At 37.5% G+C, this 72,089-nt stretch overlaps 2 protein-coding genes across 5 annotated transcripts; one reads left to right on the top strand and one right to left on the bottom strand.

The window, feature by feature from the left end:
* Nucleotides 1-45,783: 45,783 nt before the first annotated feature.
* LOC104217917 (ABC transporter G family member 10-like) lies at nucleotides 45,784-47,779 on the top strand. The gene has a single exon (XM_009768258.2). The coding sequence runs from the start codon at nucleotides 45,784-45,786 to the stop codon at nucleotides 47,644-47,646; it is 1,863 nt and encodes a 620-aa protein (XP_009766560.1). The 3' UTR covers nucleotides 47,647-47,779.
* Nucleotides 47,780-48,061: 282 nt separating this feature from the next.
* Nucleotides 48,062-53,999, bottom strand: LOC104217918 (cold-responsive protein kinase 1-like). Of its 4 annotated transcripts, none has more exons than XM_009768260.2 (8): nucleotides 53,897-53,985; nucleotides 53,714-53,778; nucleotides 53,156-53,288; nucleotides 52,615-52,730; nucleotides 52,323-52,533; nucleotides 51,984-52,221; nucleotides 49,227-49,377; nucleotides 48,062-48,708 (listed from the first exon to the last, which is right to left on the bottom strand). In XM_009768260.2, exons 3-8 carry the CDS (start codon nucleotides 53,226-53,228, stop codon nucleotides 48,340-48,342), a joined length of 1,158 nt encoding a protein of 385 aa, XP_009766562.1. In that variant the 5' UTR covers nucleotides 53,229-53,288; nucleotides 53,714-53,778; nucleotides 53,897-53,985; the 3' UTR covers nucleotides 48,062-48,339. The 4 variants fall into 4 exon arrangements, with proteins under 4 accessions (XP_009766562.1, XP_009766563.1, XP_009766561.1 ...); XM_009768261.2 differs by having other exon boundaries at nucleotides 53,718-53,778; XM_009768259.2 differs by lacking the exon at nucleotides 53,714-53,778 and having other exon boundaries at nucleotides 53,897-53,999.
* Between the last annotated feature and the right edge of the window lie 18,090 nt (nucleotides 54,000-72,089).

Raw genomic sequence — 72,089 nt, 5'->3', positions numbered from 1 at the left:
TGGTGGCTATATCTCTGACACGGTTCTCACGATCTAGAGCTGATTCTAACAAAGCTCGGAGTCTGGCCTGCTCTAATCTTGCTTGCGCTCTTTCCCTGTCGAGGTCTGCTTGTTGGTGTTCTCTGTTGCATCTTCTTGCCTCTTCTAGTTGTGCACGAAGCTGGTCTTCTGATCGCATCCAATAGTCTTTTTCCTTCTTGAATTGTGCCTTGTCTTTTTCGGATTGCCTATCTTGGCGTTCCTTGTTAGATCTGGCTTCTTCGTTTAATTGTTGGATCTTTTCTTTTGCTTTGCTCAATGCCCTTTCATTTTCCGCAAGAATGGAATCATAATCTTGCATTCTTTCAAAGAGATTGGCGATGGTTTTTTGATCCTTCCAGCTCCTCTTTGGCGTTTCAGAAACTCTTTTCATTTTTTGGAATCGAGCATGAAGATTTTCATTCTCACAAGCTAGACTCTTCTTCTCGCCTTCGGCTTCTTGTGCTTGTAAATCTTTTTCCAAACTGAGGCTTCTCAGATTTTCTTTTAGGGCATGGATAGTTGCTTTGTACCCTTTTTCCTTTTCTCCCCAGATCAACCGTTCTTGGATTTTATCATTGAAGTTTTGAACATGGGGTCTTTTTGTTGGCCTTCTTAGCTCAGGCTCTGGTACATCATCCACGCGAGACCGTTTTTCAAACCACCTTGCATATCCAGGATTTATCTCACCCTTTGTAGTGTCTGGGACTTGAGTATCACTTTTCAAGTATCGACATCCATTCCACATCTGCTGAAGTAGAGCTTCGGGAATAGTGGCTTCTGGGTGTAATTCGATTACTTGCATACTCAAATCTTCATCATCAGGAACTATTTGATATCTCCCTAGTTGCCTTAAGACTCTTAGTGGTGCATACGGCTGAATGCTTCTTAATCCCAATAGTAGTAGATAACTATTTGAGGTTGACATATGTATTACTTCCCTCATCGGGAGCCATCCCAGAGTCCATTCAATTTGATTTGCCGTTAAAGCCTTTAGATGAGATACCCATGCTTCTATCCCTTCTGGAGCTTGATAATTTTTTGTTCTTTCCTCATAGCTCTCGATGCAATTATCATTTTTTGACCCATATTGTATGATCTTGGGCTGTTGTTGGAGATGCTCCATCACCCACATTTGCAACAAAATTTTGCATCCTTCGAAGACCGTTGCTCCTGATTTACATAAAGTCAGAGCCCGATAAATATCTGATAGAATGATGGGGACAAGGGTGTGATTTTCTTTGGTGGTAAGGATTTGCACAACTTTTGCGGTGCGAATATCAATTGTTCGCTCTTTATTTGGGAAGACCATGACTCCTAGAAAAGCCACCATGAAAGCAAATCGACGGTGCATCTGCCAAGTGTCTTTGTTTTGCTTATTAGTAAGGCCTTTCTCATGAATTTCGAACCCATCTGACTTTCCGAACCTTGAATACAAAAAGTTGAAGGAACAACATCCATTGATGACATTGCTTTTCCTGATTTGACTGCTGATGTTCAGAAGACCGAAGAATCGATGTACCGAAGGAGCCTTTGTGAATATCAAGCTTTGATTTCTTAAACTTCCGTCAAAACCAACATAGCCAGCTATCTCCTCTAATGTAGGAGTAAGCTCGAAGTCAGAGAAACGAAAAACATTGTGAACAGGATCCCAGAAAGTTACTAACGCCGCAATCAGATCATCACGGGGTTTAACTTTCATAATGTCCGTGAGATTTCCCAAATGCTTGACGACCCATTTTTGACCGTCTTCGCCTAAATCATACCACCACATTTGAAGCTGACATAGAAATTCTTCCGTACTTGTGGATGAGGGGCTTTGTGTGGTGCTCATTTTGTATCTGAAATTTAATTTTGATAAAGTCAAAATTCATTTTGAAACTTTATACTAAAAAAATCATTTTCGAATTTTTTTTTATTTATTTATTAAATACCTTTATTTCAAAATTTAAAACTATATTTTTTTTTCGAAATTTTTAAAACAACCCATTTTATTCCTTTCTTCTTACCATGATTTTATTTAAGCTGGTCAACAAGCATGTTCGAGGCAAATGAATGCACAAGTAACAAGTAGGATGCATCATGATGGTCTTTTTATTTTGGGTTCACCTGTCCTAGACAGACCCAACCCCTGTGTTGAGTCTCCAAGGCCAAATGCATATGATGCAAATATTCGTTCCTACTAGGGATCCGGTACATGGCTGAGTTATTCTAAGTGTAAAACCTTAGGTTGATTGTTCTAAACCTGGCTTACCCAAACGGACAGTTTGAGCCGAAGTGGGGGTAACGTACAGGGAGCACGAAAGTCTGCCCGGCCTAGTTACTTGTCCCAACTCCGTCTTATTTGGTATGACTTTAACAGAAAGGTGGGTCACGCGCACGTGTACACCATAAATTCAGAAGACTCAGAAAGAAGGGGGTTTCGTAGCAGTTGTATATATTCACAATTCAAATAATATTAAAGCGGTAAAAAAAACATTTAGCATATTAGCATATAAACAGTTGAAAATTATATAGTAAGTAAAGCCAATAAAAACAGATATTTTAAGCTCGAATTCTTTAAACTTTAATCCCTGAATCGAGAAGAATATGACTCTGTTTATTATTCTGCGAACCAGAAATCCTGAGTAAGGAATTCTGTTAATCCGGAAGAAGGTGTTAGGCATTTCCGAATTCCGTGGTTCTAGCACGGTCACTCAACTATTTTTATTATTGACTTAATTATCTTGATTTTATTAAATATATTGATGTTATCTGATTTTACTACCGCTTATACTTATTGTGATTGAGGACCTTTCTTTGAATCGAATTACGCGTACGTATATTCGTGTCATAAATTTAAAAATGCGGAATTGTGTCACGCGTACGTGTACACGATAACTTTTGGTAATATATTTTATTAAACAATCATTTTTTTTTAAATTGTGCCGAATCAAGAATATTTATTTTTCTTAAATAGTGAACCATACACCTCGGGTTTTTATGAAATTGATTTAACGCTTTTGGAAAAATCCTTTTATTAAATATTCGCTCGAAATTGCGCGTACGCATAATCCGAATTTTTTGCTTTTTAAAAATATAATCAGGGTACGCGAACATATCCCTAATTGCGCAAAATATTTGTAATGATATCAGGGATTTTTTCACAAATTGTTTATTATATTATGAGAAATCTTCATTTAAGGTACCCATTAATTCTTGAAAAAGAATTCATAATTTTATTGAATGTTGCCCGTTGATTATAATTTCCGCGTATAAATTATATTTATCCAGACTATTCAAATTCAAAGAAAAGAATAAAAATATGATTAACGTTATTTTCGGCAAATACAACATTATACATCTACCAAAGAATGAATTGCATATGAAACTAAAAAAATGATTCATAAAGGGAGGAAATATTTTCCAAGAATTTTCATTATTTACTTAGTGCAAATTCTATTTCTAATTACCATTGATATAAAGTGTTGCAATTTATGCTTGCGCATCTCATTTTATTCTCATATACTTACTTTGGATCTAATTGGCCTAATTGTTTGGTTAATTTATTTATGAGGGTGAATAGGCATCAAGTTGATAAGAAAAGAATTATTATACAAATTGATTGACAACATTTGCCTTACATGCAACGTATTTGTATATCTTGAAACATTCATAGCATTTTAACATCATAATGAGCCATAACAACTCAACTCACCATCCACTAATGGTTCTATAAATACCTGTTATCATACCACATAAGAACGTACAACTTATATCATTCCATCCATAACTAAATCAAGTATAAGAATAAACTAGCAATATGGTTTTGATATTTTCACTCTATTCTAACAACGCCACAAGGCCTAGTAAATGGCCAATCCTTATGTCATGTTTCTTACCTTGATAGTTCAAATATGATTAAACTAATGAGATGAAGGGCTAACATTATTACAAAGCTTTATACGAACTTTCAAAGTAAGACAATTAGCTCATAGCTATCAAATTGAATTCACTACTAATTAACTAACATGAAACAAAAATGAAATTTAAACTGATGAACTTGGACAAATGGAAAACAGAATTTCAATTCAAGCTTCATTGATGAGTCATGTTGAATCTCTTTCCAACTTAAAATTTAAAAGACATGTACCTGAAAATGAAGGTAGAAGGAGTAATTTCAGCAGTAGCAGCAGTAACAAATTCAGCGGAATACCAGTATATCCCCAAATTTGAGCAATAATAAAACCCGTGAAACCAGATGAGCAGTAATAGAAATGTAAGAAGAATTCCAAATTTAAACCAAACAATGTTGACCAACAAACCAGGACAGATTCCAGAAACACTGTTTCCGCCTTTCCTTCTTTCTTTTCTATTATCTGTTTCAGATTCCGTGTGTATGTGAGTATTCTATTTTCTGTTTCTTCTACTATTTTTCTTCCTTCCTCTCATATTTCTGTTTCTGATTCTTCTCTTAAAATCTGCTTTCTCCAGATTTTTTTTTTTTAAAAAAATCTCTTAAAGTCTCATCCTAATTCTGTTTTTCTATCTTTCTTTCCTTTCTCTCTGTCTGAAAAGCCCTCTGGGTATATATTTCTCTGTGTGTATATTCCCTAATGCCTTCAAAATCAGATCCTTCCTCTAATGTCTGTCCCCTGTATTTATACAGGTCTGCCCCCCTCTCTTAAGTGCTGTCTGGACTCCCTTTATCTATTAAAAACAAAAAGTTTCCATTAAAAACTACTTTTTAATATTTTATATGATCCTAACCTGATTTTCAGCAGCCCCATTATCCCTTGTTACCCATTAGTATCTTAAACTATAGCCACTAACATTACATTATAATACACTAGCACTAACACCCTGTTTTTACTGTTTCATTCCCAGAAATGCCCCTGAAATCCTGATGTTATTACTGAAAAATCAGAACCTACTGCAAAACAGATTCTAAAATCTGTATAAACTTAATTATCTTTCTGATTTACAGCTATAACCAATCCTATTAACCTCCTAACACAATTGTATTTGACCAACTTTTGTAAACTTGAATTCAAACTTGACATTACAGCAATATTACACTGAATTCAGAACTAACATCATAACAACATATTACTGAAATTATCATAACAATTCAGACTGGACTTAACATTGAACCAAGATCAAACACACACAGGGTCATGGTCAATATACTGACAATGCCCTGCTCAGAAAACAATACATACACATCATACATTTGAATTTACTGGTTTATTAAACAAGAACTAACTGATTAACAATAACTAATTAACTGGTTATAGTAAAATAATCTATTCAAAACAGGCTGTCTCAGTCAACATTTTCAGAAGCAAGATTCACAATACAACTAATCGACGAACTTAATCGAGTCGATTACACACATTGTAATTAATCACAACCAACAGAAACAATTCACATTCGGATCAAGTAGATAGGTAGGAAACAGAAATGACAGAATTAATCAAAACAATAATATAAAAAATTAACAAGCTATTAATACAGACAACAATACACGTAGAATACACAAAAGAAAAATAGAAAAAATACCTCTGAATCTTCAAACTTCATACGGACTCGAACTCAATTTGGATTCGGACTTTGTTTGAAATCAAACAGACTTTATTCGAAGTATTCTCAGTTGAGAATACCTCGATTAAAGTCTCTTAGACCTCAACCCTTTACTCGAATCGGAAAAATTCCAAGATTGGAAATTTTTTAGGGTTTCAGGTTCTTGGATCTTAAATCCGAACATTTCCGGGCAGATTCGAAGGGAACCAAACATGATACAAGGGTGAGGGTAGCCTAGGGGTCATTTGGTGTTAGTTTGAAACGGATCTGAGTTTGTTCTTGTTTGGTCCGAATCTTCAAAAGAAGATTCGAGAAGTTCAGAACTGATTCGAGCCAAACTAACTTCAGATCCATAACAAGGCATGCTAGGGGGTACTATGGTGTTAACTAGGGGTTGTTTGGTTTAGATCTAAACTCGGCTCGAATCTTCAAATGAAGATTCGAGAACCTTCAGGAAGATTCGAGCCCAACGGCTAACATATTTGGATAGAGGAGGTTCAGGGGGTTCTAGGGTGTTATTTTGGTGACCGGCGGTGTTGATGCCGCCGGGTTTCAGGCGGTGGAATCCTAGGGCGGCTAGGGTTAGGAGTGGGGGTTTGGGGGACGATGATGAACAGTGTAGGAGGGGGGGTGTTCAGTTAGGGGCCGGGGTAAAGGCTTGGGACTTATATAGGGGTGGGTTGGATTGATATCGTCCGTCCGATCAAGTAAGATGAAGGACCAGGATCAATCCACTAATCCAAACGTCGTCGTTTGGTTTAACGTTGGGGTCGGACTGAGTCGGGTCACTGGATCGGGTTACGGGTTACGGGTAAAGGTGATGAAATCGTGTCCGTTGGTTGGATTTGATCCAATGGTCCTTGATAAATGTGGCCAAACGTCGTCGTTTGGTCTTAGCTTGGGACTGGACCAGACTTGGGCTGTTTGGATTGGGCTGTGGGGGGGGGGTGATTTGATTTGGGCCTGGATTTAGGTCCGATTTTTTATTTTATTTTATTTTCTTTTTCAATTATTTCATTTTCTAATTTAAATTTCTAATTTTAATTATAAAACAAGTTTAACTTCACAAAAATATATTAATTATTCTATAACAATTATTTAACACATAGACAAGACATCAATCACAGTGGAATATTTAAAAATAGAACTATTGCATATTTTTTGTGATTTTATTTAAATTATCTTTTAAATGCATAATTAAATCCTATATGCATGCAACATATATTTTTATTTTTATTTTCATTTTGTTATGACAAAGTAAATATTTACGGATATAAGACAAATTTTTAACAAACATCACGAAAATTCAAAAATTGCACAGTAAAAGAAATTTATTTTATTTTTTGATTTTATTTTGGAGTAGTTTTCGTAAGGCAAAAATCACGTGCTCACAATTGGTAGGGTGAAGGTGACTCAAGAAGGATGATAAAACATAAAGCAACAGGTACACTCGGGTTGGATAAGATATTAGTCGTGCGAGTAGAGATTGCTAAACTAAACAACCAAATGGCTAAGATGGAAATGGGTCAAGGACATCAAATGCAGCTGGTTCAGAGGATGACTATATGTCGTGAAATTTGTGGGGATAGCCATATGGGTGACCAATATCCAGTGAATCCTGAATCTATCTATTATGTGGCCCAACAAAGTAGAGGTCCAATGAAACAGAATAATCAATATGGGAACACATATAATCCTAAATGGAGGAACCACCCGAATTTCTCATAGGGTGAGAACCAGACCACTCATAATCAATATAGGCCTCAAGGAACTATAATCTGCCTCAAAAGCCATCTCAACAGGTAGAAGAAAACACTAATGAAATGTTGAGAAGGTGTAAATTGACAACCAGCAACGTCAAACAGATAATCAAAAATTGAGGACTGAATTTCGAAACATAAGGAGGCAGATAGGGCAATTGGCTGCACAACAAAATACTCGACCTGCAGGTGCCCTTCCTAGTGATACAGATAAGAATCCTTAGGTAAATGTTGTAACTTTGAGGAATGTCAGAGAGTTAGAAGAAGTACCAAAAAGAAAGAAAGAACAAGTCACTCCTAAGAGTGAACTAATCCCCAAAACTGTGGGAGAAGTTGAGAAAGAAACTGAAGAAAGCGGAAACACTCTAATTGCAAGGTCGCCACCTCCTTTCCCAAAAAGATTGAAGAAGAAAAATGATGACAGGATGTTCGACAAATTTCTTGATATGCTAAGCCAAATTCAATTGAACCTTCCACTAGTTGATGTGCTACATGAAATCCCAACATATGCTAAGTACATAAAAGATATTGTGGCTAACAAAAGGAGGTTGACAACATTTGAAACTGTGACACTTACTGAAGATTTCATCTCGAGAATTCAAAGAAATTGCCGCAAAAGTTGAAGGATTCGGGGAGCTTCACCATAGTTGTTCGAATTGGTGAGGTAGAAGTGGGGCGAGCACTCTGTGATTTAGGGGCTAGCATAAATTTGATGCCTCTCTCAGTTTTCAGTCAATTGGGGTTGGGAGCTCCAAGGCCAACAACAGTCATGTTGCAACTGGCGGATAGATCTATTATCCATCCCGAGAGGGTGATAAAAGATGTGTTATTACAAATTGGGCGTTTCATTCTGCCAGTAGATTTCATTATACTAGACTATGAAACTGATGAACAAGTCCCCATCATCTTGGGATGACCTCTCTTAGTCATCGCTTGTAATAGTCCAGCCCGCTAATGATATTACCCACTCTGTACCTAAGTCCTCACGGGTCACTAGGGTCTAAGGCTTGTTAATTTATATACCCAACATTCCTCTTGTATTTTACCGATGTGGGACTCTGTCTAAAGTCTGGTGTGTTACATATACCCCCTCTTATGGACTCAGCGTCCTCGCTGAGGTTTTGCCCCATCGCATAGGATTCACCTATTTGGAATTTGCGTAAACTCAGTTGAACTCTGACCCACCATCGGCATGGTTGACACAAGAGTGGCTCTGATACCAGCTATAATAGCCTAACCCGCTAGTGATATTATCCACTCTGAGCCTAAGCCCTCACGAATTTAAAATGTGCCACTAGGGTCTAAGGCTTGTTAACTTATGTACCCAGCATCCCTCTTGTGTTTTGCCGATATGGGACTCTGTCTAAAGTCTGGGGTGTTATACCGTTGATGCTGTGATCAAAGTTTGTAAAGGAAAAATAATCCTCCGGGTTGATAATGTAGAAGAAGTCTTTAATGTATACAAGGCAATTCAGGTGCCAAGTCACAATAAGGATCTAGCTATGATATTTGTGATTGAAAAGGAAGAAGAAAAAAATAATGTGGGTGCATATCTGGATGACTCTCTAGAGAAAGCACTTATGTTGTTTGAAATCATTGACTTGGAGGACGAGGTGAAGGAGATGGTTCATCATCTGAATGCATGTGTGTACATCAAAGGACTGATCGATTTACAGCCTCTAGATAAACCAACCGGGCAACACCCAAGACGTCTATCAAAGAATCTCCTAAATTGGAACTCAAGCCCCTACCCTCCCATATTCATTATGCCTATTTAGGTGTTGATGAAACTTTCCCTATTATTGTATCTTATGACTTATATATTTTACAAGAAGAAAAGCTATTTCGCATGCTTAGAGAGCACAAGCGGGAGATTAGATGGACTATGGCTGACATTTGTGGTATTAGTCCAGCATTTTGTATGCATAAAATTCTCATGGAGGATGGTCACAAACTGAGTGTAGAACACCATTGCCACTTGAAACCAGTCATGGAGGATGGGAACAAAGGTTGGAATGATGGTGGTCACAAATGATATTAATAAATTAATCCCATCTAGTACTGTCACCGGTTGGAGAATTTTCATTGACTAACGAAAAATGAATAATGCTACTAGAAAAGATCACTTCTCATTCCCTTTATTGATCAAATGATAGATAGGTTGGCTGGACAAGACTACTATTGTTTCCTTGATGGATATTCCGGCTATAACAAGATCTCAATTGCACCAGAGGACCAAGAGAAGACTAACTTCACTTGTCCTTATAGCACTTATGCTTAAAAGTGAATGTCGATTGGGTTGTGCAATGCACCTACGACTTTCAAATGTGCATGATGGAAATCTTCACTGATATGGTAAAAAAATTTGTTGAATGTTTATGGATGATTTTTCGATCTTTGGACCATCTTTTAATGAATGCTTAACGAATTTGAGTAAAGTGCTTGCGAGGTGTGAAGAGACGAATTTAGTGTTAAACTGGGAGAAGTGCCATTTTATGATACGAGAAGGAATTATACTCGGGCACAAGGTGTTCAAATAAAAGTTGGAGGTGGATAAGGCAAAAGTGGATGCAATTAAAAAAAATTCACCTCCAATCTCTATCAAAGGAGTTAGAAGCTTTTTGTGACATGCATGTTTCTAATGTAGATTCATTAAAGATTTCTCTAAGATTTTTACTCCCTTTTTGCAGGTTGCTTGAGAAGGATATGTCTTTCAAGTTTGATGAACACTGCTTGAAGGTGTATGAGAAGTTGAAAAAGAGATGGGTGACTACACCAATTATCATTGCCCCAAACTGGGGAGAGTTTTTTGAAGTGATGTGTGATACAAGTGACATGACAATTGGGCCATATTAGGCCAGAGGAAAGATAAAGTGTTTCATTCAATTTACTACGCTAGCAAAACTCTAAATCCATCTCAAATAAATTACACAGTCACAGAAAAAGAGTTGCTAGCGGTAGTATGGGCGTTTGACAAATTTAGGGCCTACTTGGTAGGAACTAAAGTCATCGTCTACATAGACCATGAAACCATCAGGTATTTGTTTGAGAAAAAGGATGTTAAGCCTAAACTAATTCGTTAGGTTCTTCTCTTGTAGGAATTTGACGTGGAAATCAAAGATCCAAAAGGGACAGAAAATCAGGTGGTAGACCATTTGTCGCACTTGAAAACTGGCGCACATGTTGAGGAAGGGGTCGAAATTCAGGAAAGCTTTCCTGATGAGAATATTCTATCCATCACAACTGGCACAGCCCCATGGTATTCTAACTATGTGAACTTTATTGTAAGTAGGGTGACTTCGTTAGAGTTATCTCCAAATGGTATGGGGAAATTCATGCATGATGTAAGGCTTATCTATGGGATGAGTTGTTTTTGTTTAAGCAATGTGCAGATCAGTTGGTGCACCGATGTGTTCCTGAGGAGGAGATGGAGGCAATTTTATATGATTTCCATGCATCACCATATGGGGGCACCATGGTGGAGACAAAACAGCTGCAAAGGTATTGCAGTAAGGATTTTATTGGCCTAAGCTTCTCAAGGATGCACATGTTTTTGTGAAGATGTGTGATAGGTTCCAAAGGATGGGTACAATTTTGAGAAGGCATGAGATGCCATTGAAGGGCATACTTGAGGTCGAAATCTTCGATGTATGGGGAATAGACTTCATGGGGGCTGTTTCCAGCATCAAGTGACCATCAATACATCTTGGTTGCAGTTGACTATGTGTCAAATTAGGGTTAAGTTTGTGGTTTTGCCTACGAATGATGCTAAAGTGGTGGTGAGCTTTTTGAAGAAAAATATTTTCACCAGATGCGGAACTCCGCGTGCTTTGATCAGTGACGGAGGTACTCACTTTTGTAAAAAATTGTTAGGCAACCTCTTAGCTAAGTATGGGGTGAGACACAAGGTTACAACTGCTTATTATCCGCAAAGCAGTGGTCAAGTGGAGGTCTCAAATAGGGAGGTGAAGCAAATTTTGAAGAAGACAGTGAGCGCAAGTAAGAAGGATTGGGCGAGCAAGCTAGATGACGCTTTATAGGCATATCGCACAGCATACAAAACTCCAATTGGCGCTTCACCGTACAAGTTAGTTTATGGAAAGACTTGTCATTTGCTTGTTGAGCTTGAGCACAAGGCATATTGGGCAATCAAAAAGCTCAACTTTGATATGGATCTAGCTGGGAAAAAATGGATGTTGCAACTGAATGAGCTCAAGGAGTTTCGACTGCACGCATATGAGAATACGAAGTTGTATAAAGAGAAAACAAAGAGATGTCATGACAAACACATTTTTTATCATGAGTTCGAAGCTGGACAAGTCATTCTCCTGTTCAATTCAAGGTTGAAGCTCTTTCCTGGGAAGCTTAAGTCTAGATGGTCGGGTCCATTTGAAGTAGTGTGGGTTACAAAGCATAGAGTCGTTGAGCAAAAGGACCCCGAAAGCAATGGCACATTTTTAGTCAATGGGCAAAGAGTGAAATGCTATTGGGGTGGTGGCATTCATCGTCACAAAACTTTGATAAAGTTGGTGGATGTGTGAGAGAACGTGTTGCATCGTGTCGCGATGTTAGATCAGGCACTTGTTTGGAGGCAACCCAATTTTTAGTGCTTTCGTAGCTTAGATTTTTGTTTTTTTTGGTTAAAGTAGACTAGATTTGTTTTTTGTATTCATAGAACTCATAGGTATGAATGGTATGGAATGTGTATAAAGGATGTATTAAGTGCTCGTATAGGGGGGGATGTTTATTTAAAAATAAAAATAAAATAATAATAACTATTATTATTATTGTTATAATTTTCGGCGAACTAGTGCCCCATGCTGCCTGGGACGCACATCACAGAAAGTTCACAGCCCCCAGCGCCAAGCCTAGCACGCCACACTGGGTTAGGATCACCAGGTACGTCAATTTTTTTTATTTCGTTTCATTTTTTTGTTTCTTTTATTTAAACCCCTAACTCATAAAACCCAACCCAATTACCCACCTATACTCACCTAATAACCCATAACCATAACTCATACCCATTTCCCCAACTATTAAAAATAACTCTAACCCCCCAAATCCCCATTCTCTCTTCCCACTATTCTCTGTCTCTACCCGATCTTGCGCTCTCTCTCTCTCTCTCACACACACACAAGTTCTCTATTGTTCCATATGTGTTTTCTTCTCAAACTCAAAGGTATGTGTCTTCTTCCCTTTCTTCTCTTATAACTTATGAATTCTTTTGTGTTGTAATGCCCGCCCACCCCCACCCCCCTCAAATGACCCCAATCTCCCCTTAGGTCTCTTTTAAATTTTATGTTGCTTTGGTGGGTGACCCTGATGTGCACGAAATTAGCTGCAAAAATTGGTTGTTCTGTTGTATACAGAATAGTAAACTACAATTCCTTATACTTTGGTTAAAAATTGGAAGGGCCACCATGTTCTACCATTGTTGGGAAATAAATCATACTTGATGACCATCATGTGTTTGCTATAATGCTTGAAAGAGTGAATTGTGCCCCAGTAAAGTCTGAGTAGCTGAGTGTCATTGTATGTGATGTTAGGCTAAGTGTGGGGTGTTTAGGGGTGATTTTATATAATCCAAAGCCCGTGTTCTATGTTCACCATACCATAATCATACTACCCACACCTTGTATCATATGTAATGTATCTTGTAGCCTCTTGTTAGAAGTAGTTAGTGTATTATACTGGTTGTAGTAATTTGGACTCAAGTATTGCTTGCTTGCAGTATGGCTAAGTCATGGCCATATTCGACTACTTGAATTGTGTGCCATGGGAAAGTCTTGAGTACCCATCACCTTGTGGTGCAATATTTGTGCACTTTAAACCATTATTGTGGGTATATTATATAGGGCCTTCAGTTTTAAGTGTGGGGGTCATCCTTAACTCTCACGATGACATTGTGCGAATTTCTTGATTCATTCTCACATTCATGTTTATCGTGTATAGGTTGCTATGGCTCGTGACAATGATACCAAGGGAAAAGGAGTGGGTAAGTCTTCCACTACTACTCCCCCACCCAAAAAAATGCAAGCAAGTTAATAATTCTTTTGACAAGCTAAAGGGGAGTATGTTTCTAGTGGGTCAAAGAAGGCACCATCAGGACCAAGACCTCATTTGGATCTAGTTCGGAAGGATGCCATCCAATGGCATAATAACTTTATGCCATACAGCCGATACACCTCCTAAATGAGAATTAATGTGAAGACTCTAGAAAAGAACTTCCCGGATATGCTTGCCCGGTTGATAGAAATGAAGATGGATAAGTTCCTAGAGTTCCCGGGCCATGCAAATTTGAGCATGGTAAAAGAAATTTATGCGAATTGGAATGGGGACTTGTTCAAGTCATGGGTCCACAGAAAGGAAATACCAACGGATGGGCATTCAATATGCGAATTTTTAGGAGTTTATAGCCCTAATCCATGGAGGCTACAAAAGTTTGTCAAATGCCCAAGCTAGCATGCAATATGTCACACTCTTTATGGCGTCGATTCTAATGCAAAGTTGACACAGACTAAGGGAGATTCCCATCTTGAGATGATCCGCTTTGACTTCAACAAGACTGCCAAGATGTGACAAAACTTCGTGCAGACTAGATTGATGCTGGTTAAGCACAATAGTGAATGCACTCGAGCCTGAGTGTGTGTTGTATTTTTTCTGATGACTGGGTGACCCATCAATATGGGTGAGATCATGCTAGGGGAGATTGCCCGCACCCACTTTGGGTGAAAGATCAAAAGATTCTTCTTTGGCAACCTCTTGACACAGTACACGCTATTCTATGAGGTACCAATGTACCCCAGCTTTGATGAAATTTTGGAGACACCAAAGGATTTCTAGACATTACGTCCTCATTGTAGTCTACGTCAAAGCTAAGCAAGGCTGCGAGGAATGAGAGGGACAAAAACTTCAACAGGTATCTCTATAGCTCCCTAAATATGATAATGAGCAAGCTAGGTGTGACGGATGAGGAGTGTATGCATCTATGCAATGATCTCTCCAGTTCTTTAAAGGAGATGTTGGGGATTGCGCCTAGCAGTCCTATTCACCCATTTGAGGATGAGAACACCCACAAAGGATCCGATGATGAGGATGAGATTGGTGATGAAGTCACGGGGCCCATGGCTTTGGTTCCCCTGGGAGCGGATGATGATGATGAGCCCGGGGCTGCGGCTGGTGGGCATTCTAAGGAGAAGGATTCTGACTAGCAGGGAGTTCTTTCCTTCCACCTTACTTTATTTTGACTTTGTTTATGCATTGAAGACTATGCATTATATAAGTGTGGGGTGGGGGAAATACTTCCTGACTTGTAATTGTATAAACTATTTTTTTAATATTTTTTTCACTTAGTTTATAACTCATATGGTCTAATTAGTTAGTAGTAGTTGTAGAAAAATAGAAAAACAAATCAGAAAAAGCTCGGACTTTTCCCAATGATAGATCTTTTGGATAATTTTTTTCTGAGGGGTTAAAGTCCTTAAAAAATACCAAAAATATTTTCTTTTGTTTTTAGTAGGATAGTTAGGTAGTATCCCTTGATTTTTCTTTGGACGATGGTTCTTTTCCAAGCTTGAACCGGGTGTTTTTTGTTTTAGAGTAGGATAGGAAGAAGACTGAGTTGCTCTAGGAAGCAGAATATGATGAAAGTTATTCGTTAATCTGTATTTGATGGTAAGTATGGATTGACATTTCTAATTATTTGATTTAATTAGGACCCTTAAAAAATGCAATTGATTGGGCATCTCGACCTCCAAATGTTTGGGGTGATAAAGCAGCAGCAATAGTGAGTGCTGGAGGTAATTTCGCCTGTTGACATGTTTAATATTGGCACATTAAGCTATGGCATGTGCTCTGTCTTCCTGAATATTTGATTTGAATTGTAATGCCTAAGTAAAATAAGTAGCCTACTCTGTGATGCATTTTTCTTAGTTATTTGACTTGTATGTCACCTAGTGCGGTATTGCTTAAAATTTCTCAACTATATGTGCTTGCCTGAGTGGAGAGTTGAACAGAATCGTCTTGATTGAGTCATTTGCATTGTGTGTGCAAGGATTTGTGGTATACTGTGCTATCCATTGTAGTCTAGAACTTTCCTTGTGTGTTAATCAAAGCAAAATTATTAAGTTGTGCTAGTCTAGTAGATGACGTAGGTGTTTCTTGTCTGATCATAGATGTGCTTGTCACTTACAAATAAAAAAATTTCGTTGCTAGACCTTGAGCCTATAGACCTTTTCTTTGGCACCCACACTACAAGCGTATCCCTATTTTGTTCTTAATTTGATTTTGTTAAACCTTTACCTCCGAAGGCACTTAGTCACTAAAAGAAGTAAGGTGAGAGATTTGAGAAGTAGCTTTCAAGTGGACCATGGAAAGGCCTATAAGGTGTACTAAAGTTGTAAAAAATACCACTATCCGATGAGCCTTAATGTATGATGTGTAGAAAAAAATAAGAAAATAATGTTGATATCAAAAAATAAAACATACACCTCCTAATCTTACTAATTCGTGGTAGTGGGGATATAGAATTCTTAATTGATGAAAGGGCTATATTGTGTATTCTTTGTGGAGAGTGAATTGGTTGAGAAAAAAAGTGTTTGATTCTTGAGTATAGTGTATTAAAGTGCTTAGGAGGGTTATTCATTATTATTAAATGTACCCTACCAGTCCCTTGGTCTACATTACAACTTTAAAGTCCTAATTGATCTTAGATTTTGCTAGCTTAGATTAGTAGAGATGTACACAACGGGCAATCTTATGGTACGACCACGGGATGCACATGAATTTCTTTGTGAGAGTGAGCGAATTTTGTTCAATTGTGTGATGTCCTTAATTTATGTTCAAAGTTATATTTGAATGTGTGAACTATTTCTAAATACACTCTTTTGTTTGTAGTAAGGGAACTTGATCTCATGACGGATTAGTAATATTGTAAACTTCTCTTGATGATGAGTGCACAAGTTAAGGGTGCTTACTGGTAACAAGCCAGCTCTTGAGGTGGGTGGTTGTAGATAGATTGTTTGAATTGGTTGAATTGCATTGTTCGTACTTGGGCATGTTTAAAAATGGGAAGAATGTGAAATTCGTGTGTTCATGCTTGATTGTCGGTATCGACCATGGTCAAAAGGTAGAGTGTATGATTGAATTAAATTTGAATTGTTCATTCTTAGAGAGATAAACATTTTGGGGTGTAGTTATAGTTCCATTGCTCAAGGATGAGCAATAGTCTATGTGTGGGGTATTGATATTCGGCTTAAAGTATATATATTTTTATGCATATTGCCTCGCATTTAACTTATGTCTCGTAGATTTTGGATGTGTAATATAATGAATTTTGCTAATTTGTGGTATTTTTATGTAAAGGAATCATCCGAAGGAAATTTGGGATGAATGTGCACGAATTAAGGCGAAAAGGGGAAGAAAAGGGAAAAATCCACAGTGTAGCGCCACAAGCAGCGTGGGGCGCTACCTGTGGCGCACAAAACAGAATCTCCAAGAAGGACAGCGCCAGGGCTAGCGTTCCACGCTACCCTGGACGTTGGTGATGTGAATATATCCTTGTTCGCTCGGGACTTAGTTATTTCGACCCCAAGACAACCCCGACTCGTATAAAAGCAAGTATAAACCTATTTTGGCGGGGGAGACACAACTTGAGGGATAAAAAAAAGTACAAAACACTCAGGAACACGAAATTCATCAATTCTTCCATTCTTCTTCTAGTATTCATAGCTTTTATGAATAAAAGTACAACTTGAGGGAGACACAACTTGAGGGATAAATAAAAGTACAAAACACTCAGGAACACGAAATTCATCAATTCTTCCATTCTTCTTCTAGTATTCATAGCTTTTATGTTTGAAGACACTATTTTGATGATTGTAATCTTATTGATTGTAATTGAGAGTAAGAATCTTCAATCAAGTAGATAAATAAGAATAAAGACTAATTGCATATATTTGTGAATTCCTTGATGATCGTACAAAGTATAGCAAGGGGTGTTCATATAATGATACGTTTTGTAACTACTTTACCCACTTAATTTATGCTCGTTACTAACATTAACTACATTAATTACCCATTACTTAAATTATTCGTAATGATTATGGTAATAATAAACAATGGCGTATAATCATCGATCATGTTGATTCTTTTTGCAAATTCGCAGTTGTTCGATGAATCTTCCTCTTTTATAGATTAATGCATCTTGTGGCTATCTCTTCTTTCCCAATTGCCAGGTACAGTATCTTTTGTAAATAATCTCGTGGACTTTTTTGTCGCACCTCATCATTCTTCTTTATTGATCTTATTCAATAGTCGCTTGTCAATATATCAGTAATCCACATGTGGTATCTATTTTTTCACCAATACAAATAGTCCCCCCACTTTCTCAGGAAGTGATAAGTTTATTTATGAAGTGAATGTCTTGCCGCCTCAATATCATTATATTTTCTTCAGAAGCAAAGATACATACATATTTTTCATTTAATGCTCAAGACACGCATCTAGCGAGGATTGGCTTTGCAGTTTATATCGTCTTTTTAGGGTTTTCTACGGCTGTGTCAGTTTGAAGTGACGGTTCCATGATGATGGCTCATACTGATGTCTTCTCTTATAAATACTGCATCACACACCATTCACAAACTTCCTCTACTTTCTTGTTGTCACGACCCTAAACCCGAACCCAATCGTGATGGCGCCTCTCGTGAAGACAAGGCCAGCCGACACTTTCCATTCTAGTTTTTAAGTAATAAACAATAAGAATTTAAATCTAAAACATGATAATTAATCCAAAAGTGAACAGTTAACACTACAGTTGCGGAAGATAAATCCAACACAGCCCGATACCGAGGTGTCACTAGTCATGAACATCTAAAAATCTGGAATAAGACAAGAACGTCTACAGAGTTCAATACAAATCTAAAACAAAGAGAAGTAAGATAAGGGAAGAAGTTCTGGGCTGCGAACGCCGACAGCTACCTAGAGAATCTTCGGATCTGCCTGAGCTGGAAAGATCAACATTCGGTAGCGGGATCAACAATGCCTGAATCTGCACATGGGGTGCAGGGAGTAAAGTGAGTACTCTAACGCAGTGAGTAATAATCATAAATAAAGACTGAAAGCATGAAATCACGTAAGGCACATTATAGGCTATAATGAAGCAGTAAAAATAGGTAAGAACAGTGATTCAATAAAGATATGTAAAATCATATAAGTTCAGTTTAATCTTCAAGAGATGCCTATTCAACAATTAAATAGGTAAATGATAGAAAAATAAGACAGATAAGCACATAAAGGATTGCCCCTCGGGCACAATGTCAACTATACCAGCCCCTCGGGCTATATCTCACATCACAATGGGTACCCGCGCTCACTGGGGGTGTGCAAACTAATGCTGCTTGGTGGGCCGGGCCTGAACCGGACCGGGCCGGGCCCAATGTCCTAACGGGCCTGGTGGGCCGGTCCTGGTGGTCCTGAGAAGCCCGTGACGGGCCGGTTTTCATATATTAGCCCACGAGCCCGGGACCGTTTAGCCCGGGACCGTCAGCCGGTCCTGGCGGGCCTAACGGGCCCAACGACTATTTTTTTTTAAAAAAAATGTTTTTTGTTTTTAAAATTCTCCAACGGCCATATTTAAAATCTAGCTGTTTGTGCTGATAAGTTGATCGTTTTTAAGTTTAGAAAATGCCCATTTGGCCCCCAAACTTTATACAATTACACTTTTCCCCATTTCTCAACTATAAATACCCCCTCATTCTTTCATTTTTATTCACCAATTCATCAATATCTCTCAATCTCTCTACTACAATTACTTAATTTATTGTTGAAATTTCATGAAAAATTGTGAAGTTGTTGAATTGAAGTTTTCAAGTGTTCAACGATTTTCAATTTTCAAGAAGTTGTTCGGCAATCCGGTAAACTCGCTTCAACTCTTACGTTTTAAGAATATATTTTTGTGTGGTTTAGTTTGCATAATTATAATTAATATGGCATTTTCTTTGAAAAAAATGTTTGGTAAAGGAAAAGATAAAACCGGTGAAAGTAGTGGCCAACCAACTACCCTTCCCCCGGCTCCCCGACCTAGAAAAGATAAGCAAGTTGAAAGTAGTCGCCAACCTAGACGTCCTCCTCCTTCCGTAATTCTTGATAGTGATCACCCTTGTTTTCAATTTACCGATAGTGAATTTTATCATAATGTTGCACCAGGTGATAGATTAGATGATGAAATTATGAATGCTCTTTATCCTAATGAAACCATCTTAGAAAATAATGAGGAAAATGAGGATGATGATGAAACTCAAGCACCGGATTTAGATGATACACCTACTAGTCCTCTTAATAACCCAAGTGATGCACCGGCCGACCCACCTGTAGAAACTCCTACTTTTAATAGAGAACCTGCTAAACGCCTAGAAACATCATTAGTTTGGAATATTTTTACTCAAGTAAGAGAACAAAATAAGGCTAAGTGTAAAACTTGTGGGAAATTAATGGCGCATAAATATACTGGAGACCGTAGCGGCACGGGTAGTTTGACTAGGCACATAAAAACACACCCTAGAGATAAGGCTAGATTTTTTCAAATGAAAGCGCAGCTAGAGGGGACAAGTGTAGATTCTGCGGTTAACCCTAGTACAGGTTCAAATCTAGTTCAACCAGGAATTAACACTGTCACCGGAGGTATTTTATATTACGATCCAAATAGAGATCGTGAAGAATTAGCAAAGATGATTACTGTTATGTGCTTACCTTATACTTTTGCTTCTAATCCTAATTGGGTTCATTATATTAGAAGAGTTTTTAATCCTACTTATAAAGGTTGGCCTCGCGCAACAGTTAAGAGTGATATTTATAAATTCAAACATGAATATGAACAATATTTGCGGTATTTATTTACTCATATACCTAATCGGATTTCTATTACTACTGATATTGGTAGAAGTGGTAATGATTGTGATTATCTAACTGTTACAAGTCATTGGATAGATGAGGAATGGATAATGCAAAAACGCATAATTGCGTATAGAATAATTAATTCACGTCACACAGGTAAGTTTATAGCTAACACTGTTGCAGATATTTGTAGATATTTTTGCTTTAGCGATAAAATAATGGCAATTTCTATGGATAATGCTTCTAGTAACACTAGTGCTATAGGCATGCTTACAACAACACTAAATCCTGCATTTACTAATATTTTCCATGTTAGATGTATTTGTCATATTTATCATTTAATTGTCGGTGATGGTATGCGAATGTGATGGTATGCGAATTTTAAACATAGAAATTGAAAAGGTTAGAATGGCTCTTAATTGGCTTTTTTATTCAAACCGTAGAAGTAGACTTAGAGAGTATTTTAAAAAATGTGATGAATATGGCCTTAGAGAAAGAAAGGTTCCTAAACCTTGCCCGACTAGATGGAATTGTATGTACGAAAGTTTAGTAGTTGCATATGAATATAGAAACCCAATTAATGCAACGTTTAATTCTCGGGTAGGTGGTGAGGATGATGATGAAATGCTTACTACTCAAGATTGGACGAATGTTAAAATTCTTTTAGATTTTTTAGAACATTTTCAAATTGCTACAAATGCATTTTCTGGGCAATATTATCCTACTATTTCAAACTGTTTAGTTTATATTGCAGCACTATCTGATTTGTTTGTTGAATTTGGTGAGGGTGGGGACATTTATGAACTTGCTATAAATGAAATGAAACAAAAGTTTAAAAAATATTTTTTTCCTATCCCTCCTATTTATGGTCTTGCTGCAATGCTAAATCCTACAATGAAATTGGGAGGTCCTCATTTTTGGTATTCAAATATTTATTAGGCTTTATATCTTTCAAATGAGGAAGTTGCTACACTTGCAGATGCAAAAGTCTCAATTAAAATTAATGCTCAAACAGTTTATAATGCTTATCAACTTGCCTTAGAGCATGCTAGGCCAACTATTCCAACCCCTACTTCGTCTAGCTCACAATCGTCTAAAAGAGCTGCGGGCTTAAAAGCTCTTAAATCTTGGACGGAGTTCAGGGGTTCTCAAGGTGATAATTATGATGAAACTTCACATCTAAATGAGCTTCAAGTTTATTTGTCTCAGGGACTTGAAAAGGAGAATCCAGACGGCTCTTTTGATCTTTTGGAATGGTGGAAGGCAAGGGAAAAACATTTTCCTGTTCTTGCAAGGATGGCTCGGGATATTTTATCAATTCAAGCTTCAACTGTTGCATCAGAGAGCGCTTTCAGTCAAGCAAGACTGCAAATAGGTGATCATAGAGCGTCTATGAGGGATAGCTTGGAAAAATCAGTACTGTTTAGAGATTGGATCCGCTCGGAAAGAAGAAACTTTGGAATTGCAGAAGCACAACCGGCGATAGATGAAGCTTATGAAGAAATGATAGCGGAACTTGCGGAGGATTCGGCTTCGCCCGGAAGTGGTGATGAACAAGCTTCTTTTCCACCACCACCAACGCAACCTCCTCCGAACCTTGAAGGATTTATGAGATTTGTTAGAGATAATACATAGACTAATATGTAACTTGTATTTTGGCACATCTTCCTTAGTTTTTTTCCTTCTAATGGTGGTATTAGTACCTTGTTGTGCTCATTCCATTGGGGGAAGGAAGACTAAGAAAGATATGCCATTTTTGGTAATAAAAATTATAAGACATACCCTTGAATATCTTTTCGCAATATTTCTTTGTCTTTACTTGGAATTATTTATAAGCTACAATATATATATAACATACAATATATACTACAAGAAAATATATAAGTTATAATATATATACATAAGATACAATATATACTACAAAAAAATATATAAGAGAATATATATACATAACATACAATATATACTACAAGACAATATACAATGAAATATATATACATAACATTCTATACTAGTATACTATATATATATATATATATATATATATTAATATGCTACAAAACAAGATTTTTCAAAATTCAAAATTCAAAATTTAAAATTCAAATTTCAAAATTCAAAATTTAAAATTCAAAATTCAAAATTCAAAAATCAAAATTCAAACAAGTTTTTTTTCAATTTACAAAACTAACCTTCTCTACCACTATAAATACCCTCCTCCCTCTTCTTCATTTCAATACTCAATACTCATTTCTCATTCTAAATTTCTCTCAATCTCCAATTTTCAAGACTTCAAGTCTCAATCTTAATTTTCAAGTTACATCATGCCTCGTTCGGAAAGAGTGCGCTTATTTATTTCGCAGTACTATGAAGTGGTTGAAGAAAATGAAGAAGGCCAAAAATTAAAGTGCAAGAACTGTGGAAGAGTCTTAAATTTTAGTACTGTTCAAACCACAGGCACTTTAAGGAGGCATATAAAGCATTGTGTTGAGGGTATTTATCCAAGAATTCGTCTTTAAGGTTTTTTCAACAATTTGTGTTATTTCAAAATTATTAGACGTATTTATGCTTCATGTTGTACTTTGTTATTAATTTATTATGCATGACAATTTAGTGTTTTACTATTGTTTTGTTATTTTTCTTTTTCGTCAAGCACTTTAATAATTAGATTTCTACATATAGACTACATATATATTTTTAATATAGCCATGATACTACAAGAAATTGCCTTAAAAAAACCCTCTAGGCCCGATAAGCCCACGAGCCCGGCCCGTTTAGCCCAGGACCATATGGGCTTAGGCCCGTCACGGGCCGGTTCCACCCGTTGAGCCCACGAAGCCCGGGACCGCCAGAGCCCAGGCCCACGAAGCCCGACCCGTTTGGCCCACGAAGGCCCGGGCCCGACCCAGAATACAGTCCTAGTGCAGACTCCTAGAGGGGCCCCTTACAGCCCAAATGCAATATCCAGCCATCTTGTGGCATCATCACTAGGCCCTCGGCCTCATATCAACAAGTCATCTCGTGGCGTATAAATCTCAGGCCCTCGGCCTCATAATCATAGTCAATGTTTCCTCACAACATAGGCCCTCGGCCTTACTTAGTCAAAATCCTCACAAGCCACTCGGACAATAGTAAAATATGATTCTCAACCCAAAATATCATTTAAAAGATCATTTAAGTGTTAAAACAAAGTAAACATGGCTGAGTTATGAAAATAGTGGAATATATCATGACTGAGTTCAAGTATAAAGTCAAAACAGTGAGGAAATATCAATAAAAATCCCATAAGGGTTCAAATAGTTGGCACGAAGCCCAAATATGGCATTCAGCCAAAAACATGATGATAGCAAATAGTTTCAGTCAATTACGCGGTAAAATAGTCATTCAGGATGGACTAAGTCACAATCCCTAACAGTACACAACCCCACGCTCGTCATCTAGTGTGTGTGTCACCTCAATATAGTACAATGATGTGCAAATCCAGGGTTTCATACCCTCAGGACATCATTTACAATCATTACTTACCTTAAACCGGTGCAAACACATGCTTGCGACGGCTTTACCCCTCGAATCGGCCTCCACTCGCATCGAATCTATCCAAAATCAGAATCACTGTATCAAAATATGCTAAGGGAACGAAGCACAAGCAAAAATATGCAATTTACAACATAAATCTCGAAATTACCAAAACTCGACCCCCAGGCCCACGTCTCAGATTCCAGTAAAAATCATATCAATGGATTCTTTATCACTCCCCGAGTTCATACATACCAAAAGCATCAAAATCCAACTATAAATGACCCCTCAAATACCCATTTCGAGGTCTCCAATTTCAAGCCCTAGTTCTTCCATTTTAGACTTAATTTCCATAATTAATTAGGTAGATTTCACATTAGAATCGAGTTTTAAGTCCATGAATCTTACCTCCAAGTGTTTCCCCTTGAATCCCTCTTCAATTCTCTTCAAAAGCTCCAAAAACGCTCAACAATGGTGAAAATAAACCCCAAAATTGCAAACAAGACGACTATTTAAACATTCTGCCCAGGCCTGAAATCCTTCTTCGCGAACGCGGTTAACGCCTCGCGTTCGCGAAGCACAAATCAACTTTGACCAAAAATTACTCTTCGCGGTCATGACCTTCCCATCACGAACGTGATGTTTTCCTCAGACCACTCTTCGCGATCGCGTTACCCCTCTCGCGAAAGTGATGAATAAAATACCTCAAGTCCACCTGACCAAATTCCTCTACGCGAACGCGATGACCAAACACCCAGCCCTTCGCGAACGCGAAGCCTTCCTCGTGAATGCAAAGTCTTAGATCCCAGCCTTCATCAACTGACCCTTCGCGAATGCAAGGACTCACTCGCGAACGCGAAGGTCATTTCTCTGCAACACTGATCTGCAATTTTTTGCAATTCCAAACATCATGAAATGGTCCGATTGACCACCCGAAACTCACATGAGGCCCCCGGGACCTCAACCAAACATACCAACATATCCCATAACCTCATTCAAACTTGTTCCAACCTTCGGAACGCTAAAAAAACATCAAAACACCAAATTCGCATCGGATTCAAGCTTAAGAATTCCAACATCTTCTAAATTACGCTTTTGATAAAAAAAAACCCAACCAAACCACGTCCGAATGACCTGAAATTTTTGCGCACACATCCCAAATGACACAATGGAACTACTGCAACTCTCCGAGTTCCATTCCGACCCCTATATCAAAATCTCACCTATCAACCAGAAATCACTAGAATACCAACTTCGCCAATTCAAGCCTAAATCTACTCTGGACCTTCAAAACACATTCCGATCACGCTCCTAAGTCCCAAATTACCTCCCGAAGCTATCTGAACCATCGGAACTCACATACGAGACCTCTAACACATAAGTCAACATCCAGTTAATTTTTCCAACTTAAGCTTCCTCAAAAAGAGACTAAGTATCTCAAACCTTACCAAATCCTTTCCGAACTCAAGCCAACCAGCCCGATCACATATAGAACTGATAGACAAAGCAATAAGAAGCAGAAATAGGGAAAACTGAGCGGTAATGCATAAGACGACTGGTCGGGTCGTCACATCCTCCCCAACTTAAACAAACGTTCGACCTCGAATGAGTCAAGAAACATACCTAAAGCCTCAAACAGGTGAGGATATCTGCTCTGCATCTCCCACTCGGTGTCCCAGCTAGCCTCCGCCACAGGCCGACCTCTCCACTGCACTCTCACTGAAGCTATATCCTTTGACCTCAACTTTTGAACCTGACGACCCAAAATAGCTACTGGCTCCGCATCATAGGTCAAATCATCATCCAACTGAACCGCGTTGAAATCCAGAACATGAGACGGATCCCTAATATACTTCCGGAGCATAGAAACATGAAATACCGGATGCACACTCGACAAGCTGGGTGGCAAAGTAAGCTCATAAGACACCTCCCCAATTCTCTGAAGCATCTCAAAAAGTCCAATGAACTGAGGACTCAATTTACCTTTCTTTCCAAACCTCATAACACCCTTCATGGGTGAAACCTTCAATAGAACCTTCTCACCAACCATGTAGGACACATCCCGAACCTTCCTGTCATCATAACTCTTTTGTCTCGATTGCGCTATACAAAGCCTCTCCTGAATTACCTTCACCTTTTCTAAAGCATCCTGCACCAAGTCTGTCCCCAATAACCTAGCCTTACCCGACTCAAACCAACCAACTAGAGATCTCACCACCTCCCATACAAAGCCTCATATGGAGCCATCTGAATACTCGGCTGGTAGCTGTTGTTATAAGCAAACTCTGCAAGCGGTAAGAACTGATCCCATGACCCTCCAAAATCAATCACACAAGTATGCAACATGTCCTCCAATATTTGAATAGTGTGCTCGGACTACCCGTCCGTCTGAGGGTGAAAAGTTATGCTCAACGCAACCTAAGTACCCAACTCTCGCTGCACAACCCTCCAAAACTGTGATATAAACTGAGTGCCCCTATCTGAAATGATGGAAACTAGGACACCATGCAAACGAACAATCTCCTGGATATATATATCTGCCAACCGCTCTGAAGAATAGGTAATACATATAGGAATGAAGTGAGCGGACTTGGTCAGTCGATCCACAATAACCCAAATAGCATCGAACTTCTTCAAAGTTCGTGGAAGTCCAACTACAAAGTCCATGGTGATCCGCTCCCACTTCCACTCTGGAATATCCATCCGCTGAAGCAAGCCACCCGGTCTCTGATGTTCATATTTCACCTGCTGACAATTGAGACACCGAGCTACAAATCCCACAATGTCTTTCTTCATTCTCCTCTACCAATAATGCTACCTCAAATCCTGATACATCTTCACGGCACCTGGATGAATGGAATATCGTGAGCTATGGGCCTCCTCCAGAGTCACTCCCAAAGCCCATCCACATTGGGCATACATATCCGGCCTTGCATCCTCAATACCCCATCATCACCGATGGTCACATCTCTGGCATCATCATGTTGAACTCTGTCCTTAAGGACAAGCAAATGCGGATCATCATACTAGAGCTCTCTCATGCGATCATATAAGGAAGACCGAGAAACCATACAAGCCAATACCCGACTGGGCTCCGAAATATCTAACCTCACGAACAGATTGACCAAGGCATGAACATCAACTGCAAGAGGTCTCTCCCCAACTGGAATATATGACAAACTCCCCATACTCATCGCCTTTCAGTTCAAAGCATCGGCCACCACATTAGCCTTCCCCGGATGGTACAATATAGTAATATCATAATCCTTAAGCAACTCCAACCACCTTTGCTGCCTCAAATTAAGATCCTTCTGCTTGAACAAGTGCTGGAGGCTACGATGATCATTAAACACCTCACAAGACACACCATACAGATAATGCCTCCAAATCTTCAACGCATGCACTATGGCAGCCAACTCCAAATAATGAACGGGGTAGTTCTTCTCATGGGGCTTCAACTGACGAGAAGCATAAGCAATAACTCTACCCTCCTACATCAATACACACCCAATACAAACTCTCGAAGCATCACAATACACGGTATATGAACCTGAAGCTAATGGCAAAACTAACACTGGAGCTGTGGTCAAGGCTAACTTGAGCTTCTGAAAGTTCTCCTCACACTCATCCGACCATACAAATGAAGCACCCTTCTGAGTCAACTTGGTCAAGGGCGATGCGATAGATGAGAATCCCTGAACAAACCGGCAATAATAACCCGCCAAACCAAGAAAGCTATGAATTTCTATGGTTGAGGATGGTCTGGGCCAACTCTGAACCGCCTCTATCTTCTTCAGATCGACTTGAATACCCTCGCTGGACACCACGTGCCCTAAGAAAGCCAATGAACTAAGCCAAAACTCACACTTGGAGAATTTTACATAAACCTTCTCCTCCCTCAATCTCTACAACACAACTCTCAAATGCTCCATATGCTCCTTTTAACTACGCGAATACACCAGAATATCATCAATGAAGACTATGACAAATGAGTCGAGATAAGGCCGGAATACGCTGTTCATCAGATGCATGAACGTTGCTGGGGTATTGGTCAGCCCAAAAGACATCACCAAGAACTCATAATAACCATATCGGGTCCTGAAAGCTATCTTAAGAATATTCAAGTCCCTGATTTTTAACTGGTGATAACCTGAATGGAGATCAATCTTGGAGAACACTCTCGCTCCTTGAAGCTGGTCGAATAAATCATCAATGCGAGGCAAAGGATACTTGTTCTTAACTGTTACTTTGTTCAATTGCTTATAATCAATGCACATCATCATAATGCCATCCTTCTTCACAAATAGAACCGGCACACCCCAAGGTGACACACTAGGCCGAATGAACCCCTTATCGAGGAGTTCTTGAAGGTGCTCCTTTAACTCTTTCAACTCCGCTGGTACCATACGATACGGCGGAATAGAAATGGGCTGAGTGCCTGGCACCAGGTCAGTACCAAAATCAACATCCCTTTCTGGTGGCATGCCCGACAGGTCTGCAGGAAACACATCAAAAAAATCCCTCACAACTGGAACAGAATCAATACTGGGATTCTCTACACCGACATTCCTCACAAAGGCTAGATACGAAAGACAACCCTTCCCAACCATACGATGGGATTTCAAGAATGAGATTACTCTATTGGGAACATAATCAATCAAACCTTGCCACTCAATCCGTGGTACACTCGGCATAGCCAATGTGACTGTCTTAGCATGATAGTCCAAAATAGCACGATACGGATATAGTCAATCCATGCCCAAAATAATATCAAAATCCACCATACATAATAATAATAGATCCACACGGGTCTCCAGACCCTCAATAGTCACCACAAACGATCGATACACACAGTCTACAACAATAGTATCGCCCACTAGGGTAGATACATGAACAGTTGAAACAATACACTCACGGGGCGTACCCAAATAACGAGCAAAGTATGATGACACATAAGAAAAGGTGTAACCAGGATCAAATAATACAGAGTCATCTCCGTGGCAGACTGGAACAATACTTGTAATGACAACATCGGAAACAATAACATTGGGTCTAGCTGGAAGTGTATAGAAATGGGCCTAACCGCCACCCGATTGACCTCCCCCTCTAGGGCGACCCCTAGCTAACTGACCTCCACCCCTAGCAGGCTGGGCAGGTGGTGGTGAAGCAACTGGCGCCGATGCCGATGACTGACCCCTCTATTGAGATGAACCCGTAAGACGATGAGGGCACTGCCTCCATATATGGCCCATCTCTCCACACTTGTAACAACTCCCAGGTGCTGGAGAAGGGGACTAAAGGGAACCCCTCGCACCGGAGTGACTAGCAGACGCACCTGACATGGAAGAGCCCTGAACTGATGGAGCACGGGACAAACTCTGAGTTGGAAGGGCACTAAGTGATTACTGGCCCTGATGAGAACGGTGAGAACCATGACCCGATGACGCCCCACAATAACCTAGGCGAGCTGGTTGAGCATGCCTAAATGGACAACCTCTGTCATGCTGAAACTGGCCTCTCGAAGGAGCACCACTATAGCTACCAGATCCTTGAGGCCTCTTGGCCTCCCTCTCCTCTCGCTCTTGGCGACGAACAGACTCAATATTCCGATCAATGTCTACAACCTCCTCAAAGGTAGCACCAATCACCCTCTCCCTGGTCATGAGAATACGAAGCTGATAAGTGAGGCCATCGACAAACCTCCTAATCCTCTCTCTATCTATCGGAACCAACCAAATAGCATGACGAGCTAACTCGGAGAACCTCATCTCATATTGCGTCACAGTTATCTCTCCTTGACGCAACCACTCAAACTCCCTATACAGCTCCTCTCTACAAGACTGCGGCACATAATTCTCCAGAAAGAGAATGGAGAACTGCTACCAGGTAAGAGGTGGTGCACCAACAGGCCTACGCCTCTCAAAAGTCTCCCACCAAGTGAAGGCGGCTCCAGAAAATTGATAGGTAGTGAAAGCGACCTCGCTGGTCTCTAGAATACCCGTTGTACGAAGCATCCTCTGACACTTATCCAAGAAACCCTGGGCATCATCGCCCTCTACACCATTGAAGGTCGGAGGCTGAAGTCTACCAAACCTCTCCAACCTACGATGCTCGTCCTTTGGCATGGCAGGAACTACATAGTCTTGAGAAGCTGCAACCGGTTGGGCTAGATGTGCCCCCGGTATCTGAAGTCCCTTCACGTCCTACTCAGGTGTGCGAGCAGCGGGAGTTTAATTGCCTCCCCCAGCCTGAGAAGTAGCTGCGGTTGTAGTGGATGAAACCGCCTCAGCTAGGCCAGTGCAAACTAGTAAGATCTGAGCCAAGGCCTCCTGAAGACCCGGAATCACAATGGGCACAACTGGTGCCTGAGCTTGTGCATCCACAACTAGGACCTGATCCTAAACTATGGTGGCTGGTGGATTTGTAGGTGTTTCCCTAGCTGCTGTGCGGGCCACACCTTTGCCCCTACCGTGACCACGATCTCATCCTCAGCCTCTAGTAGCCACAGTTGGTGGTACTGGTGGTCTTCCATCCTGACCGGTAGCGTGTGTCCTCACCATCTGTGAGAGAATAGAATAGCAGAAGTTTAGCACTCAAATCAACAAATTCGCACGACAAGAATTTCAAGAATGTGAAGCTTTTCCTAAAGGTTCTGCAGCCTCTCGAGGATAAATACAGACATTTCTGTACCGATCCACGAGACTCTACTAAACCTGCTCATGACTCGTGAGACCTATGTAATCTAGGCTCTAATACCAACTTGTCACGACCCTAAACCCGAACCCGGTCATGATGGCGCCTCTCGTGAAGACAAGGCCAGTTGATACTTCTCATTCCAGTTATTAAGTAATAAACAATAAGAATTTAAATCTAAAACATGATAATTAATCCAAAAGTGAATAGCTAACACTACAGTTGCGAAAGAAAAACCCAACACAGCTCGATACCGGGGTGTCACTAGTCATGAGCATCTAAAAATCTGGAATAAGACAAGAAAGTCTACAAAGTTCAATACAAATCTAAAACAAAGAGAAGTAAGATAAGGGAAGAAACTCTGGGCTGCGAACGCCGGCAGCTACCTAGAGAATCTTCGGATTCGCCTGAGCTGGAAAGATCAATACTCGGTAGCAGAATCAACAATGCATGAATCTGCACACGGTGTGCAGGGAGAAAAGTGAATATTCCAACTCAGTGAGTATTAATCATAAATAAATACTGAAAGCATAAAATCACGTAAGTCACATTATAGGCAATAATGAAGCAGTAAAAATAGGTAAGAACAGTGATTCAGTAAAGATATGTAAAGTTTAGTTTAAACTTCAAGAGATGCCTATTCAACAATTAAATAGGTAAATGACAGACAAATAAGAAAGATAAGCACATAAAGGATTGCCCCTCGGGCACAATGTCAACCATACCAACCCCTCGGGCTATATCTCACATCACAATGGGTACCCGTGCTCAATGGGGGTGTGTAGACTCCTAGAGGGGCCCCTTACGGCCCAATCGCGATATCCAGCCATCTCGTGGCATCATCACTAGGCCCTTGGCCTTAAATCAACAAGCCATCTCATGGCGTATAAATCACAGGCCCTCAGCCTCATAATCATAGTCAATGTTTCCTCACAACATAGTCCCTCGGCCTTACTCAGTCAAAATCCTCACAAGCCACTCAGGCAATAGTAAAACATGATTCTCAGCCCAAAATATCATTTAAAAGATCATTTAAGTGTTAAAACAGAGTAAACATGGTTGAGTTATGAAAACAGTGGAATATAGCATGACTGAGATCACGTATAAAGTCAAAACAGTGAGGAAATATCAATAAAAATCTAATAAGGGTTCAAATAGTTGGCACGAAGCCCAAATATGGTATTCAGCCAAAAACATGATGATAGCAAATAGTTTCAGTCAATTACGCGGTAAAATAGTCATTCGGGACGGACGAAGTCACAATACCCAACAGTGCATGACCCCATGCTCGTCATCTAGTGTGTGTGTCACCTCAATATAGCACAACATTGTACAAATTCGGGTTTCATACCCTCAGGACATCATTTACAATTATTACTCACCTCAAACCGGTGCAAACTCTAGCCCACGATGCCTTTGCCCCTCGAGTTGGCCTCCACTTGCGTCGAATCTATCCAAAATCAGAATCACGACGTCAAAAGATGCTAAGGGAACGAAGCCCAAGCGAAAATATGCAATTTACAACATAAATCCCAAAATTACCAAAACCCAACCCCTGGGCCCACATCTCAAATTTTGGTAAAAATCACATCAATGGATTCCTTATCACTCCCCGAGTTCATACATACCAAAAATATAAAAATCCAACCAAAAATGACCCCTCAAATACCCATTTCTAGGTCTCCAATTTCAAGCCCTAGTTCTTCCATTTTAGGCTTAATTTCCATGATTAATTAGGTAGATTTCTCATTATAATCGAGTTTTAAGTCCATGAATCTTACCTCCAAGTGTTTTCCCTTGAATCCCTCTTCAATCCTCTTCAAAAAGCTCAAAACATGCTCAACAATGGTGAAAATAAACCCCAAAATCTCGGACAAGACGACTATTTAAACATCTGCCCAGGCCTGAAATCCTTCTTCACGAACGCGGTCAATGCCTCGCATTCGCGAAGCACAAATCAACTTTGACGAAAAATTACTCTTCGCGATCGCGACCTTCCCATCGCGAACGCGATGTTTTCCTCAGACCACTCTTCGCGATCGTGTTACCCCTCTCGCGAACGCGATGAATAAAATACCTCATGTCCAGCTGACCAAATTCCTCTATGCGAACACGGTCTACTTCACGCGAACGCGATGACCAAACACCCAGCCCTTCGTGAACGCGGAGCCTTCCTCGCGAACACGAAGTCTTAAATCCCAGCCTTCATGAACTGACCCTTAGCGAACGTGAGGACCCACTCGCGAACGCGAAGGTCATTTCTCTGCAACACTGATCTGCAATTTTTTGCAATTCCAAACATCATGAAATGGTCCGATGGACCACCCGAAACTCACCCGAGGCCCCCGGGACCTCAACGAAACATACCAACATATCTCATAACCTCATTCAAACTTGTTCCAACCTTCAGAACGCTTAAAAAAACATAAAAACACCAAATTCGCATCGGATTCAAGCCTAAAAATTCCAACATCTTCAAAATTACGCTTTTGATAAAAAAAACTAACCAAACCACGTCCAAATAACCTAAAATTTTGCACACACATCCCAAATGACACAACGGAACTACCACAACTCTCAGAATTTCATTCCGGCCCCTATATAAAAATCTCACCTATCAACCAAAAATCACTAGAATACTAGCTTCGTCAATTCAAGCCTAAATCTACTTCGGACCTCCAAAACACATTCCGATCACGCTCCTAAGCCCCAAATCACCTCCCGAAGATATCTGAACCATTGGAACTCACGCTCTCTAACACATAAGTTAATATCCGGTTGACTTTCCAACTTAAGCTTCCTCAAAAGAGACTAAGTGTCTCAAACCTTACCAAATCCTTTCCGAACTCGAGCCAACCAGCCCAATCGCATATAGAACTGATAGATAAAGAAATAAGAAGCAGAAATCGGGAAAACAGAGCGGTAACTCATGATACGACTAGTTGGGTCGTCACATTTGCATTCCTTTCCAAGCTTCTTCTGCAATTTCTCTTCTCCTTTCATATTTCTACTATTAACAAAAAATGACTTATAATTCTTCGAACACCTCTCCATCATCGGATCCCAAGAAAACTATCATCATAGACGAATTTCTTCCTTCTATAACCCCGGTTAGAAGTAGAAGAGGTGGTAGACTTTGTAGTCTAGGTTTCATATCAAGTCGTAGCGCCACTCTTTCCCATGAGAATTCTTCCAAATCTTTTTCTTCTAAAGTTAAAGTTGCATCAACTCTTAAATATTCTTCCAAAGTTAGAGACCAAAACGAACCATTGCCTGAGCGTGTTGTTTTTGAGATTGTCCCTCATGAATTTTCTTTCACATCGGACTGTGAAGCATGGAGGAAAGAAGTTTCTTCCATAGCAACACTTAAACCTACCGATCATTACCCTTCTTTAATCACTTCTGGACTTCTTTCTTTAGTACGTCGTGAATGCCATTGGAAACCCAACTTCCCTATTATGTACTGTAGCATTCATGGCGGGAGATAGAATTCTGCTTAGAGTTTTACCCATGAAGGATGTGATAAGGTTCGAAAAGAAGGGCAAGTTGAACCCTAGGTATATTGGTCCTTTCGAGATCCTTGAGAGAGTTGGTGAGGTGGCCTACAGACTTGTATTGCCGCCCAGCTTATCGACAATTCACCTGGTGTTCCGTGTTTCTATGCTCTAGAAGTTTTATGGTCATCTATCACATGTTTTAGATTTTAGATTAGTCCATTGGACATGAATTTGACTTATGTTGAGGAGTCAGTAGCTATCTTAGACTGGAAAATCCAGAAGTTGAGGTCAAAGAATATTGCTTCACTGAAGGGTCAGTAGAGGGCTTGACCAGTCGAGGAGGCAGCCTGGGAGACCGAGCACAACATGCAGAGTCATTATCCTCATCTTTTCATCACTTCAGGTATGTCTCTATGCACGTTCGAGGACGAACATTTGTTTTAAGAGGGGGAGAATATAACAATCTGACTGGTCATTTTGTGTATTTAAGCCTTGTTTTTCCTTTTGATACTCCACACATGTGATTTTTTTATTTTATGACTTGTGGGAATGGTTAGTTTTGTTCCAGAAAGGTTTTGGGTTGATTTGGACCATTTTGTTCTTGGTTTAGAAACTTAAGTTGGAAATATTGACCAATGTTTGACTTTTGTGAAAACGACCCCAGAATGATTTTTTGATGGCTCTGATAGATAGGTTTGTATCGTGATTTTGGACTTGGTTTTATGCTCGAAATTGAAATCGAAGGTCCCTAGGTTGATTTGTCATGTTTTGCCGAAGTGGCAATTTGAGGTTTAGAAGTTTCCCTAAGTTTGACCATAAGTTGACTTTATGGCTATTGGGTTCGGAATTTTGTTTTAGGACTTGGAATATGTTTGTTTTTCTATTTGAAACTTGTCTGCAAAATTTGGTGTAATTTGAAGTTGGTTTGATAGGATTCAGACGCTTGGTTGTAATTCTAAAGGTTCTTGAGTTTTCTTTTGAATTTCACACGTTTTGATGTTCGATTTGTGGTTCTAGATGTTATTTTGGTATTTTGATCGTGTGAGTGAATTCTTATGATAATTTTAGACTTATGTGGATATTTGATTTGGAACCCTGAGGGCTCGGGTAAATTTCGGACGTGTTTAGGAATGGCTTGGACTTAATTCCATGTTGATGTTGTGTCGATGCTCCAATTGTCGCAATTGCGAGCACCAGCATCGCAATTGTGATCGTATCAGGGGGTCTCATTTGTCGCATTTACGATACCTTGATCGCAATTGAAGAGAGTCTAGGACAGGGCAGTTTGGCATTTTCAACTAAAAGGTCGCATTTGCGATGGGAGAAGACTTCGCAAATGCGAAGTCAATGTCGCATTTGCGACTTCCCTTTAGGCTGTTAGGCTCCGTAATTGCAAGTCATTCTTTGCAATTACGAGGGTTCGCAATTGCGACATCTACACTTGAACAAAAGGGTTGGAAAGACGGGATTTGATCTCATTTCTCTCATTTTAAAACCCTAGACTCGATGAGAGGCAATTTAGAGAGGGGATTTTCATACACAATCATTGGGTAAGTGATTTTGATCAATTTTCAATTATATTACATGATTATATATGAGATTTAACATCAAATTCATGAGAATCTAAGAGAAATTTTGTCTATGTTCTAAACAATAAAAATTTGAGATTAGAGAGTTGAATTGGATACAGATTTGAAAACGAAACACATATATAGACTCGTGCGGTTGTGGATAGCCGGGATCTACCCTTGGATTCGGGTTTTGACTGGGCAAATCTTGAGGTTGACTTTTGTTGACTTTTGGAGAATTGTGTAAAAATCATAGCTTTATTAATTATAATTGGTTTTTCTTGCATTGTTTGATTATATTAAGTCATTTTTATTATATCTGAATCGTGTTGAGGCGAACTTTAAGGAAAAAACTATTTTGAGTGTTGATTTAGCCTAGTTGAGGTAAGTATTTTGCCTAACTTTGTGTGGGGGAACTACCCATTAGGATTGGATTTGATTGTGCTATTTGAGTTATGTAGAAGATGTGTACACGAGATGACGAGTGCGTACACGGTCATATATGTGATATTTGATTGGTTTAGACTCTTAGATTACTTATAATCACTTAATTGAAGTTATTATTATTTGTTCTATCATTCGTTGTCTAGTTTAGTCTTACATACCTTAATTGAAGTTGTTATTACATGTTCTAGTTTTCATTGTCAAGATTACTCTTATATGCATTTAGTTGTAGTTGTTGTTACATTCTATTATGTCTATTGTTGAGTTATTTTCATGCATTTAGTCGTAGTTGCTATTTCTCTTTCATTGTTAAGCTTATATTATGTACTCGAATTGGAAGTTGTCATTTCATGAAAAATACCTTCGTTGCTGAGTAATTGAAGTTGTAGTTGTGGAAAGTTATTAACACGGTTGTGGTTGGAATTGTTGGTTATTGGAATACATTTTCTTGTCGAATTATTGTTATTGAGATTTTTGTACACATTGTAGTTGAGTTGTGGGCTATATGCCGTGGTAACGTTATTATTGTTGCTTTTGGCAAATATTGTGGCATATAGGTACGTGTGGTGCGAGTAAATTTTTGTGTTATGATATTGATACACATGCAGTAGTATAAGGATGGGTATTGAAATGCATGCGATGAGATAAGGTGGTATTTATACATGTGTTTCTAGTAAGGGAATTACTTGAAGCTACGCGGTGAGATAAAGGGGCTAAAACGCGTGTAGTTATTTTGGAAAAAATATTTATAAAATACATGCAAGGTTCACGCAGTGATATTAGGAAGATTGTGATTGTGATTTGTGAAATGGGAACATGAGGTATGGTACATCGGTGTGATTTTTATTGTACATTCTAAATTGGAAAGGTTCGTTGATTTCAACGGTTATTTCTTTATTTTCCTTAAATTTATTTCACCAGTATTTTAACTGTATTTGATAATTGTTTCTTTTATCATATATTCCCTCTTTGTTGTCCTTTATTGCCTTAAATTCTGTTATTAGCTGGGTTTGATAAATTGCTTATTTATCATTCATTTTCTTTCTTTCTTCAGTGTTAGATTATTAATATTTTGCACAGGTTTCTATGTCTACTAAGTATCTTGACATGGCCTTATCACTACTCGACCGAGGTTAGGCTTGATATTTACTGGGTACCGTTGTGGTGTACTCATCCTATGATTTTGTATATTTTTGTGCAGATCCAGGTACTTTTGCTCGTGCCAGACGCCAGTCAGTTGACCCAATTACTTCGGAGACTTCAGGGTATACCTGCTTGATGTTCGCAGGCCTCGGAGTCACCTTCTTTTATTTTCTTACTATTGTTTATCTCCATTTCAAACAGAGTTGTATTTAGAGATTACTAGTGCATTTTCTGTAGAGCTTATGACTCAGTTCCACCGATTGTGGGAATTATTTGATTGTTGGATCATTTGGATTTTATTATGATAGTTTACCAGTTTAATTTGATATCTGAATCGTTATTCCTGTTAATTCTTCAAGTGTATTAGGCTTACCTAGTCTTAGAGACTTGGTGTCATCATGACATCCTAAGGTGAAAATTTGGGATTGTGACAAGACCAGATTTTTTATATAGGCTGCTTAGAAGCGGAAGAAGAAGAAGAAGAAAAGTATCATGGGCAATAATTCAGAGAATGTCTTTGTACGTCATCCGAAAAAAAGATCTGACAAGGAATGGAAAGAGTTTTTTGAGGATAGGGAGAGTAATCCCCAACCTACTCAGTTCTTCTCTAAGCTAGATGACATTTCTATTATCGCGGTGGATGATAGAGAAAATTATCTAATTTGAGAAAGATATAAGTACTGCAAATACATTTGTCTAGATATTATTTGGTATTGTAGAAGATTTTTCCGAGTATTAATTTTTTCTTGGTACTTTTTGAATTTATCTGAGTACTCATGTTTAGTTTTATAGACTTGAATAAATAGATATATATTTGGATGCATAATTTTCTTTGTCACGTCTTAAAGTTGTACCTTGGGGTGTTTAAATTTTAAATAAAAGATGGCTCTTTATATTTTTTAAACGTTATGCAGAGGACGTTTCCTCTTCACTCAACCGTAAATAGAATTAATTGATCCGAATAAACTTTTAGTCTAAGGGAGTTTTAACCCCAATAGGAATTGAGGGAGTACTAATCCTAGTAAGACATTAAATCTAAGGGAAGATTAATCCCGGATGTCACACCTCCTTTTTTACCTACACCCCGAGAGGGAGTGTATAAGGGAGATTTTCCAATTAAAGTGACAATCGAAACGGGATTATTTATTTATTAAATTCAGAGTCGCCACTTGGGAGATTTATGGTGTCCCAAGTCACCGGTTTAAAATCCCGAATCGAGGAAAGGATTGACTCTGTATTACAGTCCGCAAACCAGAAATCTGGGTAAGGAATTTTGTTAACCCGGGAGAAGGTGTTAGGCATTCCCGAGTTCCGTAGTTCTAGCACGGTTGTTCAACTGTTATACTCGGATTAATTATCTGATTTTAAAACACTTTTAAACCTATGTGCATTTTACTTTAACCGCTTTTAATCATTTTAAGAAAGATTTCAACGTCATTTAAAACACGTCTTTGGACCACTCCACATGAAATGCACCCGCAGTCCGAGACACATTTTATTTAACATTGTTAAGATTTGAATTTGGGTCACATGAAATGCACACCCGAGTTTAGGAAGGTAATTTTAAATTATGCGCCTAAAGCAACTACGCATTTTTCACATTGCGAGGGCCATAGAAAATTCGCTAAATGGCACGCCTCAAATTCTAAGGATTAAAAATATTCAAGGACAAACTAAATGAGGGCCGTGCATTTTGAAATTTTATTTGGCACAGCGCACCTCAATTCCAATTTTAAAGGAAACTCAAACTAAGCTTTGAGGGTCATAAACCATGTCTTTCCTAATATGGCACACCCCAAAATGACACCTCCTTTAACTTGTCCAATGCTTCTGGTGATTCAACGAAAATTCAAAATTCTGAAAATCCCAACGACAAGCAACTGTGCAGGAAACAAAAGCACCACAATCAAGTGCATGTGCTGCGATGCACCTAGCGTACTGAATCGCTTCAACGACTCTTTCCCACTATGTAAAATGCCAGCAAAGTTGAACTGGCCATGGCCCATATTACCTGATTCCACATGCCTTCTAACAACAATACCAACATTAACCCCACTTGGTGCAACCAATGGTCACCAAATCTATAATCAAGTTGCCTTTCTAAGAAGGAAAAAATAATAAACTCAATATATAACCTCAAACACACAATAAGAGCCTAACTAGAAAGAAGCTGAGTATTTAATTTCCGTTCATGATTCAAAATCCTATAATAAGGTTACTGAAATTTAGAAATAGCACTATGACATTTTTTAACTTCTATAACATTCTATAAATGGTTCTTACACTAAAACCTCAACTAAACAAAACTTAATAAACTCATATGCAAATCTGAAACTATCAGGTAGAGGATTCAACAAAGATTTCTACAGCAACACATTAATATCTCAAACCAGGGAAGATCAAATATATAATAACAAGACATACAAACTTATCACCATAGACATGAATAAATGAAGAAGAAGAACAAAAAAAACAGACCTCACGAGAAGTTTTTTTTTTTAATTAAGTTGCTGCTCGGATGTGTCACAAAGAATGCCAAATGACGAAACCTGATAAAAACAACTGCCAAATGACAGTAACTGCGACCTCCGAACTCGAACGGCGATGAACAACAGTCACGAATATGGAACGACGCTATTTTCCATCCGTTTTCTAACACCCTCCCTTCCTATCTACGCGAGTGTGTACCCTTCCCCCCCCTATTTTCTGTATATGTGTGCCTCTTAGCTTTTGGGAATTGGATATTAAGGATTTTTTTTTTTTTTTGCTAATCTCTTGCAAACTTTAATGAGAATGGGAAGAGGGATCGACCATGGCTTCACTGAAGAAAGCCCTCTTTGTTGGATCTCTATTGTTGATCAGCGGCGCTAGCTTCAGATTTTTTTGGCGTCTTTTCTTGTCCTTATTTAGATTTTTTAAGCATTACTTTATAGGTAGAGTCTAGGTTTAGGTGTATTTTTGTGTATTTTTCCCATTAGTTCCGACATCTTTTGTGTATTAGGTCCTTAAGGTCTTTTATTTGTTTTTATTCCAAAGAAGAGTCTAGAAGGATCCTAGGCTTAATAGATTAATCCGAATTGGACCAAGAATTGGGCTCTAAAACTCTTAAAATTGTGATCCAACACTTTAATTCACTCATTTTAAAATAAGATAAAAATACTACCACATGCAAAAGCTAACATGAAACTATTATATATTTTTTTTATTTTCAAACTTATATAAAGATGAAAATATGGTACTATTTTTTGTATTATTTTTTTTTTATGAAAGATACATACTAAAATATTGTTGTAATTTTCATTTTTCTTGTAATAAAATAAAGTAAAAGAGTAAAAATGAGTTGAAATAGCTATATTAGGCCTAAATTAAATATTTTACGCTAAAATATAAAAACTCTTGGGGAGGATCAAAAATCACATGTCTACACCGGATAAACGTATATCTTAGTAGATTTGGCCCGAAGAGACATTTAGTCTGATTGGATGTTGAATCTGAATTGGAGTATATGAACATACTTCCAATAGAAAGGGCCACATGTCCGAAAATGATACTTGAGATTTTTATTAGTGTATACAGGATAATCGATCCGAATATAATGCCAAATAGTAAGTCATTTACTAATAAAATGTGATAATATATCTGAGACATAATACAATAAGCCGTTAAGAAAGGCTTATATATTTAACTTGAATTGTTGTTGCTAGACCAAATATAAATCACGTGTTTGTTCAAAGTAAATTTTATTTCGGTGGCATATTTGCGTGTATTGATCTTAAAAAAGTTTCATTCTCTACTCGGTCATAAAACTCTCGTATGTTTTATTGTGGAATTTTTTAATCTGATATGAATTTCTCGATCCTTTTTGTGCACGGGTAGTATATGTATTTTTGAAGAACTAGTTCAACACTATTTGAAGTGTGTATGCTTGATGAGCAATGCAACTGACTAAATTGAGATAGTGATAAATGATGTTGGGATACTCTCAGGAAATCTATCTCCCAAGGCGATCGATTGTTTGTATCACTTCAACTACATATAGTCCCCTGGTGTATGAGAACTCGAACATGGAAATGATAATTTGGCAGTCCCGAGTTTAATAGTCCCCGATAGAATATCTAATTTTGATATTGATGGAATTTCAAATGTTCTGATTCCTAGAAAGGGAAACAAAGGGACGACACATAAGCTCTTTTTATCAAATAAAGTTTACTCTATCTAGGAACTACGGAGGTTCCGAAATATTATCGAGGATCGTGACATATTTTGATTTGAGCTAGTCTTACTAGCTTTAATGAGTTTTCGATTTAAAGTCTTATTGCCGGAATAATTTTCACAACTTCCTTTATGAATTTCTCGCATCACATATTTTGTTTGTCTAGGTCCTTGGCATTTAGATTTGGTACCCTTGAATATTCACTATTATAATTCTCCTTAAACAAGGCAGTATGGGATATGCGCATTTGGAGTTGTCGTGACACGTACTTGTTTTATTTTCAATCTAATTGATAATAGATTAAGGATCGCCCGAATAAGGGGTGACCTGATCTCGAGACTGTTTGACCATAAGATGGCATTTCTCAATAAGAGCTTAGAGTTATTTCCGAATTTAGTGATATCAGCAATAGATCTAAGACCAACGCATCTAGCTCGGCTTTCTCGGACAATATAGTTTTCTCGGATTTGATTGATCAAGAGTTAAGAATCACTTTTTAACTCAAAATTTTTACTTCGAGTCCCTGAGCTAATTCAGGCCATGTAATATATATGCTTCATACTTGTCTTCGTTAGTAATAAAACAACTTTTATGAATTTTTTAAATACTTCCCCGATAGGTGCATTAAGTATTATCCCTAACTTGGGACTTTTAATATTTGTGGACCTAATCATGTAGAAGGTCCAGATCCTAAGAGTTATCTGAAAGTAACATGTACTTCCTTTTCAGCTTTGGATAATGTGTTTGAGCTAAAAATCAACCATGAAATCTACTAAAACTATGATTTTATAGCCATATGTGGCTTGTAAATAATACCATATTCACTAATTTCGATTATCCATTTAGCTAGCCTTCCTGACAATTCATGTTTATGCAAAATATTACGTAATATAAATATTGTGACTACGGAAATTGGATGACATTGAAAATAAAGCCTTAGGTTTAGGTAGCTACTATTAATGTCACTTCTCCGAACGTAAATACCTAGTTTTTGTGTCAAAGAGTATTTTATAATAGATAGGAGATTGTGTACCTTTGTTTTCTTGAACTAATAATGTACTTACTAAGACCTCCGAGACAGCTCGGTATACCAACAATCATCCTGCTCCTCGGAGTTGTGAAAGAAATGGTGGGTTGGTGATTAGCTAGCGAGTCCGGATAATTCGACTTTGTGGACTGAACCTACCTTTCAAAGTTTGGTAACTTTATTTCTTTTATTTGACTCTCTTTCTTCTTTTGCTTGATCAAATTGCAGAGCGGGTCAATATTAAGCATATAAGTCATTATCTCCTGTGGTATACCTGTCATGCTGGCATAGGGGCAAGCAAAGCAATTTGTGTGAGTATGTAAAAATTCAATAAACTTACCTTTTAAGTTTAGGGTCGAGTCTCAACCAATGCCAACTTTCCCATATGGAAAGTCAATGATAGTTTCTAGTTCTTCAGCATTTAACCTCATGGCTTCTAATTCTTTCGTATTAATAAGTGTGCCAAAAAATATGTCTAATTTTCCATCTACGTTCAAGCTTCCTTTAATTGATGGCCCTGTGTAATTTTGCAATTTAGCAAGGTGATTTCTTACCTGTTTGGGAAAGTTCGGATCTTTTTTAGCCCTTGAAGCAAATCACATATCTCTTTGCTCGGACCTATTTTTCAAATTTTTGCGTTCAGATTCAGATCTCTTAGGAATCACCTCTATTTGGTCTTTGAACTTGTTTTCGACTTTCGATTGAAGCTCTGTATCTTCCTCTATTTGGAGTTTCGTATTACACGGGTTGTAAATTTTATTCCACAATTTCGGGAAATTTTGACGTTATTCTTCTAACCCCTTCGATCAGATTCGAAATCACCTCTATTTGGTTCTCGAACCTATTTTCGAACTTCCTATTAGTATCGATTCGGCTTATCGTGTCTTCTTCTGTTTGGAGCCTGGTGTTGTAGTGGTTATGCATATCATTCTCGTGGGACAGTTGAAAATTCCCGGAGGTGTTTTATCCATTTTGCTCCTTGATCTGTTTTTGTAAGGTTAAATATAAATTTTGCAAATCAAAATTAAATAGTGTATCTGAACCTCCTGTTTTGGAATTGTTTGACACATATCCGTTATAATCAATTTTGTATGGTATCAATATGTCTAGTACCGATGTCCATTCTCCATTTATCTCTGTTTGTTTCTTACCAATCATTATCATGGTTATTCTTCTATTTTCATTTTGCCTGGTAAAGCCATTTCCAACTAGGTTGTCCTCAACGGTATTGATTGGCAAATTTCGGTCATGCTGAATGTTTAAACTGAAAAAAGCGAAGATTAGCATAAATTGTTAGTATCTTGGGATGAACAAAAAATTTACTTGAGTTCTCGGCAGCAGAACCAATTGTTTAACCAAAAAAAATAACTTTCATGGTCAAAACAATTAATTTTATATGATGGGCCACAAGCAATTGATTCGATCCGAAATATATAAATTTTTGTTAATACAACATGATAGAGAAGTGAAAAATAAATTCATTGACAGATAATATAGTAAAAATAATTTTTATTGGATGATCCTTGATAGGATAATGAGCCGAACAGAGCTTGAAGAGCCGAACTATTGCAAATTTGGGAGCAAATTGCTATGATTACAATGTATAAAATTGTAGAGAAGAAAATTAGATGATTACAATGGTGGTAAAGTATGTCTATTTATATGATTAGATTTAGGTAACTATTCTTCTTGAAATATGGGTCCATTATGAGCACTTAATCAATCCATCTGTTACTTTTGGAAGACTTGTAACTACTGAGTAAATGCTGAAATTATCGTAACTAATGAGTTAATTCTGTTACTGATGAGTCAATGTCGTACATGTTGAGTCAATTCTGTACTCGTTCAGTCAATTTCATAATTGATTGCCTTGTTCTGCCCATTACAACATTTGTTGCATTTATTATATGTTACATAAGTAATTTGTAATTGATGGCGTAACGATGGTAAATCCCGTATAATCTGGGATTACTTGATTTTTTCCTCATTTGCAATTATGAGTTATTCTCCGTACCTGATTGGGCTATTCTATGATGATCAGTTCCGAGACTAATAGACATGTTCAGTCCCGAAGGTGTTTCACATATTTTTAATGTCATATTTTACTTTTCTTATCACTTCGCTGACACGTGTTGACATTTAATAGACCCACGTGGCGAGTCTATTTCACTTATACACTTTTGTTAATTATGTTAGAATTATTTTTATTTTTAATTAATATCATCTTTTTGCCTTTTAAGAAGTTAACCAAAAGTTTGGAATATAAAGGACAAAGCACACATATAACCATAGATTAGTTTACTATCTACCCACTGATATTTTATCAAGGCTTAACTATTGAAAAAGATGATAAAACCCTATAAAGTCCAAAAGATGCCTTTTTCTACTATTGCGTTGTACCTAAAATGGAGAAAAATATCTGGATTACTTTTTCCTCCCAAATTCGACACAAGTACAACATCTTCATTTAATAGTTAATTGTTTACTAGAGGGCTGGCTTGGGCACGTTACTTACTGCTTTGCTTGGAAACAAGCCATGGGAGATGGTTTTAATTTTAAAGTTTTGTTTACTGTTTATGATATGTTAATTGCTAAAGCGTGTGGAAAACTGTAGACCTAATTTAGGAAATGCATTATTCTTTTATTTTTATTTTCTTCCTCTCTAACTAATGGTTATAAGATATTTACAGGAACAAACTTATTATTAGGACCAACGATTAACCATTATGGAATTCAATTACTCTAAATCACTAGCTTAAAATAGTAGCAAAATATCACTTACGTTATACCTAGAAAATGGTGTAAAGACGATTAATGTTAACTAAGTTCTGACCTTTGTGCGTTTGTTTTTAAATGTTGCTAGTTGAAAAGACAAACTACAGTGGTATAAATGGAATAAATAAATCCTGATGTCTTAGCATAACACGACTTCCTTTACAATAAAATCTAATTAGGTAGCAGTTATTATGATGTAAAAAATCATGGACAATTATGTAAAATGAATAAAGTGTCAAAAAGAAAAACATAAGAATGGAGACAAGTAGAAACAATAGAGGTGGCAGGTAGAGAAGAAATATGACTAATTTTTCAACCAAGAAAGAGGCTGCATGGTCAACAATACAGTTTACCTGCAAGACTAATAACAAGGAAGAAACCTCTGTTTTCTCCTTTATGCTTCAAACATATTTCCAACTTTAGAAGCTTCAATTCACCAAAATCTTCCATACTTCTAATAACCAACAACAAGAAGTTTTTTGGCAAAGACAAGAAGTCCAAGAAATCTCCTTTTTAACGCTTGCCTTTTTTTCTCCCCATACAAATATTACACAGGGGATGATGTTTGGTGTGTTAGCTCATCTCCTCTTGTCATCTTCCCACATCTCTTCTGATTAACCAAACTTCCCTATCCCTCTCTAGACTTTAATTCTCTACCCTCTTTTCATCTCTTTCTACTATGGAACTTCCGGTTACAGCACCGGATTCCGGTGGCCGGAATAAAGTTTCTTATACCATAGAAACCATAAATCTTTCCTATGCACTCCCTAGTTTACATGATGAATTCAGTTGGATTTTTTGCTGCAACATTCCTAAGATACCCCAGAAGTTCATCATTAAGGATGTCAATTGTGAAGCAAGGCCAGGACAGATTACAGCTATTGCTGGTCCTAGTGGAGCTGGAAAAACAACACTGCTAGAAATTCTTGCAGGGAAAATATCACCAACAAAAGTCACTGGCCAGGTACGAGTTAATGGTCATCCTGTGAATGCCAAATGTTTTCGAAGATTATCAGGGTATGTCACCCAAGAAGATGCCCTGTTTCCTCTGCTTACAGTTGAAGAAACACTCATGTATAGTGCTCTTCTGAGGCTACCAGGTGGGGAAAAAGAGGCTGCAAATAGAGTTGGAGTGCTGATCAAGGAGCTTGGTTTGGAACATGTAGCTGGTTCCAGAGTTGGGGAAGGATCAAACAAGGGGATTTCAGGTGGTGAAAGGCGTAGGGTGTCGATTGGAGTTGAACTAGTACATGACCCTGCTGTGATTCTCATTGATGAACCAACTTCTGGGCTGGATTCAGCATCAGCACTTCATGTCATATCACTGCTTCAGCTGATGGTGGCTAATCAAGGCAAGACAATTGTCTTGACTATCCACCAACCCGGTTTTCGGATTCTTGAACTGTTTGATCGACTTGTTTTGCTGTCAAATGGTTGTGTTCTTCACAATGGTTCACTGAAATACCTAGAAGAGAGGATCAAGTTTTCTGGTCTCCAGATTCCACCCCACATCAATGTGCTTGAATTTGCCATTGATGTCACAGGCAGCATAGTAATTCAAACTTCTGAAACTCCCAATATCCATTTCTATCTCAAGGATCATGATGAAAAGAGGGAAAGCCTAAGGGTAGATGATGAGGGAATTACAATTTCCAACCACAATGACATTGTAGAGAAGTGTCCTTTCTACTCAAATTCTCACATTGAGGAGATCTTAATACTGGGAGGAAGATTTTGTAAGAACATATTCAGAACCAAGCAACTTTTTGCGACCAGAATAATACAAGCATTGGTAGCAGGCTTTATATTGGGGTCAATATTCATGAATGTTGATAACAACCTAGGGCAGGTTGCTTTTCAGACCAGACTAGGATTCTTCGCGTTCAGTCTAACATTCTTGCTCTCCTCCATGACAGAAGGCTTGCCCATTTTCCTGCAAGAGAGAAGAATCTTTATGAGGGAGACTTCAAGAGGAGCATACAGAGTATCCTCTTATGTTGTGGCTAACACCTTTGTCTTCCTTCCTTTCCTCTTAATGGTTGGGCTTCTATACACTGTCCCAGTTTACTGGCTCGTTGGTCTAAGGCGAAACATGGATGGGTTCCTCTACTTTGCTATGGTGGTTTGGATGGTTGTCTTAATGTCAAATTCTTTCACAGCATGTTTCAGTGCACTTGTGCCAAACTTCATCATGGGAACATCTATTATTGCTGGATTGATGGGGTCTTTCTTCCTGTTCTCGGGCTATTTCCTTTCGAAAAAGAAGATACCTAATTACTGGATCTTCATGCATTACTTAAGTCTGTTTAAATACCCATTTGAGTGCTTCTTGATAAATGAGTATGGAGGTAAGGGAGGTAAAAGATGTTTAGAAAGTGAAAGAGGAGAATGCAAGTTGTTTGCAAATGACTTCTTGAGACAGCAAGACCTCAAAGAATCACAGAAATGGAGCAACTTAGCTGTGATGCTGTGTTTCATCTTAGGTTACAGAGTCCTCTGTTACCTAATTTTATGGTACAGATGTTACAGAACCAGAAGTTAGGCTTTTCATTCTTTTGTCTTTTCCAGTTTTCTTTCGCTTCTTATTCAGATTATTAAATTGATTGGGAAAGTAGATGTAATTACACTGAAGAAGATGGATTAGTCATTGGGGTGAATAAATTCTTTCATGTTCAGATTTCATATGAAATAAAAGTTCTCCGATCCATGTTATAATTCGGTAAGAATGAGATCTTAAGGTAAACTTGGTGCAGGGGCAAACCTTACAGCATCAGGAGACTCATTTCTTTGTCATTCGTTATCCATGTTCCCAGTGCACTTCAGGCACAGGGAGAGTAGTGTATGTTGCTGGCGGACCATATGAGAACTACGGCAAGATAATAAATGATGTGCAAGGAGAAACCACTCAAGCCATTTGCAGTGAACCTACACACCAATACTTTAAATTCCGTGGAGGCTTTAGGCTTTACAAATCATTGCATTTCCAAGAATATTGTCTCTCGTGGTACAATTATGACATGTACTTAAATAGAAAAATATGGGAAAAGTCTCAGCGAATCATCGACTACCTAATCTAATTACACAAATTCGAGGTCATATTTACAGCTTAGAATACAATTGAAGTGAAAGGACCTCCTAATTCCACAAGCTAGAGAGCAAAATCTTACCAAGAAATAAACTCAATAGATAAAAGGATGAAAGACAAGGACATGGGTTTTACCATGCTGTGTTTAGCTCAGCTTTTTCGGTCATTTATTGATGTGAAAGTCATAGTTCCATGTGTCGTTGTTGTGTTCATAGATGAAGAGGAATCAACTTGTTTTCCTGAGCCAGCAGAGAGCGAGTCTGATGAGGTATTCTTGTTACTCCTGAGACTCAGTAGGTCTGATAACATGCCTGGTTCAGATATCTCTTCGTCATCCACTTCCACCTCACCAATCAGCAATCTCACAACAGTGGACATCGATGGCCGGCTCTTGGGCATGACTTGGGTGCATAAGAGAGACACCTTCAAGAATCTGCAAGCCTCATCAACATTGAAGTCGTCTCCCAATGACGTATCTACCAATTCAATGAGCTCCCCCTTCTTGTAAAGTTTCCATGCCTGCATATCAAGTTATCGTATGTAATACAACTCTCCATATATCTAATTTCTATTTGAGCTGGAGATGGCAATTATATTTCTTTTTCATTGGTTGGATAAATATTTGTTACATCAAATGTCAAAATTGCTATTTTCTTTTTGTTCTATTCTGAAGCAAGCGATTATGATTTCAAGATTATATTAATAAGCCTGCCTGCCTAAGAAAAACATATATGAACAACGGATTAGATGGCCTTCGGACCATAAGCTGCTTCAACCACGTTACTTTCCATTACAAGGTTAGGGTTGAAGGATGATGCCGGCAGGAGCCCAAATAAGAATTTTAAACCAATGACCAAATAATTTAACAACCTAGGTTGATCTTCCCATCATGTTCTATGAGCAGTTGAGAATCCAATGGCTATATAGCTCTCAAATTTAATAATGTATAGAAACAATTCTGTTCTTCTTAGATATTTTCATTCTGCAGGTAATGGGGATCCAACAGAAATAGAATAATGTTAAAAGCAACTCCATACCCGTTCAAGTAGATATTGTTGTTCAATAGGTAACCGCTTGTTTGTGTTGCATCTTCCACTAACGATTTCCAAAAGGAGAATCCCAAAACTGTATACATCTGCTTTCCGAGTCAACTGCCCTCTGATGGCATACTCAGGGGCCAAATAACCTCTACAGATAAATAAGCACGTTAGAATTTATACACAATGAAAAACAAGAAAATAATGCCATGCTGTCTCTAGTTTAGCTTAATGTATAATAAGACCATCAATAGCCTTTCTGCATTTTCATTTACAACATATCAAGATCAAATATAGAGCTGGATGCGAACTGAAGAAACAAGTAAACAAAAGAAATAGCCCAGTTATAAACAGGAAAAAAGGGAGAGCCTATGAGATAGTCAACTACACCACCTGAACGGGAGTGGAACAGACTTAAAAGAGATCAAGGCATTGTGTCTCAAGGCAATGGCAAAAGCTCTTCTACATTCTCTTTATTGCAATTTAATCTACTAACACCACATATTGTGTCATTAACTCCCCACTACTGCTAAATTTGACAATAAAGTTAACACTTTGGTGAAAATATAGTCACTAAGACATACTTATCAAAGAAAAAAGTGATCGCTACATAATTTAAACATCTGCCAATCTGCCTGTACTTCAAATTTACTTTGTTACATCACTCTAACATTACAATTGTTTTGACTAGCCTTGACGGTAAAAGTGCTATGGCTTACAGTACAATTCTTTGGCAGTAATATGCTCAAATTTCAAGATGGAGCATTCCTCAATTTAGGATGATCAAGTATTATGAAGAAGGACAAGATGCTTTGACATTGCGAAATTAAATTAAGCATCCCATGATAAATGTGAAGAATCAGATTGATATAAATACAATATTACATTGATATTTCGCTCATTATAATCCCAGCTTTATAATCTAAATATAATTTGTCTGCTCATCAATTGATCCAATGACCGTCCAAATATAAGTCTGTCTATCCACTACAAAGAAGACAAGAAACTCTAGCCTGATATACCTAGGAGACTACTTAGCACTCTTATATCTCAAATTGATCACACCCAACTCCAGGCATTGCACATTCCTAGAGTAACTTACCATCTTGAGTTCAACCAGAGCTGCAAAGTATGAAGATAATGACGCCATTCACAGTAAGGGAACTATCCTGGATTAAGCAAACACTATACAACCTCAGCTATAACTCCTGGAAAAAGAGCAGTGCAAATGTCAAATGCGACTTAAAACTCATTGCTCTATTTCAGAGAATAAAGGCAAGGAAAATTATAAAGGACAAGATAAGGAAAGAAAGACTATCAGATTAGCGACATGCTTGACCTCTCCAAGATCCAGAGTAGAACTAGGAAATGCAGAAAGAAGTAATGTGAAGGTCAAACTAGAAAGTCCACCTCCTATAATTTAGACAAGGGAAATAGTATTCCTAGACTTGGAAGCTCATTTGTCGAATATAAAGCTAAAAATGGGAGCACTATGAATAGGAAAAAGATTATACCAATGAGTGTGAACAACAAAAAGTAGTAAACCACCACTCTCATGGTTCTTCTAAACACAACTGGAAGAACCGTCACCCAGACTAGAGGATAGAAGAGGACGAAGATGAGTGAATGGGGATGCCAATCTTATACAGAAAATACCGCTATCTAAAGTAACCTTGCAGGGGGCTGCGTATAGCATTCTAAGATCTCAATACGAGAAAGAAATCAGACCTATAACCTCACTGCAGTGGCTTGTAGACTTGCTTTGCTGCGGAAAGCTCAAGTGAAAACCTATTAGAACTGTGGACCTCACCCGTCTACTACTCGACCTTAAGTAACTACAGTAAATTCAAAAATAAACTTCCACAGACTCAAAGTGTGAAATAGGTAATTTTCCAGATCTGGTGTTGGTTTCTGAATGCACACTTTTTAACCTTTCTATGCCAAAAGGTATTGAAGTATTGGTAAGATACCACATCAAATATTAAAGATGCCACTCTAGCCAAGCCAGACCCCCCTCCGCCTTACACCGTCAAATTAGATCCAACTAAGTGAGACTCTATTTATTTTATTTTTATTTTTTTGATAAGGTAAGATTTTATTGATAAAGTACCAAGATGGTACAAACTAGTCACTCAGACAGAAGCCAAAAAGAAGCAAATTACTACATCCTTCTTCCTAATAAATCCAGAAAATTCATATACTGATCAAGATTCACTAGCAGACTGCTATTACACCAAAAGTAAAGATTACGTGAACATCTATTTTTAGTTCTAAAAATATGTTCCTTTTTCCCCTCAAGCCATGCCCTATTCCACTCGAGCCAAATAGTCCAAAAGATACAAAGAGAACTAGTTTTCCATATCAGCTTGATCTCTCTAGGTACCACTTGATACTGCCAGCTTAGCATTAAAACCTTAACAGACTTTGGTATCTATTTATTGTCCATCAAGAAAATATCACATTAGACAAGTTGATCTTGTATATCCCCCGAGAGATCCTGAAGATTATGTAAAGAGCAGTATCAAAGGAAGCAATAGCTTGAATAAAAGCCATATAAAATGTCTAGTGAGAAAATGTAAGCTCGCCAAATAAAAATATTGTTACTAGTAGTTATCATCTTGTTCTTTGGGAGTTCTTACCTCAGAACATTCCCCATCGTTTCTGAATGGCATATTCAATCTAATTCATAAACCAAACCAAGGGATACACCAAAAGCATTTTGTTTAAGAAAATATAAAAGCATAGCTGTAAACTTACAGAGTTCCTGCCACACGAGTGCTAACATGGGTCATATCAGCTGGAATAAGCTTAGCAAGACCAAAATCTGAGATCTTTGGGGTCAGGTCTCTGTCGAGAAGGATGTTACTTGCTTTAATGTCTCTATGAACTATATAAGGTTGGACTTCTTCATGGAGGAATGCAAGTCCTCGTGCAACACCAATGCATATTTTAGTTCGTGTTTTCCAACTAAACTGGAGGCTACTATGGGCACCACCTGTGAGTAAGCAATATTTACTATCCATGCCACAAGTACAAACCAGAGAAAAGGAAAAAGAAAAAGTTAAAAAATAACAATGACAAAGGACTTCAACTGACCAAGCAGAGTTTGAGCAAGACTATTATTTTCCAGGTAGCCATACACCAATATTCTATGATCCCCTTCCGCACAACAGCCATACAACTTCACCAGGTTTTCATGTTCTATACTTGAGATCACCTTTATTTCTGTCAAAAACTCCCTTACACCTTGTTTCGATTCAACAGAAAGTACCTTAATAGCAGCCAATTTTCCATCTTTTAGCCTCCCCTAACAATTAGAATATAAAGTTAGCTTACTAACTGAATGCAATTGCAAAACCTGAAGATCTTTTCGTAGAGAATAAAATACCTTGTAGACAGAACCAAACCCTCCTTTGCCTATTTTGTTTACAGGGCAAAAATCTTCAGTTGCAGCCTGCAATTCCTTGTAGTGATACACCCTTGCATTCTCAATGGTTGAAATTTCTGCAAAAATTCAAAATCTAGTGAGGAATCTTAACATGTATTGGATGAAAAAACAACTAGAATCATTTTTTAATGAAAATGGTGTTTGGGCCAGCTTGCTTGCACCTCGACTTTTCCACCGGGTACCTCCCACCAGCATAGGTACCAGGTAACTCTGCCAACCAAGGCGTAGGCAGATCGGAAGAAATCACCTAGTATTATTTTGCCTCCACTCAGATTTGAACCTAAAACCTCATGGTTCTCCTCCCACTTTATTGATCACTACTTGAATCATTATTGAGAGATCATGTATGGAAAAGGCAATGCCTTTCCATGCTTAAGGAGAGCAAAGAATATTTAATTATAACTCTGTGCTATACCGCTAAAGAAGCTGGGAACAGTTACAAGAAGGAGAAATGAGAATTGAGAAAATTTGAAATTTCAACCTTCATCAATTTCTGTTAGATGGTTGTGTGTGGGAGATGCATTCCCTCTTAGGCAGAAACCAAAACAAGCCATTTATACAACACTTCTGCTGTTAGGGTCAACTCACAGAAAAAAAGAACTCTGCAGCCAAGCCTGTGACATGACAAAGCAACAAGTTAACACTTCATTTCAGCAAAAACCCTAAAAAGATTTTCAAACAAGCATAATTTTGAACCTACAGCTCAGAAGCTACATTTTCATCACTATAACAATACATATAGACAAATTAAAGTGGACATGGCAACAAAGAACAGGTAATAATAATTACAGCTACAACAAAATCAAAAGTTTAAAAAAAATTATAAGTAAGAAGTAAAAAATTAAGGCACAATTGGTACGCGTTTATATGCAACACTAGGAAAACAAAGTACAGTTTCCAAATATAGAAATGAACCTTTTAATAACAAATATACTAATAATAATGATTTAAAAGCAGCTCAGCTGATCAATTAAGAACCAATTTTTTTAAGCTCGGACCATACAAAAAATTTGAAATTTTAAAGATAGAATAAACTTACGTACTCCAAATCCACTAACTTCTAACTTTTAAGTTATTAGATCCGCCACGAGAGAAAACACTAACCTGATCGACAAATCAAGAAGCGCAAAAATCTCAAAGATCACTTCAAGTGAAATAGCTAATTTGTTTACAAGAGAACAAAGATGAAAATTCAAGAAAAGGGCATAAATATTTGAATTACTTGTTGAAGCAGCCAGCAGCAGAAAGGCGTGGGCGGAATGAAGAGTAGAGAGAGAAAGTCTTGTTTTGACTTTGGGAAAGGAAGAGTTTGGTTTAGGCCATTGTTATATTTGTTGGCACGTCATTAGCAAAGCAGTAAAGCTCTTACATACATCCCACACGCTGAAAAAATATCACATTTTGTAAAATGTCAAACCACATTTTGTGAATTCAGACATAATTTCTTTAAGCTTTTCTTAATACAATTTATGAGGCAGATCCACGGAATAAAATTCAATTTTTAAAATTTTTAGTTCCGGTTTATTAGAAAATGTCAAAAGCACATAATGTTAATTCAGGCATAATTTCCTTATAGCTTGTTTGGATGGTTGTTACCAATTGTATTGTATCTTATTGTTACTTTAAATACATGTTTGTTTTGATTATTACTTAAATTTTATTGTATCATATCGTTAAATTAGTCGTTACATACCACTTTATGTAACGATCGATTTGGTGTGGTCATGTCGTTATCTTGTCTTTTTCTCTCAATTTCACCCTTCATTATTATTAAATAATGTTATTTTATCATTTACCCTACCTTTTTATATAATAATTTCCCCTGCATCATAATTTTTCTTTATAATATTGTAAGTTTATTCTTCATATTGCTGGTGTGTGATATCATGAAACGATGACAAACGACACAATCTATCCAAACATTGTATTTATCAAATGATACAGTACAATACGATACATTATAAAACAATACATAACAACCATCCAAACAAGCTGTTAAACTAGTCTAAATATAATTTACATATTTATAAAACGACATAAAAGTATCATAAGTAATATTGGCGTGATAGTTAATAATTAAAATATTTAAAAAAATTATATTGATGAATTATAATTATCATTTTACTCTTCAAATAGTAGTAGTGTCACGTGAGTAAATATTAAGTTCAAAATCCTACGTTTACTTATTTGGCTAGTGAATAAAAGTATATTTTAATTTTTTTTTCGATGAGAAATCTTCATGTTGGAGTTTTTATAAGTCTATCACGTAGCTTCTTCTTTTTTCCAGCTAATCAATTCAACAGATGATTTAGTGTTAAGCCACTTGTTCACTATATTTTGGCGTCTAGTATTTCCATAAGAAAAGAATACAACGGAAAAGATGAGAAGATAAGGTTGGCTGCACAAGGGAATGCACACGGCAAAATTATAGCTGTGTTTTATAAAATAAAAGTGACTTACTAAAATGTAAATAAGAAATAGAGATAGGAAGAAGGAATATTTCATTTCTTTTTGATGTATTTTTCCACTGCAATTACATAACTTTTGATAGGCATAAAAAGTAAAGATTACTATAGTAAAATAGTGTAAGAGATGGACATAAAGTGAAAATCAATACACAAACTATTCATATATGGACTCCATCCACATACTATTTACAATACTCCCCCTTGGATGACCATGTAAAAAATGCATCATTAAGAGCTTAATAGGAAAAACATGGGGAAATACATATTTATTTGTAATACGCATTACTTGCTGCCTCATTAAAAACCTTACTAGGAAAACTCAATGGGACAAAACCTTAGTTAAGGAAAAAAAAAGTACAGCGCGTATTGTTACTCCCCCTGATTAAATATCACTTAAGGTCTCGAAGACGCCGCATTCCAATTTTATATATTAACTTCTCAAATGTTGAGGTTGGCAATGCCTTAGTAAACAGATCCGCCAAATTATCACTTGAACAAATTTGGTGACATCTATTTCACCATTCTTTTGAAGATCATGAGTGAAGAAGAATTTTGGTGAAATATATTTTGTTCTGTCTCTTTTAATGTATCATCCTTTCAGTTGAGCTATACATGCAACATTGTCTTCATACAATATTGTTGGAATATTTTCTTTCAAAGAAAGACCACATGTTTCCTGAATATGTTGAATTATTGATCTCAACCAAATGCATTCTTGGCTTGCTTGATGAATGGCTATTATCTCTGCATGATTTGAAGAAGTAGCAATCATAGTCTGTTTCGTTGAACGTCATAATATGGATGTACCTCCACATATAAATAAGTAGCCTGTCTGAGATCGAGCTTTATGTGGATCGGTTAAATATCATGCATCTGCATAACCAACTAATGCTGACTTGGATTCATTTGAATAGAACAAACTCATTTCAATGGTCCCTCGTAAGTATCTTAATACCATTACAATATCTTTGTGTTGGCGAAGAACTAAATCTTGCTAACAAGCTTAATAAGAAAGCTATATCCGGTCGAGAATTGTTGGCGAGATATATTACCGCCGCAATTGCACTAAGATATGGTATTTTGGCACCAAGAAACTCTTCATCATTTTCATAAGGTCGGAATGGATCTTTATTTATATTAAGTGATCTTACAACCATCGAGCTACTCAATGGATGTGATTTATCCATATAGAATCGCTTTACGATCTTTTCTGTGTATGTTGATTGATGGACAAAAATTTCATCTTTCATATATTCAATTTGTAGGCCAAGACAAAATCTTGTCTTTCCAAGATCTTTCATTTCAAATTCTTTCTTCAAACAGTCTACTGCTTTTGGAAGCTCCCTAGGAGTTCCAATGATATTCAAATCATCAACATACATAGCAACTATAACAAATTCAGATCCAGACCTTTAAAAAAAACACATGGACAAATTGGATCATTTTTGTACCCTTCTTTCAACAGTGTAACGACCTGATCAGTCGTTTCATAAGTTACCACTCCGCTTCCCCCATTTCTGTATCTTATTGCCTTGTTCAAGTATATTTTATGTTATTGGGTTGGTTGGCTCGGGTTCGGAGAGGTTTTGGTAAGGTTTGAGACACTTAGTCTCTTTTGAGTAAGCTTAAGTTGGAAAAGTCAACCGGATGTTGACTTATGTGATAAAGGGCTCGAATGTGAGTTCTGATGGTTTGGATAGCTTTGGGAGGTGATTTGGGACTTAGGAGCGTGATCGGAATGTATTTTGGAGGTACGGAGTAGATTCAGGCTTGAATTGGCGAAATTGAAATTTTGGCGTTTTTCGGTTGGTATGTGAGATTTTGATATAGGGGTCGGAATGGAATTCCAGGAGTTGCGGTAGGTCCGTTGTTTCATTTAGGATGTGTGTGTAAAATTTCAGATCATTCGGACGTAGTTTGATAGACTTTTTGATTGAAAGCGGAATTTGAAAGTTTTTGAAATTCTTAGGCTTGAATCTGATGCAAATTTAGTGTTCTGATGTTGTTTTGAGAGTTCCAAAGGTTGGAACAAGTTTGAATGATGTTATGGGATATGTTGGTGTGTTTGGTTGAGGTTCTGATGGCCTCGGGTGAGTTTCGGGTGGTTGAACGGATCATTTCAAGTTGAAAAGATTGCAGAAAAATCTGCTATTGGTGTTGCAGGCTTTTGGCCTTCGCGTTCGCGAAGGGTCAGGATGAGAGGCTGGAGGTTTGGCCTTTACGTTCGCGATGGAGGTCCTGCGTTCACGAAGTGTTGGAGTCAGGAAGCTTCGCGATCTCGATAGAGCAGCCGTGTTCGCGATGGGTTGTGAAGCTGAGTCTTTGCGTTCGCGTACAGGGTGTCGCGTTCGCGAAGAAGGAATAAGTTGTCAATGCCAGGTTGTACTTCGCGAATGTGAGGCGTTGACCGCGTTCGCGATGAAGGATTTTTAAGTGCTGGGTAGAATATTTTAAAAGACCAATTCCGCGATTTTGGGTCTAAGTTCCTCTATTTTTGGGTATTTTGAAGCTTTCTGAAGGGGATTGAAGAGGGAATCAAGGGGGAACACTTGGAGGTAAGATTTATGGACTTAATACTCAATCCTAATGTAATTTCTACCTAATTAATCATGGAATTTGTAGAATTTAAGCCTAAATATTGAAGAACTAGGGCTTGTAATTGGAAACCTAGAATTTGAGATTTGAGGGGTCGTTTGTAGTTGGATTTTGGTGCTTTTGATATGAATGAACTCGGGGAGTGATAAAGAGTCTATTGATATAATTTTTATCGGATTCCGAGACGTGGGCCCGGGGGTCGGGTTTGGCCAATTTCGGGATTTGTGTTGTAATTTAATTTCTTTTGAGTGGGCTTTGCCCTTTAGCATATTTTGATGGTATTGCACTGATTTTGGTTAGATTTGGAGTATCTGGAGGCCGATTCGAGAGGCAAGGGCATCGCGGGCTAGAGTTTGGACCGGATAGAGGTGAATAATGATTGTAAATGTTGTCCTAAGGGTATGAAACCTCGGATTTCACATTGTTGTGCTATATTGAGGTGACGCACACGCTAGATGACGAGCGTGGAGTCGTACACTGTTGGGAATTATGACTTAGTCCGTCCCGAATAACTGTTTTACTGCGTATTTGATTGAAAATTGTTTGCTATCATCATGTTTTGTGCTGAATGCCATATTTGGGCCTCGTGCCAACTGTTTTGGACCCTTAGGAGATTTTTACTATTATTCCTCACTGTTTTGACTTTATACTTGTACTCAGTCATGCTATATTCTACTGTTTTTATAACTCAGCCATGTTTACTCTGTTTTGACATCTTAAATGATATTTTGAGCTCAACATCATATTTTACTGTGCCCGAGTGGCTTTTAGAGATTTCTGACTGAGTAGGGCCGTGGGCCGATGTTGTGAGGTTAATATAGGATCGAGCTGCGCACCGCAGTGATATTGTGCTGATTCATGATTATGAGACCGAGGGCCTGAGTTGTACGCTACAAGGTAGCTTGATATGAGGTCGAGAGCCTGTTTGATTATGCCACGAGATGGCTTGATATTGCGCTTGGGCCGTAAAGGGCCCCTCTCGGAGTCTGTACACCCCCAGTGAGCGCGGGTACCTAGTGTGATATGTGATATAGCACGAGGGGCTGATGTTGTTCCATGTTATTGCCCGAGGGGCTGATTTCTGTTGATATTGTGACCGAGGGGCTAATTTTATGTGTTTATCTTTTCTTGCTGCTTTCCATTCACTTGTTTAACTGTTAAAAGATGTTTAAAAGAGGTTTTTACTGAAATGAGGTGTTTTTACAAGTTTTCACTGTTTTGTTGCCTTGTATTGATTTTATACTGCCTCTTTGTAGCATTTTGCTGTGTTTTACGTGTTTTCTTATCGCTAAGCTTCCTTTACTTTTATTACTTATTGAGTTGGCGTATCCACAATATTCCCTTCACCCTGTGTGCAGATACAGGAGCCTCGGATCCTGCTAGCGAGGGCTGATTTCTTCCAGTGGCCTATTCGGAGTTCACTAGGTAGCTGCTCGGCGTTCGCAGCCCAGTGCTTCTCCCTCCTATCTTTATTTTCCCTTGTACTGGATTCTGCAATAGACTGTGTAGTCCTTTTTTTTTTCTTTTTCCATACTCTTAGACTTATGTTAGATGCTCATGACTGGTGACACCTCGACGTCGGGCTGTGTTTATTTCCGCGTTGTTCTATTTCACCTTATTTTTGGGATTTATCATCTATTAATGATTTAAATTGAATTATATTAACTGTTAAAAATGGATTGGGAGTTGTGTCGGTTGGCCTTGTTTCACGATAGGCCTCATCACGACCGGGTCCGAGTTTAGGGTTGTGACAAACAAGTACTCACTCAGGCGATTATACTACATGCGCCCTGATTGTTTCAATCCGTATAAGGATTTCTGAAGCTTTATTGAACAATTTTCTCGAAAACTTTTATATGTTTCAGGCACTTTAAATGCTTCAGGAATTTTCATAAAGATTTCATTGTCTAATGAGCCATACAAATAGGATGTGACAACATCCATTCGGCGCATATCAAGTTTTTCATGCACTGCCAGATTTATAAGATACCTGAACATGATAGCATCCACCACTGGAGAATATGTATCCATATAATAAATGCCAAGTCTTTGCGAAAATTCTTATGCCACAAGTCGTGCTTTATATCTAACGACTTTATTTTTATCATTTCGTTTTCGCACAATAACCCATTTATACCCTACTATCTTCATACCTTCAGGTATTCGAACTATGGGTCCGAAGACTTCACGTTTTCCAAGTGAAGTTAACTCTGCCTGGATAGCGTCTTTCCATTTTGGCCAATCATTTCTCTGTCTACATTCATCGACAGATTTTGATTTAAGATCCTCATCTTGTTGCATTATTTCAACAACAACATTATAAGCAAAAATGTTATCGATAACAATATTATTTCGGTTCCATCTTTTTTCCGTTGAGAGGTAACTTATTGATATCTCTTCATTCTCATTATTTTTAGGTACCTGGACCTCCCCTAAGGTCTTATCATTTGTTACGTCTTGGGGCTCTTCTTGAACCACTACCTCCGTGTTATGATCACTTGCTCCTTTTCTTCTTCGAGGATTTTTATCTTTAGAACCGATTGGTCTACCACGTTTCAAGTGTGGCTTAGACTCATTTGTTTTAATTGATTGTCCTACCGGGATATTAACTTGAATTGGAGCATTAGCAGCTGGAATATGTGACTTAGTCACCCTTGGTATGTCAGTAAATGCATCTGGCAATTGATTTGTAATATTTTACAAATGAATAATCTTTTGAACCTCTTATTCACGTTGATTTGTTCAAGGATCTAAATGAGATAATGATAATGCATTCCAATCTATCTCCTTTTTTAGCCGCTTATTTTCTCCTCCCTAATATTGGGTATACTGATTCATCAAAATGACTATCAGAAAATCTTGCCGTAAATAAATTTCCAGTCATCGGCTCTAGATATTTTATAATAGAAGGAGATTCATATCCAACATATACCCCCAACCTTCTTTGGGGATCCATCTTTGTGCGTTGTGGTGGAGCAATTGGAACATATATGGCACAACCAAAGATTCTAAGATGAAAAATATTTGGTTCCTGACCAAAAGCCAATTGCATTGGGGAGACTTTATGATAACTTGTGGGCCTTATCCGCACAAGTACTGTTGCATGCAAAATAGCATGACCCCATACTAAAATAGGAAGTTTTGTTCTCATAAGCATTGGTCTAGCAATTAATTGGAGGTGTTTGATCAATTATTCCGCTAGGCTATTTTGTGTATGAACATGAGCAACCAGATACTCAATTGTTATCTCAGTTGATATATAATAATTATTAAAAGCTTGGGATATAAACTCACCAACATTATCAAGACGAATTGTCTTAATTGCATAATCTGGAAACTGTGTTCTTAGCTTTATTATTTGAGCCAACAATCTCGCAAATGTCACATTGCGAATTGATAGTAAGCACACATGTGACCATCTTGTAGATGCATCTACCAAAATTATATAATATCTGAATGGTCCACATGGAGGGTGAATTGACCCACATATATCACCCTGTATACGTTCTAGAAATGCAGGGGATTTCATCCTAACTTTAATAGTTGATGGTCTAACAATTACTTTGCCTTGAGAACATGTAGCACTAGAGAATTCCTTAAATTGAAGAATCTTCTAATTCTTCATTGAATGTCCATGTGAATTCTCAGTTATTTTACGCATCATATTAGAACCAGGATGCCCCAACCGGTCATGTCAAATAATAAAATTATCTTGATTAGTAAATTTCATGTTTACTATGGAATGTGTTTCAATCCTGCTAATACTTGTGTAGTATAAGCCGGAGGAAAGAGCAGGTAATATTTCAAGTACATATTTCTTACCAGACATTATTGTAGTAATATAAAGATATTCAATCTTTTCACCATTTGTAGTCTCAATATGATAGCCATTTTGGCCAATATCTTTGAAACTAATAAGTTTCTTTGAGATTCACTACAATATAGTGCTTCATCAATAGCCAAATTTGTTCCTCCTGGTAGTAATAAATTGGCTCTTCCAGAACCTTCAATTAATCTTGTACTACCGAATATTGTATTAACATTGACTTCTTTCATTACGAAATAAGAGAAATATCTCTTATCTCTTAAAATAGTGTGTGTTGTAGCACTATCCAGAAGACATATTGTGAGCACGTGATTTTTGCCCTATATGAGAATTACTCCCAAAAAAAGTCAAAATAAAATAATTTTTCTTTGCGTGCAATTTTAGAATTTTAGTTGCATTTTTTATAATTGTTTGTATTTTTGTCTGTGCATGTTTATTTGTTAAATTAATAAAAAAATATGAAAAATATGTCATATTTGCATTTAAAATGTAATTCTACAATTAGATGTAATTAAGCTTATTTTACAAAATGAGAAAATCATAACAATAATGTACGTTGCATTTTTAGCACTTAATGTCCAAATTGTGTGATTTTTTCATTAGTCGCTATTTAATTGCGTGTTAATTGTTATTAAGAGCTAATTAGTATTTCCAGATAATTTTTGAGTTTTATAATTTAATCTTATCATTCTAGCTTTGTTATTATTTAGGAAATTGAATAAATAGAAAGGGAAAAAAATAGAAGAGATCGGATTGGGTCTTTTCTTCAATTTTAAACCACAGGCCCAAAAAATACCCAACCTTCCCCATGACCCGGTCCATCTCAACATGGGTCGACCCGGTCCGCCCCATAACCCCTCTTCATTTTTTCATTTTTTCCCCAAAAAAAAAAAACCTAAAAAAACTAACCCATCCGTTCCCCCCCTCTCTCTTCATCTTCTCCAAAACTCCAAACAACCCCATCCATGGCTTCCCCGTCATCCCTCACCTCACGTCGTCGAGCGTCAACCACCAGCCCACAGACGAGGCAGCCATCCATCGTTTTCCATGTCGAGCTCGAGCTTGACAATGGCTGCCCCTTCACCTCCATCTTCCTTCAACCAACGACCAACCATGAACGCCCAGCTCCTCCAGGCGTGAAGCTCCAGCTCCACCTTCGTCTCCTCCATTGAGCTCCAGTTGCAGCTCCAACGACGGACTGTTACTGCTTCACCAGCTGCAACCAGCCCCGTCCGCCATTAAAACCAAACGATCCATCGCTTCTGCTTCGTTCTTTCCAGTCGCAGCTCCAGCCAGCCCGCCATGGCTGCCGTTGCTCAACCCACATACACGCAGCTTCACGTTCAAACAATCTACTGTCTCGTCATTTGTCATTCTGAGTTCGTCGTTGGTCAGTCGTTGTTCGTGGTTCCGGTCTGGTTCTAGTTCCCGTTGCAGCCACAGCTTCATTTTCTGCTCGTGTAACAGTTGAACACTTTGAGAAATCAAAACACTTACTTCAGGCTATGGGTAAAATTGCAGGTCAAATAGCTTAAAGTTAGACAAGGAAGCTACTTGGTTTGTTTGGTAGAATTGACATTTGATTCAAGATATACGGATATAAAAAAAAGTTCATAATACAAAGTCTGTTAAGGAATGATTGCCAACAAAAATGCCCAGAAGTTCTGTCCGGGGTGAGGTCCGTTCGAGTTCGTCGTTGGTCATTTCCGGCTAGCTGGTTTAAGTTTCATTTCTGTCCGTATTTTGTTTGATATTCTCGGATTTGAAATCAGTATGTTTGATTCTTTTCTTGTTCGTTGTTCTTCATTTCTTGATTATTGCTTCGGTTTGTTTTCATTCATTTGTTTTTGTTTATTTTTAATATAGAAAGGTGTTAGTTTAATCACTTGAATCATTCATCTTTGTTGTTTAATTTAGATTTAGTTCATGTTCATTTTTTGCTTGAAGTTCGTTTTTCTTAATCTGGTGATTTAATGTGAGTTTATATTTTAATTTTTGATTTAGTTTGAATATTCATCTTTGTTATAATGTTGTTGGATTTAATTTAAAGTTCAAATGATTATTGAATTTAGAAATTTAAATCTACTTGTTTGTTATGTTATTGAATCTGAAAGTATATGTGTTGTTAAAAATATCGTTCAGTCAAAATAATTCCGGTTGTTTCTTTGTTGTTCATCGTTTAGTTTGAATTTGTTGATTGAACTGGATCAAAAATTGGTTATAGCTGTTATATTTTTGGTAATTGATTATGTGAATTGGTTATAGCTGGTAATTTAATTTTAGTTCTTAGATAATTTTTGAAGTTTGAACAGATTTTTGAATCAGGGCAGTAACAGTAGTTTTAGGAGTAAAACGAGAATTAACCAATTGCAGATTATTATGGTGGGGGACAAAACATAATGATAAAAGTAAAAAGATAAAGGTTGATAATGATGTCTTCTTTTCAAAAAGAGGGAACATGGGGGGCCCATGTTTACTACTTTTACTAAAGTAAAAGTGTAGTTAATAATAAAAAGTTAAAAGATGCACATAGTAGAAGAATATTGGGAAAAATGTAGTCTTGCTTTGGGTATAAGAGGACTCATTTAACACTTGAAAAAAGAGGAGAAAGATTTTTGGGATAGAACATTTGAGGAAGACATTTTTTTACAAAGATATTTTTAGGAAGAATTTTGGGAAGAGTCAAAAATTTTAGAACTAAAGAGGAGATAAGAACATACTTTAATCTTGAGGAAGAGGATTCCTAAAACATCCAACTACTATTTCCGTATATTCCTGAGTGTGATCTCTGCCTCTTCTGGGATTTTCAATTGGCTTTCTTGAGTTAACTGTTGGCCCTTTGTTATTGCTTTATTGAGTGGTTGCTGGAATTTCTGTTTGGTTTTCAAGTCTACTGCTGGGTTTTCTAACTGCTTATTGTTTGTTGTTGCTGCGCTGTTTCTACTGCCGTTGATTCTCATCTTCATCTTCTCTTGTATTCAAATACCAGGTACACGACTGTAATACTAGCTATTGCAAGCTGAAAAATGTGAAAGCATGAATATATGAAGAATGGAACTTTGAAGTTTTAATTTCGCTTTTTCTTTCTTCCTTTTATTGATTGTATTTAGGCTATTTCATGTATTACTGAATAATAATTGGAATAAGAGAAATAACATAGGTTAGTCTTTAATGAATCGGCTTGGCAAAACGGGTTAATTCGCTAGTTATGAAGGTCTTAAGATTATCAAAAGTAGGTTAATCGTAAACAAGTAGCTAAATTTAGCTAAGGCATGAATTTGAACTAAATTTCGTAAATTAGGCATTAAGGCATGATTTGAGTTCAAACAAGATTAGAAGAACATTTAAGTTTAATAAACTTTTTAATAAGCTTTAGTAATTATGGTTAAATATAGTTTCAAATGGTTGTGAATAATTAATCTCAATAGTTTTTTTTTTATAACATTGCGAGTTTTGATCTAGCTATATTTGATTCTTTTGAATATTAGTTGTTGAATTTTATTTTATTTATAATTTGAATTTTTTTTAGTAAAATTCCTTTTCATCAATATTTGTATTAATCTAGCAATTAGTATGCCACGCTTTCTTAAATAAAATAAAAAAAAACTCGTAATTAATTAGGATTTTCTTTCTTTATTTTAGAGACTAATTTTAATAGAAAAAATGTAGCCGCTTGAAGATTTGTCCATTTAAAATAAATGAGATGAGCCTCGCCTAGTTAAATGTATAGATTGCGGGGCCCTCACAAATGCATGCATTAATTACTTAGAACATCGGAGTTGGCTGTCTAGTGAAATTTTACGGCCTTTCCCAAAACAAAAATACGCTAGTCGCTTTAGGCGCGTCTTTAACAAATTATTTTCTTAAATATGGGTGTGCATTTATGTAACCCAAATCCAAATCTCAATGGAGTCGAAATGTGTCGATAACCACGGGTGCATTGATTGCGACGTGGTTTGAAATACGTTTTCACAATGTTGCAATTCTCCGTAAAATAATAACAATAAATAAAAATAATAAAAGCGGCTAAAGGTTAAAATTTGCACATAAGTTTATAATTGTATAAAAATCAGATATTTAAGCCAAATATGACAGTTGAGCGACCGTGCTAGAACCACGGAACTCGGGAATGCCTAACACCTTCTCCTGGGTTAACAGAATTCCTTATCCGGATTTCTGGTTTGCAGACTGTAATACAGAGTCATTCTTTTCCTCGATTCGGGATTAAATTGGTGACTTGGGACATCCTAAATCTCCCAAGTGGCGACTCTGAAATAAATAAACAAATCCCGTTTCGATTGTTCTTTAATTGGAAAAATTTCTTGTACCCTCGCGGGGGCGGAAAAAGGAGGTGTGACAGCTCTGGCGACTCTGCTGGGGAATATTAACCCAGAACCACTGGTTCAGGGTTAGAAATTCGAGCTTAGATAAATTGTTATATTTGGCTTTATCTGATTTTACATGTTTGAGCCTAATGTGCTAAATGCTGCTTTTGCCGCTTTGATATTATCTGAATTGTATATAAATTGTGCCGAAACCTTTCTCTTCTTACCTCCGGGGATGTGCTTACTAGTTGAGACTCCCTATTCTGTTAGTGTCATACCTTAAAATAAGAAAGAGGCCGGACAAGTTACTAAGCCGGATGGCCCTTTGGTTCCCGGAAAGTTGCCCCCTCCTCGATTCGAGTTGTCTGCTCGGGTACACAGTCTAGAACACCGACTCAGGTTTTGAACATAGAATAACATGACTTCATGCCGGATCCCTAGTAGGAACGATTATTTGCATCATGTTGCATTTTGACTTAGGGGACTCAACACAGGGGTTGGGTCCGTCTAGGACTAGCAACCTGAAATGAAAAGACCATCCTGATGCATCCTATTTGTGTTGTGCATTTATTTGTTCCGAACCCACATGTTGACCAGTTTTTGAATCTCGGGAACGTTGGAAAAAAAAGAGAAATTGCGGTTAGGGAATTAATTATTTATTTTTGAAAAAAACCAATGCCCAAATACTGTCAAAACTCTGCAAAAATTTTGAGAAAAAAAATGTTTTATTAATTTGTTTTACTAAAAGCAAAGGAAAAATAGAAAAAAAAAAGTCGTTATTCTGTCTTGTTTTAAAAAAATAGAAAAGGAAGATTGTTTATCTTTCCATGAAAAAGAGTCTTGTTTTTAAAATGGTTTTTATTTATTTATTTGTTTATGAAAATGCCAAATTTAAAAATAAAAGAGTCGTACATTGAACGTGGTTTTGTTATTTGTTGCAATATATATATATATATAAATCCAAAAAGTTTTTCTTTATTTCCAATATATATATATATATATATATATATATATATCTTTATTTGTTGCAAAAAGTATTTGTCTTGCCAAAAAGTCTAGAAAAGTTTTTTTTAGACCTCCAATTTTCAAAAAAAAAGAAATCCAAAAATATTTTCCATTATTGATTTCTTTAGAAAGTCTTTTTAATTGTTTTAAGAAAATAATAATAATAATAAAAAATATTTTCTTTTAATTTCTTCCAAAAAAGTCAGAAAATATTTTCATTCTTCTATCAAAATTGAAAAGAAAATTCAAAAATATTTTTAGAAGCATTTCTTTCATTGAAAGTAAAATTCGAAAAATATTTTCTTTAGAAGTTTTTCTTTCGAAATTCAAAAAAAATTAAATCTTTTTTTTTTAGAAATCTTTCTTTGCAAAAATGCTCCCTTTCTTCTTTATAAGTCTTTCCTTCAAAAAAATATATATAAAAAAAAGTTAGTTTATTTACTTTATTCATGATCGCCCGAACTACGCGGGTTTGATTCTCACCGGATGTGAGATATGTAGGCAACCCTCATCGGGTCCAACCTCCCCTTTTTGCTAAAATAACCAAAAACAAACAAACAAAAAAAAATATGTCAAAATTTTAATTTTGTCATAAAGAAGTCGGGTGACGCTGTTTTGTCAAAACATAGCCGTATGTTCCCGAAAGGGACGCCGGAGGGATGACTTTGCATAAGCAGCCACCTTTGGGTCATTTTTTTAGTATTTTTTGTCTAGTTGACCCACACAGCCTTAAAAATCTTCGTCCCCGAGGCGCTGAAGGGCCGTGTTTGCAACACCAGGTTTTTATTGTAATTTAAAAAAAAACAAAGAGTCAGCGGTCAGGTGAATACCGTTTGGGTTTTTGGTCAAAATAAGCCGAGCCAGCTTTGGCAGCGTCTTAAGCCGTTCTTGCCGAAATAGCCTTAAAGTATCTTTCAGTTGTCGAAAGGCTATTTTCGTAAAAGAACGGACAAATTTGTAAAGTGTCATAAAAATAATCCTTCCCGGCCTCAAAATTCATTGGGAAGGGGCCACGTTTGCAAAAACAACCATTTGGTTAAAATTAGAAAATAGGGAAAGGAATCTGGCCGTTTGTTTTTGAGTTTGTAATTCTTTTGATCAGGGTGTGGTATGTTTTGATTTTCAAGTCTGTAGGTCGTTCTTTCGTCAAAATCTGTTAATATGGTTGTCACGCCTCCTTTTTCTGCCCCCGCGAGGGGTGAAGGAGTTTGTTCCAATTAAAGGACAATCGAAACGGGACTTATTTATTTATTTCAGAGTCGCCACTTGGGAGATTTAGGGTGTCCCAAGTCATCAATTTTAATCCCGAATCGAGGGAAAAAATGACTCTGTATTACAGTCTGCGTACCAGAAATTCGGATAAGGAATTTTGTTAAACCGGGAGAAGGTGTTAGGCATTCCCAAATTCCGTGGTTCTAGCACGGTCGCTCAACTGTCATATTCGGCTTGATTATCTGATTTTATACAAATATGAACACATGTGCAAATTTTAACTCTTTACCGCTTTTATTATTATATTTTTAAAAGAATGTGAATATCGTTTAAAAACATGTCTTTGGATTGCGTCACATGAAATGCACCCGCAATCCGGAACACAGTTTTATTCAATGTTTTGGGATTTGGATTTGGGTCGCATGAAATGCGCACCCGAGTTTAAGAAGGTAAGATTAATTAAATCGCGCCTAAAGCGATTAGCGTATTTATTATTTGGGGACAGCCGTGAAGTTTGCTAAACGGCTCCTCCCGAAGTCTAAGTGATTAAAATGTACATTTATTGAGGGCCCCGCAATCTGTGCGTTTTATTTGGCAAGGCTCGTCTCATTTTTATTTAAAAGGATGAACCTATAGTGACTACATTTTTTCTATTAGGTTCGTCTCTAAAATAAAAGAAAATCCCTCAATTAATTACATGCTGAAAAAGACGTAACTTATTAGTTATTAGTTTACGGCTAATGCAAATGGAAAACTGCAATCGAGTTTGTACAAAGAGAGATTGCTTTCGTTCTATATTCTATTATTTAATAACACTAGAACATGAGATTGACACACAATAATATCAAAACAGATTAACTATTCTTTGATTAATTTAAACTAACATTATTAGATGAAGGAGTTATTATACATGCGACCCCATTATTCATTAATCAATCAACTACATTTTTATACAAAAAAAGAAAAAATTCTATTCAAACACAAATCTAAACAGGAGAAATTCAACAGGAACAAAGCCTGATTAATATTTCATTTCTCTTCAAGCCGAGAGTGTACAAATGTGTACCTGGAAATGGCAGTACAAGAACAAAAGAAGGAGAAGTCAGCAGCAGTAATAACACAGCAACAACAGGTTCAGCAACACCGCAAAACCAGTAACGACCAGTAGAATAACCCAGTAACAGATTGAAAAATCAGCAATACCAAAGTGCAATCGCAGTCAAAGCAGAAGAGAGACGGATACAAGATGCAATAGTTTACTGATTTTGAATAACACTCGAGGAAAGGCAAACGAAAGTTATTCCAGTGAAAGTTCAAATTGTCTTTCTCTTTTCAAAACTCTACCACACTTCTTCAGATTTTCAGAATGTATTATTCTCAAAAATATTCTCCCCAAAAATCTCTCTAGAAAATAATCCTTCTGATCATCATCTTCTAAGTGTAAAAGTCTCCCAAAAACTCTTAAGTGTAAAAGTCTGTCTTTGTAAAAGTCTGTCCTTAATAATGTGTCAAATGACCCTATATATAACAAGACTCTTGTCTTGAATCCCCAACCCGAAATATTCCTCTCAAAGCATGCTTTGTTTCCCACTTTCTTAAACAAATGAATTATTCCCCATTATTTTGTGTCTTGTCCCCCATTATATTAAATAATTGTATCAACCCCACCCCATTACATCTTGTCCCTCATGCCTAACATAAACAAATACAATATTCCCCTCCACTACATTATGTCTTGTCCCCCATTATATTAAACAATTATATCACCCACACCCCATTACATTTTGTCCCCCATGCTTAACATAAAGAATTATTCAAAATGTTCAATTACCAAACTACCCCTACGACCTTATTGCAATTACCATTTTACCCCCATCAGCTATAACCAATCAATTAATCAAACTCAACCAAAATATAGCCAATAAAACCAATTTCTTAAACAAACTCAACAACAAACCATATGAACACAGATGAATCATTCAACTTCAAATTAATGGAAATAAATTAACCATATTGGGAACCAATCCTGGTTAACTTAGACCAAAAATGGATGAGCAAGGAAACAACAATATTAACAACACAATACATGATTCAAACTAAATCAACAAATCAAAAACCAAAACAAACTCAAATTAAATTACTGGATGAACTTCAAACAAAGAATAAACATGCATTAAATCCATATTAAATAACAAACATGACGGATTCAAATGATTAAACCAACATATTTCCCTATTACAACTAAATTCTTTTAGAAAAATAAAAACAAAACCGAAGAAGAAACAATTATGAAATTAAACTTGAATCTAACAACATTAACAATTTCTGAAAAATACATAAAACACATGAAACAAATTGAAGAAATAATTAATTAACTTTCAATTTGAATCTAACAAACATTAAACTAACAATTTCTACCTGAACAAACTGAAAAAATTAACAAAACGACAACATGAACAAAATAAGAATCAAACATTTACCAATTTTATATTCGAGAATATCAAAACAAAATACGGAAAACATGAAACTCAAACCAACTAACCGGATCGGAACGATGATGAACTCGAACAAAAACAAATCTGCCCGGAAACAAATATCGCACCAAAACCATTTTACGCTGAAGACGATCACGAATGGACAAACAAAGAACTTGATGAAAGAAGTAGCAGACAGCAGCAACAATGGAGGACAAGAAGCAATAACAGCACGAAGAGAAAAGGACGCAGCAGCAGTATGGGCTGAAGAAGATGCAGCAGCGGCGACGAGGAGGCGGTGAAGTAGTAGCCCAATAGGGTCATTTGGTTGGGAGCAGATGAAAGCAGAAACAGCAGCAGCCATGTGCGTGAAGGAGACACAGCAAGCAGAAGCAGAAGCGTGAGCAGCAGTCTGGTTGTGTCAATGGTGGACGCGGGCAGCAGCAGCGGCGAGGAAGCAGCAGCGACGAGGCAGCAGCTACGTAGTTGTCCATGGCGACGAGGGAGCTTCGAAGACGATGAAGTGAAGCAGCAGTGATGGGGTCTTCTTTAGACTCAGCTGCTCGTCATGAAGATGAAGTAGATGAAGCATCGGCCATGGTAGCGATGACGATGGAGTTTGACAAATAGCTTCCTCCTGCTTTTTGTTCTGAGGCTGCTAGGCTTTGGTTTTCAGTTATCTAGGTTTGTTCTGTGAAGAAGATGAGGAGCTGGACGAGGGTGGTTTGTGTGTGCGAGCTGGAGGTCGTGAGGATGATGAAGAAGATGAAGAATAGGGATCGTTCATGGTGGTCGACAAACATAGAGCTCGGCGAAGAAGAAGGCAGCTTGCTTGGCTTATGTTTGGAGCTGCCTCGCGTGAGGAGGAAGATGATGGTGAAGGAGATGTGCGTGTGTGTGTGTTTGAAGAAGACGATGCAAGGGCAGCCATGGATGGGGCGTGAGGGAGCTTGGAGAAGATGGAGAGAAAAGAGGGGGGGGGGGCGGATCTCTTTAGGTTTTTTCTTAGGGTTTTTTGTTTTTTTTTTGTTTTTTTTTTGAAATGCAAGATAGGGGGTGTTGGGTCTTTGAGGTTATGGGGTCGACCTGGTTTGAAATGGACCGGGTCGTGGGGAAGGTTGGACAATTTTTTAGGCTTGTGGTTTGAAATTGAAGAAGAGGCCCAATTCCGATTTTCTTTATATTTTTGCTCTCTTTTCTTCTTTTATTTTTCTAAAACTAAATTATAAAAATACTTAAATTATTATTAAGAACTAAATTAAGTTATAAAAGCGCAAATTAACTCCCAATAACAATTAACGCACAATTAAGTAATAATTAAGCATAAAATTGTATATTTGGACATTAAATGCTAAAAATGCAAAAGATGCCTATTTTTGTAATTTTTAATTTTTGTAAAACAAACTTAATTACTAACAATTGTAGAATTAAATCCTACATGCAAAATGCGACATATTTTGTATTTTTTATTAATTTAACAAATAAACATGCACAGACAAATACAAATAAT

Source organism: Nicotiana sylvestris, chromosome 7, assembly GCF_000393655.2.
Source record: "Nicotiana sylvestris chromosome 7, ASM39365v2, whole genome shotgun sequence".
In the NCBI taxonomy this organism is placed as follows: domain Eukaryota; kingdom Viridiplantae; phylum Streptophyta; class Magnoliopsida; order Solanales; family Solanaceae; genus Nicotiana; species Nicotiana sylvestris.
The sequence above is the reverse complement of the archived record's forward strand: the minus strand, read 5'-3'. Positions and strand labels throughout refer to the sequence as shown.

Bases quoted from the DNA above. Each gene is read 5' to 3' on its own strand.
- LOC104217918 (XM_009768259.2), bottom strand. From the start codon at position 53,228: ATGGCTTGTTTTGGTTTCTGCCTAAGAGGGAATGCATCTCCCACACAC. The intron at 52,731-53,155 runs GTTGAAATTTCA...GAATTTTTGCAG, and splicing joins TCTAACAGAAATTGATGAAG to AAATTTCAACCATTGAGAAT. The intron at 52,222-52,322 runs GTCAGTTGAAGT...GCTTACTCACAG, and splicing joins TCTTGCTCAAACTCTGCTTG to GTGGTGCCCATAGTAGCCTC.
- LOC104217917 (XM_009768258.2), top strand. From the start codon at position 45,784: ATGGAACTTCCGGTTACAGCACCGGATTCCGGTGGCCGGAATAAAGTT.